Consider the following 60,948-nt stretch of genomic DNA (forward strand, 5'->3'; position numbering starts at 1 on the left):
CGAACATAAGATCTCTCACTTACAAGTAAATAAGAATACCATTAATCCGTAATACTAATTGGCCCTTACGAGGACATTAGTTTTTTGTAATTTGCACAAGGGTTAGAGCCTATAAGTTATTAATGGCTTCTTTGTTGTTAGATACAGAGCATGGAACTTTTGGTTGCTGGAATCCTAACCTAAAATCTTTCCTTCCAAACGTGATTCAAAATACATGGAAATTTAAGTAGTAATCAAAAAGTTATAATCGGTATGCACATTTGGTTTTAGGCATTTTAGAGTGGTTTAGGTGAATTTGATTCTTAGATAGTCTGAGTTGGACTTTCGTTACTTATAGACACACGCTTATAGTGCGAGTTTGATAAAGGTGAGTAGTGTAATATGAATATATTTTATAGACACACACTCATGAGTTCAATATATTGTTTAGAAACACACTCATACTTCAATGTATTGTACTAAAAAAAAGAATTACTCTCATTGTACTCGTATTTTTTAGCCCACTCTAGAAGAGATTGCTATATTAATGACATCATACTCAATTTTCGGCCCACTATCCAAGGCCTTAGGACTTCAAAAGTGGTTTAGGTCATTGTGATGTTTATGTATAAAAATCAAACACCATAAATTTGATTCGTATCATACTATTGCCGCAGTGAGTTTGATAGAAGTGTGTTTTTATATATTAAATGTAAGATCCATCTACTCTTTTTTTTTTTTTTTTAGTATTTTATGATTGGTTACCTATTGTATTTCTCTTGTCATTTCTATTAATTCACGAGTTCAATTAAACTTTAAAAAAAAAAAAAAAAAAAATCTCTCTCATAACACTCATATTTTCCTCGACTATCAAAGGCCTTAGCTATTAGATATATTGCCCTGAATATCTACTATAAATAATTGTCTTGGGTCTTTTTCCTTGAGTATGAAATCGCTTATGAGGAAATGGGACATCTTTTTCTGTGACCGATATACTTTTAAAGTTGTTAGATATCATGCCCGATGTGCGATACCTCATTCTATTCAACAAAGTCGATATCTAGCCAAGTGAGCGATATCCCTTAGTATTAACATGTTGGATATCTTACTCGATGTGCGGTATCTCATTTTTGCTCAACTGACTGAATGTCTTATAACCAGAACGATCCACTTGAACAGTTTCCGACCGCTTAAACCGAGTAATGGACCAGACAATTTTCGACACAAAGTTTCAAGAGACATATATAGTCAAATGTCAACTCCATACTACATATCGATCATCAACCGGGAAAATAATCTACGGTGAGTCCCAAGGAGCAACTCAGGAGAGCTCTCTGTCTGACTACTTTCCGATTGCTTGAGCCAAGTGGTGGGTCTGACAACTTTCGGATGCGTTACTCCCAAAATGTAGACCTTCTCAAACTTTAACTCTGTTGCATGTGTTGATCTCCAATATTGCATGTAGGCCATTTGTCAGTTAAGCCAACCCCCGGAATTAAGGCCCCAATATATAGCATTTGTATTGAGAAACTTTGTGAGCCTGACAAATATATAGCATACATTCTCAGTTGACGTAGCCCATTTCTTTGGAATGAACCACTTAAATTTTGTCGTTTTTACTCCCACAACACAGGGTTGACTATGCGTGATCTTACCATATTTGAGCATTAACACATTACATTGTCAATAGATTGTGATACGATGAAGTGACAATTTGCCCCCAACGCATTACATGATACTGAAAAATTGAAATAATTTGCTACTCGACTGTATATGAAATACTAATTTCTAGTGGCAATAGTGACACGTTCCTTTCATTTTATGGGACAAGTCATTTTCCTCTGTGATTTTGCTTCAATAAAATTCCATTTTGTGATTTTAACCATTGCAGAGAACAAAAATTTATGGTGTTATGTAGTATACAATAATTCAAACTTTATAATTATTAGATTTAAATTTTATAATTTTAGTAGAAGATTTAACGATTAAAATGTCTAAGAAATCCTTTCACAAGAAACACGAAAAAAAAAATCCGTTGTAAAATGAAATAGTTACAATTTACAGAGAAGGAGCATTCGTAGCCGCTGCTGTTCCCACTCGCAAAAAGGTTCGAACCCCAACAACAAAGTCAAAACCCTAATTAGAGGCAAATTAGACAATAACACGCGAAGCCGACCCCACCTCCGAAAACTGCCACTCCATCCATTCCCGCGAAATTATCAACTCCCCCACTTTCTCTACGCACTTGTTCACGCACCTACATCGCGCGTTCAGATCAAACGCCTTCCGGAACCCAAAACTCTGCTCAAATACCCGGGCATTCCCGAAACCTGGGCAAATAACAAACCGGGAATACGACGCGAGCGGAACACTCGCGGGGAGTGCGTAGGTTAGGAGAAGCGTAGGAGAGCCATCCACCTGGTGCGCACATTAGCGGTGGGTGGGATATTATAGTGGGAGCATGAGGATTACGACGCTCCTTCTTTCAGCTTGTTAATCTTGGACACGCACATACTCTCTCCCTCTGTGTCTAACACTAATACCCACGTCAGCTTTCAGACACAGAGGATCAAAAATACAAATATAATGTTGTTTAAAATATTGTATACATGGGCATATTTATTATATATTTAAAAATGAGAAGAGTTTTTTTTTTTTTTTTTTTTTTTTTTTCCAAAAAGGAAAAAAAGATTAGCGGGAAATAGAATTAAGGGTTTATAATTTTTTTTTTTAACAGACGATTATCTTCATTAAGGGAGGAATGACTTAGCCTTATAATGACTAGCAATAATGTGGTTTATATTCGAACCTAAGACTTCACATTTACAAGTGAAGAGGAATACCACTAGATCGTAGGTCTATAATAATTTTGAATACAATCGATATTTCTAAGTTAATTTAAACTACATATCAATGAAATTCTCTGTGTCAACTAAAAGAGAAAAAAAAAAAAAAAAGACATTTTGTCTTCTATTACAAAATAAAATTATGAACAATAATGAAATTTTGCACAAACTAAATTTACAGATTTTTTTTTTTTAAAGTATAATTACATGTGATCCTAACAAATCTCTAATTTAAAAAATAAAAACAAAACAAAAACTCATCCCCGGTCCATGTTATCTCTCTCTCTCTCCCCCTCTCTCCTTCTCATTTTAAAAAAAAAAATAAAAAATTATCCACCTACACAAGTTGTGTGAGCTTATGCTAGTTTGATTGAAAAGAAGGAGGGTTTGAAATTTAGACGGAGTACTAGATTCTCGAAAAAGGTTCTAACCACTAAATCAATGCACTACTTGCAATGGTCAATAATTATATTGAATGGAAGTAATTATTACATCAATTTACATAAAGCACGATGGAGAAAATGTTTGAATTGGGGAAGCAGTGAGTCGATGAGTAAGATTTCAACCGACGAGTTGCAAGGGTGAATGATAATTAAGTCATTGGGATATATTTATTTATTTATTTATTAATGAGAATGTTAAAGAAAGATTAGATTAGATGGGATTAGAAAGTTTGAAAGTTGTGTGTTTTATAAGCTGTCGTCGTGTTCTCTCTCTCTCTCTCTCTTGCTAAGTCGATGATGGGACTTGCAGAGCTGAGACTGTCGACCGAGAGCAGCAGCAGCAGCATCAGCAGCTAGAGCTAGGGTTTTCGATTCCAAATCCATATCAATTCAGATATTCAGTTAGTTTCTGATCTTTTTTTTTTCTTTTGTTTATGTTTTTGTGTTTTTGGGTTTTTGTGGGAAGGACGAGGGGGAACTGGGAAGAGATGATTGGTTTCCGAGAAAAAGTAGAAGAAGAAGAAAAGTAAAGCAACTAGTTTGTTTTTAGTTGTTGATGTTCATGCAAGAAGATAAAAAAAAAAAAGATGTTTGGTTGACTTGGTATCGTGTCTCAAAATATATGTCGTCCTTCCTCCTCTGCCTGCTTCTTCCATCTCTTTTTTCTCTCTGTGTGTTCATATGATCAACGTTTATAACTTTTGTTGTTAATCATATTGCATAAGTCGTAACCATATATGGAAATGGAACCTGTCCACTTCAGGAGAAACCTTGTGCAGTTTCAACGCCTAATACATTTTGTATGGTATATTTTTCGACAACCTTTCGTTTCGTTTCTGTCCTTAAAAGCATGTGAAACCCTTGTTACCTTGGCAACTCCACACATCTGATAATTTCTTCAGAAGCTAGGGGTACTTGTCTGAGCTTCCGTCCCTTCCGAGTGTAGGGATATATACTTGTTTCTCTCTAATTTTTATCAATTCTTAATGCAGCTGTTTCTTGTTTTATTGTTAACTAATTGCAGTATATTATTAGTTACGTTGGAATTCATGTACAAATAGATCTTAGATGGATATCGGTTTTGGCATATCGATCGAGATTATAGAAATCTGGTTTTCCAACTTCCCTCTTTCTGAAAAATTTTGGAGGTTTTGCGATCAACATGCTTTTATATATGTAAAAATATTCATTGGGTTTCTTCCATTGCCAGTTGAAGAAGCATGAATTCTCCATCCACCCAGTTTGTCACCTCAAGAAGGATGGGAGTGTTTGAGCCTATCCACCAAATAAGCATGTGGGACGAAAGCTTTAGGAGTAGCGGTAATTTTAATGCCTCAGCATCCATGATACTGGATGAAGACACAAAACTAGATAACCAGGTGAACTTTTGAAATTTATGCCTTTTGTTCTTGTTTCCTGGCGCCCGCCCACATTAGTCCGTTTTCTCAGCTGTTGTGTTATCATTGGATTTCTCTAGTCAGAGGATGCTTCTCATGGAATTCTGGGACCTTCTAGCAAGTATGATCAAGAAGCAACTAAACCTACGGACAAGGTAAGAATTCCAGAATTCTGCTTCACACTCACGGTGATCTCTTTTCTTTCTTTAACAAAGCATGCAGGTAACTGTACTGCCCACATCGCTTCTGACTCTCTGTTGATGATTCTTCTTTATGATACATAGATATTTCTTTTCGATATATGCCCACTTCTCTTTTGTGCGTTGTCACGAAATACACATGTACCTGCAATTCCTCTTTTACTGTCATGCTTGCTTTGTTAATGTTCACGATTTCGGCGATTAGTCATGACTCATGAACGGAGATTGAGATTAATGAAGTATTAGCTGAAGTAACTGTCATTTTCCTTGTTCTAGTAATTCATCTTGGTAGTTAATGCTTTCACACCAGCAGCTTATACATTAGTTCTGTATTGAATATTTAGGTGCAAAGACGTCTTGCACAAAATCGGGAGGCTGCTCGTAAAAGCCGGATGAGAAAGAAGGTAGGAAGTGTGCTATGTATTTGAAGGGATATGATACATGCAACCAGTGATGTAATGGACTAAGTTGATGAGTTTTCCAATACAGGCCTATGTTCAGCAGTTAGAAACAAGTCGTCTGAAGCTTATTCAATTAGAGCAAGAACTTGACCGAGTGAGACAGCAGGTCAGGAGAAGATTACTTTGCTTTTATGTGATTACAATTTATTGATTGATTCCAAAGAATAACAATTGATATAACTTCTTTCCTTGTAAATTATAGCAGGGCGTGTATATCGGCGGTGGATTGGATACTAATCCTCTTGGATTTTCTGGCACCATAAACTCAGGTTTATTTGTTTGTCTGCATTTTGGCATATCTTCATTGTGTTGTGTCATTACCTTTATTACGTGTTTGAAAACAATTTTTTTTGCCCCTTCACCTTTGATTTTCAAGTCCTTGTATTCTAAAATTCGAAACTCCAAGTTCTGCAGGCATAACAACATTTGAGATGGAGTATGGACACTGGGTGGAAGAACAAAATAGGCAAAGTTGTGAACTGAGAAATGCTTTGAAGGCTTGTATAAGTGATGTAGAGCTTCGGTTCCTTGTGGATAACGGCATGAGTCACTATTTTGAACTTTTCAGCATGAAATCAACTGCTGCAAAAGCTGACGTTTTCTATGTGATGTCTGGGATGTGGAAAACATCAGCTGAACGGTTTTTCTCGTGGATTGGAGGGTTTCGCCCTTCGGAACTTCTTAAGGTAATTTATGGTTTGACAGGATTCAAAAGTGAAGATAATAGATGCATTTTTGTTCTCTGGACTTGTCGGGTTGCAGTGGAACTCATAATATTAGAGTTAGTCATTAAAACCAAAAAGAATCAGCAATTATAGGATGTCAGAGGATCTAGTGTTTGCCCTGTAGGATGATTGTATGTTAACTTCATCTTCGGGATTTCAGACCTCAAAATGTTAGAGGGAATTAGAAATGCACGTCATGAGCATTTTAGAGGGATTTGCAAATCAATACTTGGAATGATTCATTTACAAATCATTCGTACATGTCTTTGCAAGGCTCATGTCTAGTCTCCGCTAACTAAAATTTTGTGGTTCATTCGTTACTAACTTGGCCTCAATCTCTTGCGATTTGGAAATCCCTCGCCAAAACGTGGCCTTATTATTCATTTGTCATATTTTTTCAACACTAAGTTCCAGCATTGAGTACATATATTACAGGTTCTTCAGCCTCACCTTGACCCGTTGACAGACCAACAACTTTTGGATGTTCACAACCTTAGACAATCATGTCAACAAGCAGAAGATGCTCTTTCTCAAGGTATGGATAAACTCCAGCACACTCTGGCCGAGACTGTGGCAGCTTGTCAACTGGACGAAGGCAGTTATGTCCCGCAGATGGCTAATGCAATGGAGAGATTGGAAGCTCTCGTGAGCTTTGTGACCCAGGTAAGTTATATTCCATCCGCCTGTTTCCTGTTGGAGTTTTATTATTCCATGTTTTCTGACTAAATGATCTTTTTACCCAAACAGGCTGATCATCTTCGGCGGGAGACCTTACAGCAGATGTCACGCATCCTCACAACCCGCCAGGCTGCTCGAGGCCTTGCTGCCTTGGGAGAGTACTTCCATCGCCTTCGGGCTTTGAGCGCACTCTGGGCTACTCGTCCGCGTGAGCCTGCCTAACTTTATCATCAAGAGCATTCAAAGTGTTGAGGCTCAATATATCAACAGGATAATTACTACCAGAAAAGAAACCAGAGGTGCTTTGGGTAATGTTGTCCATATCCATACATATGTAGACATAACATAATCCAAGCTGCTGAAAATTTTCAAGCAGCATCCCATATTTTCAGAAGCTGTAAACATGGATAGTCATTTTATCTGCAGGAAGATTCTATGTAAATAAGTTTATTTTCGATGTCTTTGTATGTTAGAAAACGAGATTTATTTGAGTCTTATCGACGGAACTGGATCATGTAACGAGGTTATCGTTCTTCTTTGATGTGTACATGACCATTAGCGAGGTTATCGTTGTGCTTTGAACATGAACGGTCTTATTCTGGAAAGGTTTGTTAAAATAGGTCTTGATAGTACGTACTTGATTGATATGTATAGAAGCCATTCACCTGATGATGGACATTTGTTTTCAGTGGGGATGGGATGCTCGTTTTCAGGTATGTTGTCGAAATTTTCAGACTAGTGCGGGCATCGGAAAAGAAGTTTTCTACTTGCAACTAGTGTGAGCAATCAGAGCTGTCAGCGAGCTACTGAAAACAAATTTGTGGTGTCTGGCAAAGGTGGCTGGAGAATCACTTTTGGCAACTACAAAAGTCACGTTCCGTTTTGCAGCTGAGAAGCAAATTTACCAACATAGTCCAGCTCCGAACCGAAACCCTTTGTCTACTCCCTAAAAAGCCAGAACTAGTTGTGTGCTTTGTTGAAATGAAACCCCAAATCTTGCGTCACGCGCAAATGCAAATTGCATTGTTGGAATTTTCAAGCTAGGGTTCATCTTTTGTTTGAATAAAAGAAACCAAGATTGGTTGCTAATTTGTTTGTGAATTAAATTTGAATATTTGTATTACGCAGGTGATTAATAAATGGTGTCGAGTTTTGCTCGGCGGTAGAGGAAGTTCAAGAATCCGTGGACACGTAACATTTGATGGCTTGTTTCCGTAGTTTTAACCATATTAACAATATCGTGAATGTAACATATCTGATATGTATTTTTGTTATCAACATTTTATCCGACTTGTATTTTTGTTATCATCAACATTGTGAGCACATAGATAGTTTACGCACAACATGAATATCGTATCAACAATATCTACACTATCAATACTAGATCTATGACATCAAGGTTATATCCATAATACATATCAATGTAGGCCTAGTTGAGAAATTTCACGTCTTCCAATCCTATGTCGTTCTTGTCTTTCTTTTTTTTCCCATATCTTTGGCAATCGAGATTTCAAACTTGTGATCCTTTCTCTATTTTGTGGGATCTGGATTTTTTTATTTAAAATTAAACACAATCAGTACTTAGTAATTTCCAAACACACGATGTACCATGAATGGATAGGATCCCTAGAACCCTCACAAAGAGGATCCGGTGCGGATCCTCATCCAATTTTGTGCTTCATGACACTGAAAAAATAAAATTAAAATAAAAAGCAACAGTGGAGGGTGTTGAAAAGCACTTCCGGCTTAGTACATATGAAACTTTCATCCTTGACGAGGAACAAACATGCACAGCCTGTTTCACTCTTGTAATGGCCTCTAGCAATGAACTAAAGGAATCCATTTTGGTGCACAAATTTGTGTCTTCGCTCCTCATACATGGATTCGTTCCATCCAACGACTTCTAGACACCTTCGACAAGAAGATCAAGCTGCTCCTTCTCGTGCTATATGAGCACGAAAGCTTGGGATTGAACTTCACATTATTCAAAGTTTTTTACAAAGCACAGTATCAGGTTGGCTCTTCGTTTATTAGCCCTCACAACTTCGACATAGAGTAGTCCAAAGCATCGACAAGGAAATCTGCAGGCATACAATTACAATCTAAGTATGTATTCCAACCATAATAACGTAACCCGAGCACAATAATTTCATCATTTATACACAGCCACACGCTCACAGTTAAGCATGGACGTTAACCATTCATACAAAATTTAACAGTTGAAAACATGATGTAGGACAGTAGGAAAAGATAGGAACATCGAAGATATCCGGACTCACTCCCGCCTTTGGCATCATGGAATCAGTTTAATAGAGAATTTAGAAAAACTCCAGCATCACACCAAAGGTGCCTTGGAATCACTCCAAGGTTGCTGTGCCTCGCACACAAGCAGGAAATCCAGAATTTCCTTTCACTAACACGTTTTTTAAAAGCTTATGCAGTAGCCATTTTTATAGGCTAATTGGTACATGAATTTGGAAAGATCCACATTAATAATGTAAATAGAGATAACAACTTACATGGCATAGTTACACCGCCACATGATGTCATGTGCTAATGAAACAAGGACATGTGGACAAAAATTTACACATTTCTTTCTTTCATTGGCACAGGATGCCACCGGGGCGGTGTACCCGTGCCATACAATTCCTCAATCGAGAGACTCAAAGACGATGAATTTGCAGACTACATGCGTAAACTGCATTTGTTACTTAAGCAGAAAGACTCTCATTTGTTGAACTTTTGACTTGGCTCCTCCATCACATGTCAATCATCTAAGGACTTGCCAAAGAATAATTGTATGCATGCATGTAATATACACCATGTGTGTGTCCTAGGTTGATTAGGCTGTTCTTTCTCAGCTCATAGAATGTTTTTCAGTTACCACTAATTTATACCAATGGTAAGAGATGACAAGTACCTGCATCTTGTTTGGTAAAACACATTGGTGGCTTTATCCTAAAAACATTTCCTTGTAGTCCTCCTTTCCCAACTAGAACTCCGAGCTCTTCAATCAATAACCAAACTATGATTAGCATGTAAAAAGGAATTCCATGGAGGCAAATGTAAGCAGAGGGAGATAAATGTAACTTAAATTTTGAGCTTTGAAAAATAGAACTAACAGTATGAGCAGGGAGGGTGTCTTGATACCTCTGAGTTTCTCAAACAAAATGGCAGTTTCTGCCTTCGCAGGTGTCTTCTCTTTCCTGTCAGTAACAAGTTCTATCCCCACCATTAAGCCTCGGCCTCTGACATCTCCAATGACTGAAACAGCATTTAGAGGTCAAAGTATGGCACCACACCAGGAAGGGAAGTGCCAGTTTTTTTATTCAATCAGTTGCGACTCAACTGATTCTACTAGGCTTAGTGTGGTAAGAGGGCAAAATCAAGTTGGAACATTTAAAACACTAACAGGGTTATTTAAATGATACAGAGAAACTGTTCAATAACTAAAAAGAAAGCAAAGAAAGGGATATTTAAAACCAGTCGTGCATGTAATGATTAGGCACTCAACCATTCTCCTGAAACATCCTTCTCACAGTTCCCTTCCGTGACCAAAATATTGTAAAAGGTTCGTTGAACAAATTTGTTCTTGAAAATCTATTTGTTTGTAACAATGATTGGGCATTATGAGCAGCGTTCATAAATATATACAACTTTTTATGGGAAAAAAGCAAGGGCGATTTATTCATTACCTATACCAACTATTATAAGGTTTATTTATTAACAGTCGTTGCCCTTGTAGTGTGGTCCCTTAGATCCATTAAGTATTTTGTTTATATAAATAAAAATGAAAGAGAAGAGGAAGGAGACGAATAGATAGAAGGAAATCACCCCACGTAGCAAACCCCACCATGTGAAGCCAACACCAAAAGCGCAAATAGACAAAGCCACAAAACAGCTAGACCACAAGCACTGAGAAGGCAGACCCAAAATGAAACCAACAAAATCCCCTTAGCAACACAAAGAAAACAAGCATAAAACACAGACCAAAAACACAAAAATGTAGCTGGTGGAGAAAGCATTAACCCTACACTGCTGTGGCAATGAATAGGCAATAGCATGGTAGTAGACAAAAATACCAACAACCGATTAAAGTAGCAAGAAACCAAGACAACAAGAAGCGTCACCTACAAAACCTCCACCATGCCACAAACATATGAACCCTGACTTGCAACAAAATACCTCATTTCCATTCTTTGTGCAGATATCAAACCAAATAAAAATAAAAAAAAGAAACAAAAATCACCTTAGTAATTAAAACCGTCAAATTTATGACCCTTAAAGACTTAGTATGAAATGGTTTCTCTCAAAGTGGACTTATTCCACGGTGGCAGAGTCTCAGCCCATGTGCATCAACGGATGAGGGAGATGATCACGTTAGTCCTCTGAAAACATTTGGAGACAGAAAACTGGAGCAATCAACTCCAATTTTCAGTGGCTTCCAACCTTTGCCTCCACCCAGCCACCAACATTATATTCCATCTTTTTGGAATAATGTTGGTGGAATACCACAAGGAGCATAGGATAGCTCTGCACTCCCCGATATTTAATCTTTGCTTAAATATAGAAGTATTGAACTGGCTCAGTGAACTTTTCAATCAATAAAGGGCCATGGGATATATAAGTGCTGGAAAATTCATATTTAAATTAAAGAGAAAGCACTGAGTTCGAGGGTAGTTACTTTCATATCTTTCCTGAAGGTCTCTCAAACGCCCAAGTAAGTGAGAGCCAACATCAGCGCAATGAACTTGACGCTTCTCCTTATCAATAACACTTAGCACTGCAAGCCCTCCAGCAGAGCATACAGGGTTTCCACCAAAGGTGTTGAATTGAATCTTTTGGGCTAGTACACTTGCTATTTCTGGTGTTGTCACCACTGCTCCCAATGGCAATCCGTTTCCAATTCCCTGGAAGTAAATTAGGAATAAATTTTGTAAATTTGTAAGTTATTTCTTTTCACTACAGCCAAAGTCTTCATCTATAGAAAAGGCTGGAAATGAGAATATACATCTCAACCACATAGTACCGACAGACACCAAAAAACATAATCCAATCCTTTCAATAGTGAAAGACAAAATCTCGATTGAAATATAAAGACCTTTGCCATGGTAACTATATCAGGAATGACATCCTGTGTTTCAAAGCCCCAATAATGGCTTCCTGTGCGGCCAAATCCAGTTTGTACTTCATCAGCGATGCAGACACCACCAGCCTTGCGAACAATGTCATAAACCAGTTTTAAATATCCAGGGGCCAGTTCAACTGCTCCTCCAACTCCCTAAAGTTAGATAAAACAAAAATTACGTCATTAACTATCGGCATTCTCATCACAGTGTTCTATGTATCAATTTTTGGCCACATTAAAAACAACAGTAAGTACTGACCTGTATTGTTTCAGATATAAACCCAGCAACTTTTCCTGAAGTTCCATAGTCAATGTGATCTTGTACATCTTTAGCATAACTTTTGGCATCAGATCCAAAGATCCCATGGTAAGGATCTGGATTTACAACGTGATGAATTTCACCCTGAAATGAGAAATCAACAATCAAGTAGATAATGCAAAGAAATTGGCATCTCTCACCAAGCGTTCGTGTATGATGGATTATGCAGGTTTAAATTGGGTAACACTGGAAAAGTAGTAGTTATCCAAATAGTGAAGACTTGGCAAGTGTATGGACTGATGAATGTACATGGCATAAGCATATGTTAGAATGAGTTATAGACAGTCTAATCATTGACTAGCAAGTTTTTTCAGTCATAGGACACCATCTACAGTGAATGTGTATAACTGTTATTTGAATAAGAATGGGGAAATAAATTCAGATATAGTCTTAATAGCATTTGTAGAATTTTACTTTGAGAATGCTGCGCCTGCAAAACTACAAAACATGTCAGACAGATGAAAAAGAAAAAATCATGGATAACTCTGGGTGTACATCAAGAGACCAAATTGAACAGCATACACACAAGTCGCCGGTAACAGTTGTTGGAATACTAAGGATATACATCCAATTAAAATCTGATAAATTGGTTAACTTAACCAAAACCCCTTCCCTACCTGGCTACCTCCCCAAACAAAACTTTAGTTACCCCCACCAGGTTCTACATAGACCTAATAATGGCATACCAAGTTTAGACGTATTCTAAAAAGAGCATGCCTGGTGATGGAACTTTGGAGCAATGCTGACTAGTGATTATACAAACCTGTGGAATTGGATACTTCCATGTGTTCAAAGCCGTCAAACCAATTGTATTAGAACTTCCCCCATGATATGCATTTCTCAACGAAATCATACCGAGACTACCACTGTATAGACGAGCCATCAGCATTGCTAATTCATTTGCTTCTGTCCCAGAATTCACAAAGTAAACAACCTGCATTTTACAACCGTATATCTAATTAGTAGTTGGAGACAAGAAAAAAGTGGTAATGAAGCACATAAAAAGGGTAAAGCACCTACCAGAAGTTCGACGAAGATGCCAAAATGAAGTACATGTTTCCAATTATAATACAACCATAGTTAGTTATTAAACTTCGCGATGCTTGAGATGAGCGAGTAATCGAACAACAGACCTTTAAATTTCCAGGCATTTTGGAAGCTAATGCCTCAGCAAAATCAGCTATTGCGTGGTGTAAGTAAATGGTTGTGGCATGCTGCAGAAGCTTGCTCTGTTCTATGATAGCATTCAAAACATCTGGATGGCAATGTCCACAAGAAACGGTTACTATCCCGGCAAAAGCGTCAAGATACCGCCTGCCATTCTCGTCGAACAAATATTGCATCTTCCCTTCAACAATATTGAGCTGTGCAAACAATGAGAAATGGAACTAATTTCAATTCCTGAGTGAATGAATTTAAAAACCCAAAACCCAAAACCCAAATCCAAAATCCGAATCCGTAGAGAAAAAGCAAACAAACAAACAAACATACATACAGGGTTCTGATAATAATGGAAAAGAGAAGGACCCAGAAACTTTTTTCGCTTCTGGAATACTTGATCGGCTCGAGGTCCATTGTAAGGCCGAGGCTCGTAATCAAAAGGTGGCAGCAACGGTTTACCAACACCAGTAGCAGCAGAAGAAGAAGGAGCCGTAGTAGTAGAGAGAGATGGCCAGCGATAACAATGGTGGTAGTCAGCAATCTTGGCCTTAGCTTCTCCCCTTCCTCCTAAAGCTTTGTTCAAGAGCTGCCTCCGGAACGCCATGGATGATTTGATTCGATTTGATGAGAGAGAGAGAGAGAGAGAGAGAGAGAGATCAAAAGGCCAGAAAATCAGAAATATATTGAGTGGGGAAAGAAAATGGAGTGGATTGACCGAGGGGAGGAACAAGGAACTAGATTACAAAAAAGCAGCGTCAATGTTCAGTTCAGTGCGTCTGACTCGAAAGATTCCTTCGTATATCATCGGTATATGGGGAGAGAAAAGAAAGGATGGTTACTCACTTCACCTACGTAATTGGGGTGAGATAATACTTGCTTCCGTTTCCCAGTGAGAATCTAATTAATTGGACACGATATAGTGATATTTCTGATTACTTGCAAGTAAAAGTTTTTAATATAGATAATATCGTTTGTTTAAAATAAAATAAATAAATAACTGCACAATTGACAATTATTGCCTAGTGAATAAAAATTAACCGAATGTATGTCCTCTTCTTAAATAAATTGCTTAGTGCTGATGATCCATCTTATTGTTCTATTTTCTCATCCCTATTTTGATAAAAATCTCAATATTGTGGCCAATTTATTTGACAAAGGAGAGAGAGGGTGCGGCAAGAGAGGACAAAGTTTAGGAATTTCTCTGTATGTATGAGATGTGTTATTCTCCATACACAATACCTTTATTTATAATAGTAAAGAGGAGAAGAATACTTGTCCTCCATAAGGAAAAGTGGGTGAGAAAGTGCAAAGTCAAATTAAACGTCTACGGGACATACATCAGGGATATGACCAACCCAAGATGGGTGCCTTGTCAAATCGTCTTTAGGTAGTAAAAACCCAAACGGAAAAATGTTCCTAATTGTAGGAAAAAAGAGTACATTAAGATCAAGCGAGTATACTTCACGATACTTCCCAGCTAACAATGTTACAACTCATAATGTTTATTCATAACAATTCCTTGAACAAGCTTCTAGAACGTCATCTTTGGCAAAGATTTGGTGCAAAAGGTCAACCAGGTTGTCCTGGGAGCGGATTTGCTTGACTTCAATCTTCTGATGCTCTTGTTACTGATGTGAGAAAAAGAACTTAGGTGAAATGTGCTTGGTGTTGTCTCCTTTGATGTATCCACTCTTAAGCGTTTCAATATATGTTGCTTTATCTTCATAGATTGTTGTAGGGACTTCAACAACGAAAGAAGGATCGCAAGTACTTCAAATAAGTCCACAACTACTCTCAGTCACAAGCATTCCTGAGTAGTTTCATGTAAGGTGAGTATCTTAGCATGGTTCAAAGAAGTGGCAACTGAGGTCTGTTTGGTTGACCTCCAAGATATTGTAGTGCCTCAAACAGTAAAGACGTAACATGTTTAAGAGCGCACCTTGTGTGGGTCGGATAAGTAATATGCATCAGCATAACCAACAAGGCATGAATCGACTCAAGAATTGAGGGGGGCTGCAACACCTCTCAGGGATTCGTAGGAATAGAACAAACTCAAATCCGTTGTACCTTTGAGGTAGTGGAAGATGTCTTTAACACTTGTCCAATGTTTGCGTGTGGGCGCATTGCTGTATCTTGCCAAAAATTTGACAGTGAAGGAGATGTCAGGGTCTAGTGCACTTAGCTAAGTACAATAAAGTGCCTATCGCACTTAGACATGGAACTTCAGGTTCCAAATTTTCTTTTTCATCTTTCTTTGGATGGAAGGAATCTCGTTTGGCATCTAGCGATCGAATGACCATAGAAGTACTCAAAGGCTTCGCTTTATTCTCATTAAAATGACGCAACACCTTCTGGGTGTAGTTCGACTAATGTACTGGGATTCCATTCGAATAATGCTCAATCTCCAGGCCGAGACCATATTAAGTTTTCTGAAAATCTTTCATCTTAAATTCTGACTTCAGGTGCGCGACAATTTTCTCAAGTTTTTCAAAAGTCCCATGAGATTCATCTCAGATTCATCTCATCTACATAAACTACAACGATTGCAAATCCTAAATGTGACTTCTTAATGAACACACAAGGGCATAGTTTGTTGTTCACATATCCCTGACTTATCAAATACTCACTCTGACGGTTATAACACATCCAAATAGATTGCTTCAATCTATAGAGTGAACGCCTCAGCCGAATAGAAAGGGTGTTTCATGATTTAGAATTATTTGATCTAGTCAATATAAGTCTTTCGGGAACTTTCATATAGATTTCTGTATCAAGATCTCCATAAAGATGCACTATTACCACGTCCATAAGTTGCATATCCAGTTTTTTGGAAACTAGCAAACTGATAAGATAGCGGAAAGTAATCACATCCATTATGAGCGAATACGTTTCAATTTTCATCATAATCAATCACAGGGCATTGAGAGAAGCCTTGCACCACAAGATGTGCTTTGTATCGCACTATTTCATTCCTCTTATTACACTTCCTTACACAAACCCACTTGTAGCCAACGGGCTTAACATGTGGTGGTGTAGGAGTTACGAGGTGTTTCGCAAGAGAATCGAGTTCGACTTGGATTGCTTGGTTCCAGTTTGACCAATCAGTTCTACAGTGACATTCTTCAATGGAACGAGGTTTAATGTCATTGGTTAGCATAATCTCAGTAACTGCTGCCTATGCTAATGCATCGCCGATTATCATCTCATTTCTACACCAAACATTATCCAAGCTAGTATAGTGGACCGAAATCTCTCGATTCTCGAGAGATAGATTTGTCTGTTCCAAGGCCCTTTTATAATCTATAATATCTTCATGTGTTGGATAGAATAAGTAAGCAATGGTCAAATTCACGGTACGATTAACAGCTTGTGTTGTGGGTTTCGCCTTCTGAGGTTGTGAATCATTTGAACCAAAGGGTCTACCAAGCTTCTAGGTAGGAGCAAAGGATTGGTTAGCCACCAAAGTATAGAGGTCTGCCACGGGGGTGTTTCGTCCTTCCAAGAAGGAAGTCTGTTGTACATTTGGTACATCCATCTTTGCAAGCACGTTTGTAGCTGGTATATGTGATCTCTTTACTCTCGTTAGATCAATGAAAGCATCTGGCATACTCTAAGCTCCGCTCTATCTAGGATGCATCGCACTTCAGTCTCAAACTATGTGGTGTAGATATCTAAATGAGATAAAAAATGAGTCGTCCATGATAATTCACATCGTTATTCAGGACTGTTGACATTTTTATCTCCCCCTAACGACTAGAAAACTATCTCATAGAAGTGACAATCTGCGAAACGAGTGGTAAAGAGATCGCATGTCAAAGGTTCTAAGTAATGAATGATAAAAGGAGAATCATAATCGACATAGATTTTCATCCTTCTCTGATAACTTATTTTAGTACATAAGGGCGGTGCAATCGGCATAAAAATCACACAACCAAAAACGTTTATCGCATGTCGGGTTTGTATCTGGTAACCAACTGAAGGGCATTATATGGTTGGGTCGCGACAAGCCTCAAACGAACCTACATAGCCGCGTGCAATATTGCATAACCCAAAGCAGCGATCAGGAGCTTGGTACGTATGACCAATGATTGAGCAATCATTTGAAAGCGCTTAATGAAAGCTTATGTCAGGTGGTTTTGAGTATGAAAATAAGGTACTAGATGTTCAACTTCAATCCCAACCGACATGCTGGATGTTTAAGTTCAGGGCGCACAACCCTGATTATTCAATCAAATCTATTCGATTGAATATTGCTAGAGAACAGTTTTCAATGTGAGTTCTCCAACATTATCCAATCAGGGTGGTGAGCCCTGAACTTGATAACCTGACCCAACAATTTGAAGAATACAACGTTTTTTGTAGACAATAAGCACATGTGTGGCCAACGTGTGGAAGCGTCAACCAATACCATAAAGTATTTAAATGGTTCGCAAGGTGGTTGAATAGGTCCGCCAATATCCTCCTAAATTCTTTGCAGAAAAGTAGGAGGATAAGAATGAATCTTATCATAGGAAAGTTGAAGGATGAGCTTTCTTATAGAGCAAGTTTGGCATGCTATATCCTTTTGGATCGTGCCTAAGCTTCGCGTTAGGGGATCCCCGTGTGAAGATTTGAGGATCACGCATCACAACTCGTCCAGGATGTCCTAAACGGCCACGCTAAAGCAAAATTTTGTATGCAGTCCTTAAGGTAGGGCCAACCACATAGTGGCATTCAATGGGCATATGGTTGTAGTATACAATTCACTCGGGATATGCTCCATCTTCTCTAGAATACGCTTCTAGCCATATTCATAAGAAGTGATGCACAAAAATTCAGCTCCATTTTCTACATAGGTTTCATCGTGATAGTTATTCTCTCAAGTATCTTTAAAGCTCAACTACATTCTTACAGAACGTGGAGCATAAAGTGTCTCTTTAATGGTCAATTCAGTGTCATTGGACAACACTATGCGGGCCTGTCCGTATCCTTCGATCAAGTTGGATGGACCTGAAAGGGTGCATTCTTAGGTACGAAGTTAGTGAAATAGGTGCATTCAACGGTGTGCGTGGTTGCACTATTTGCAAGACAACTAACTTCCCTACTAGTCATATCTAGAAATAAATTAATTGAATTGTCACATACATAAAAGGTTCGTAAACATAAATTTTATTCAATTCATTATTCGAGAAAATAATCCATAAAACTTAATATCCAAAATTAAGACAAACACCAACAAAATAATCCAGACATAAAAGGAAATTGTTCAAAACTTGAACCAAAAAATAACATAGGGGTTCGCCCAACATAGGGAATTCGGCTCAGGGGGTAAAATTTGGCCAAATTTGGGCCTATGACCAAGAATCTAATCTTCCATCGGGGCAACATCCTTCTGAAAGTCAGATACCTCCATCTTTGTGTTCTTTGGTTCATCTACTTGAGCAAAGTTTGATTAAAACCTCTTACGACTAGAATAATACTCAGCTATGACCATGGGAGGAGCTCGGCAAACATTGGACAATGGTCCTTCGAACCACAACGGTAGTGTTGTACTTTTATGCACAAACATAAGCAACTTCTATCAAAGTACCAAATATCAACATTATATGTGAAAACTAAAAAAAATCTCAAAAGAACACAAAATATTTACGTGATTTGGCGTAAGGCCAACGTCCACGGGTGCAGCACGGTGAGGAATTTCACTAAACAAACGGAGATTACAAAAGAGTGTTTAACTCTTTCAACCCAAATCTCAAAAATTACCAGTGTTCTTAAAATCGGCCTATGCGACCACATAGGTGCTAGACGGTGAAGGGCCACCGTGATTCAGTGCAAATCATTTCAAAAAATCGATCTGGAGCTAGGCAGCCGCTTAGGCGGTCCTAGGCAGTTTGATTTTTTTTTTTTTTTTTAATTAATCGTGTGCTTTTTTCTTTTTTAGTTTCATAGTGGTATACTTGTGGAAATGGTGTACCTAATTTGCAAAGGATGGACTAATTACAAGTTCATCCAATCGTGAAATGAATTGGAGCACTTTTGAGGGGATATAAAGAAAAGAAATAAACTAGATACAACAAGGTTATATAATTTAGTCTATGTCCAATTCAATGCAAGAATCATGAATAAGAAAAATTTAGTCCATCATCCAAGAATAGTCCTAATTATGATTATATGTTTACTGTTTTTTAAATATTGAATTTGTTGGATTGATGTACTTTATTGTATTCTTCAACTTCTATTTTTGCATTTTATCATTCTTTTATTATCCATACAAGTGTGTGTGTGTGTGTGTGTGTGTATTTTTAAAGTGTAAATAAGCACTTATTTACAAAATATACAATAAATTTACATAAATCCGCCTAGGCGCTAGGCCCCTGCCCACTGCCTGACTAGCACCTAGCGTTTTTTAGAACCTTGCAAATTACAAACCTTAAACCAAATGAGTAGAGAACTCAAACAAATAAAGAAGATTCTCCCAAATTGTTCTCTGACTTACAAATTGGTTCTCACCAAATTGCCGAATGAATGAGCCATGAATTTGCCACTCATGACTCCAACCAGTGACCTCCACCCAAAACCCAATTAGAGAAAACTCGCTAAACTAATGGTAAGGCACACAAAATAAACTAACCCTAAGGTCTTATTTATAGCACATAGGACTTAGGTTACAATGAGAATACTAATCCTAATTGGAAGTAAAATCCAAATCCTAATCAAATAGGTAATTAACAAAATATCTACACCAAGCAAGGAATCCAACCAAGAAGTCAAATCCAAATTCAAATACAACACGAAACAAAATAGGTAACACAAACCTAATTTATGCATCATCCTAATTCAGAGCTGTAAATCTCAACAATCTCCACCCCGGCGAAAAATTAGCAAACTTCAAAATCAAATACAAACTTCAAATAGAATAACAAATACAAACACAAAGTGATCACCAAATTCTTTCGAAATTGATCTCCACCACGACTCAAAAAATCCAAAAGTCTTCAAATCTTGAAATTTCCTTCTATGCCTTCTCCAACAAATCCCATTACGGAAACTAACAAATTGAGCCAAAAATTCTATACAAAGCTTCGAACAAATGAACCAAAAAGTGTGAACACTTCAAGAAAGTCTCGAACATCAAACTCCACCTTATGACAAATGCAGAGTGAACAAACATTGCCTCAAAGACGAACAAAGGATTTGATATACAAACTCCCAAGATCATTCCTCCCATCAAATTCTTCGAATATCAAATTTCGCCAATGATACAAAAAACTTCATAATGATTGGCAAGCAAAGCCTAAGCCGAAACCTGGCTCTGATACCACTTGTACTTTTATGCACAAACGGAAGCAAATGCTAACAAAGTACCAAATATCAACATCATATGCAAAAACTAAAAACTACCTCAAAAGAACACGAGATTTACATGGTTTAGCGTAAAGCCTACGTCCACGGGCAAAGCACGGCGCGGAATTTCACTAAACAAACGAAGATTACAAAAGAGTGTTTTAACTCTCACAACCCAAATCCCACAAATTACAAACCTTGAACCAAACAAGTAGAGAACTCGACCAACCATAATTCTCCCAAATTGTTCTCTAACTTATAAATTGGTTCTCACCATATTGCCGAATGAATGAGCCATGAATTTGCCACACACTCATGACTCCAAACGGTGCCCTCCACCCAAAACCCAATTTAGAGAAAACTCTCTAAATGAATGGTGTGGCACACAAAATAAACTAACCCTAAGGTCATAGTGCATAGGACTTAGGTTACAATGAGAATTCTAATCCTAATTGGAAGTAAAATCCAAATCCTAATCAAATAGGTAATTAACAAAATCTCTCCACCAAGCAAGGAATCCAACCAAGAAGTCAAATTCAAACTCAAATAGGACACCAAACAAAATAGGTAACACAAACTTAATTTCTGCATCATCCTAATTTTGAGCCGTAAATCCCAACAAGTAGCACATGTCCATATCCATGGTGTCAGGTGCTTTTCCCTTATTCTTGAAGTTTGAGGCCTTAGGAGCAAGGTTCGCTTCTGGGGCCCGGTTTCCTCCTTTAGGTGAGCCTTGGCTCTAGCTTCTGGTTGTGCCTACCATGCTTGAAACGGCAGTTCAGGCATCAATTTTCGCTATTGTGTTCTTCAGGCACAGCGGTCCCTCCAGTAGGTCAAGCTTGATGATTCTTCATCAACAGTTGTTTCCGCTTTTCAGTAAGAAGTAAAACAGTGATCAAATTTGAAAAACTTAGTGAACTTCTGAGCCCTGTATTGTTGCTACAAGACAATATTGGTCGCAAAGAAGGTTGAATAGGTCTTCTCCAGGAAATCCTCCTCTATCAAGTCCTCGTTATAGAACTTGAGAAGTGATTGGATCGAACAAACTTCAGAACTGTATTCATTCACAAACTTAAAGTCTTGGAAGCGTAAATGCTGCCAGTTGTGTCTTGCTTTAAGGGCAAGAAGATGTATCTTTGGTGATCGAAACGATCTGCCAAAGCGACCCATAAAGCTCGTGTATTTTCCTCAGCAAGGTAGCATCATGAGTGTGTCTTTGAATGGTATCAAAGCTTATGACTTCATATTTGATATATTCTTTTGATTTTTGGTGGCATAGAAAATTAATTTGAAGTTTTATAGCAATAAAATTGTCTTTACCACCATTTCAACCACCATTGCTACAAACACCACTCTTACGTCAACCACCATGTCTACTATCGGTCCACCCCAACCAGCATTCAAAGCGCTGACAAGCCCCCTTCCGTTGATCTCTTCTTCCCTTCGTCCTCTCTACAAACCACATGCATGCTGACTTTGAGCCAGCCCCAAGTCGAAACCGATATCTTCTTGCCCTTTTCCGATTGAATCCTTGGTTACCAACGCCTTCGTCTAGTTGGTCCTCATCTTCACATCCGAGATCGGTCTCACCAGATGATCCGTCTTCTTCAGCATCGAAAAATACGCCATGTCAATGTATGGTCATGGAGATTGGGAGGACGAGAAAGAAAGGTAGTTTAGGGAAAGTGGAGGTCGAGGGTAAACGGAGTTGGGTACTTTTTTTTTTTTTTTTCTGTCATTTTAATTGTTAACAATTAAAGATATAAAAGCAATTTTGAATTTCATACCAAACAAGTGTTTTTAATAGGTTACAAAACATGGCGTAATTTTCTCGCAAACCTGTTAAATAATTTACAGACAGAGACTCTCCCGAATATACAAAATCCTCCTGAGGTTTGAATTAATGAAGTGACTCACATTAGCGGGAGATAAGCGCCACCATGACCTTTCCTGAGTACAAGTGGTCCAACATTGTCCGGAACCCTATCTAATGCGTTCATGCATGCATCGATGACATCCCCAAAGCCAGTAGCCACAGTAGCCAGTTGTAACCGCAGCTTCAAATCTCTCGTCCTTCTCAACAAGCATCTAAACGACCTCCCCAGATACTTGGCCCATTCAGCTGGCAACCCTCCCCCCGTTAGCCAAACCGAGAATTGGGATTGGTCCCCTCTCGCTGCCACCTCTGCCCTATAAAATCTTGCTAGATCAGCAAGCATCGAAGGCTGGAGAGGAAGAACGGCCACAAATTCAGCCACAAACTCTTCCATTACTTCCGGTTTCAGCATCTGGTTCCAAAGTACCAAAGCCCACTCACTTGGCTGATTAAGGCCATAGGCTTCAGCAACAATGAGGGCTTCTTGAAAACGAGACTGTTCAACAAGGGCCCGCCTGGCATTGGTTTCCGAACGGTACAGCCACTGGAAGTCAGGCATTCGAATTTGAAGGGACACAAGGGAAGCCTGAGCGCATGCAGCGCGTGTTTTGTTGCCAGCATCGATGGATTTGTGAACTTCAGCAGCTTCAATGTAAAACCGCATAGAGTCTAAAAGATCTTCATTCTGATCCTTGTCATAACGGCCATACCACTGCTCAGATGACTGCTCCGCTCGTGACTCTAAGAGAGCAGCCGTTTCATGTTTCATGTCAAAATGATTGTAGACCTGACAAAAATCGTATAAAGATAACAGCTCTTGTATTAGATAGTTGTTTCAGAGACATATGTAGGCTATTAATTTATTTTATAGCCTGGATTAAGCTGCAATCCAGTACTAAAATATCAAACATATAATTGATCAAGTATTACGTTGGCTTAATAACACTCTTTAATGAGAATTTTCCACATAAAATTTACTGTACCATATAAGCCGTAAGGGTCGCAAGAAATCAAGACTGCATATACTAACCATAGCAAAGGCATCAAGGTCATTTGGATTGAAATGCTTGAGTGATGTGAGAACAGCCATTCGAAACCCCCTAACAGCCTCAGCAGTGCCAGAACTTGCATCTGCTGCAGCAGAATACTTCTGAAGAAGGAGATCCAGTTGACCATTTTCTATCAGAATTCCAAGAATGAAATTGAGGGCATGGAAGTTTCCTACTCCAGTTATGAGACGGGCCAAACATGAAAAATCACCCTCAGAGACATACGCTTCTACCCTAGTAGCTGCGAGGGCTACAAGAACATCAACTCCATCAAGGCAAGATGATAATTTGTAGAAGTGGTGGGACAAAATTAGAAGCTCAACCTGAAAACACGATTGAAAGCCAAAAAAGCATTAGCGCTTGAACATGAAAGATGGTCCAATTAACCGTATCAATAATTGATCCTTTTCAATAATCTTCCTGTGTCCACTCTCTTAGTTTCCCCTTCTCACTCTAAGGGACCCTCTGGGTGGAGTCATTCCAAATTAAGGCATTTTGATGACATTATCAGGTTTAATTGTTTGTTTAGACTACTACAATCCACATATGCCAAGATTCGAATAAGAAGAAGAGGAAGACAACAAATAGATTCAATACGTGATGGTTTGATTGTAAATGTTCGGCTTAATATTGTCGGGCTCGTTGTTTGACAGCGTAACCTTTTCAGACTCAACAATAACATCAAGATATATCAGTACCTCACAGGCATGTGGTACTTCTTGTCCGGTAATAACCAAACGCATCAATGCATGTCCAATTTCTTGCTCAGAAGAGCAAAGCTCTGCCCACTTCAAGAAGTCTGAAAATCTCCACAATAAAGGAGCAGGTCCTTCTTCCTTTTGAGAATCCATATACCCTCCACGATGAGCAGCCAATAAGCCCTGAAACATAATTTTGACATACTTTTAAAGCCATTTTGTTGTCCAAATGCAACTACCATTAGGTAGAACATACTGCACAAAGCGTAGTCAAAATCCAAAATGAAACTATATTCCATAAGTGAATCATGTACGTGTTCATGTACAGGTCAAGATTCAAGAAATACACAAGCCAAATTCAAGCTATTTTCTTACTAATAAAAAAAATTACATAGAAAATGAAAAATTAATCACGCATTAAGAAGAAAAGTGTAAATCTAAAGGGTCCTACAACAAGCTACAACTTTATTTTTTCACCCTGAAAAGAAAAATATTTTTATTAATACCAAAGACAATTATGAAGTGTCGATACTGTATCCACAATCTGAATATCTAGCCTCAAGTAAAATACTGGACCTCTCAAATAGAGCCAAGTTACAAAAACCTCAAGACTTGAAACCTAAATTCATTTGACAGCTGCTAACACAGCCATCATTATAGAAGAGTTACAATATATGTTACATAAAATATTAAAAACTATACTGTCAACGGTTAATAAGTGGTTTGATATTTGAATTTTCAATTTTTTGCCTACACATCTTGTATGCGAACCAAATTGATTATCAATTACAGCTGTGGAGATTTCCTAACAACAAGAGTTATTGTAAAAAATTTGATACAAATACGATACAGTAATTGACAGAGAAGGGATAGATGGCTTGTCTTTGCTTTCTTTGAAATCAATTCATTACCAAAACAACTGGATAACGTAACACCCAGAAAATAACCAATCAAAATTGAGTAAGAGAGAGAAGAAAAAACAAACACGTTAGGAAGAGAAATTTATAAAAATCTAAAAGATGAAAACTGTTGAACATACTTATTGAAGGGGAACTATAGATAGTTCAATTAGGGTTCAGCACTTGTGTTGTCTTCTAGACTGTTTATTGTATTGTCAATTAAATTACTGTTGGCACACGAGAACCATTTTTTTTCAGCTCACGATTATATAGACTATGGAAGTGGTTCAAGTAAAGGTGACAACAAAATGGTAAAATATAATTTGCCGGATATATAAGCAACTTTCTAGATTCACAATTAGGCGAATCATGCCTGAATGTGTGCCAGGGAAGAGAGGGGGGGGGGGGGGGGGGGTGGGTGGTTTATACACATAGAGTATTTTGTATTGCCAAGTCACCATTTCTCATGTATTTATATATACCCTTGAAGGAAGTTGAGGTTCCACCCTAAAACCAACTGGAGATTAGGGGAGTGGCCCAACCCCTTACAAGCACATGGAAGGTCCCTTAATTCCATAATGTGGGATTCATAATCTCAACAATACTACACATTTTGCATATGTATATGGATATACACAAATTTTCTGTTCACAATGAGACAACGAATGTGTCTAACACCACGAATGCTGACTTCATCCCCGCCCCCCCCCCCCCCCCCCCCCCCCCCAAACAAACAAAAACAGAACAAAAAAAAAAAAAAAAAAACCAGTTGAACATAAAACAAGCAAACAGGTAAATATTTTTAAACAAACCTTTAGAAAGGATTCTGCAAGAATTTGAGCAATACTGGCCGCTGGCATTGAATGAGTTCTTACAAGGAGATGCGCCTCCTCAAATGACTCCTGTGCTTTAAGGGAAAGTAGCTGTAGTAATTCAATTGGCTGCTTATCAAATGCCTCGGAAAATGAAATGCCTAAGATGGTTGCAGCTTTGGTGACTGCTATTATCTTCTTGCAAATTCCACGCCCACAACCTTCAGAAAGATTGGTTGCAAGACTCTCCAAAACCTTCGATATTCAGAATATCACGTTAATTTAAGGACATTAAGAGCATCATCCAAGTAACCGAAACAATATTGGGTCTCTGTTAGAAGAGAAAGAAGGGGTAGACCACAAATAGCCATTAAGAAAGCTATTGAGCTTGAACTAAAAGTTCCAAATTAAAAAACCAAGTATTTACTTGAGCCGTGCTAGCAACCGAGTATTAGCTCAGGTGCTCAATCAGTCAAAGTCTTTTGATTAAGTCACACGTCCCATTTTTGATATTGCTTTTGTTTTCTTGTTTTGAAAACTACTTTTTTCTAATTAATTACAGAGCTGCAACTGAAGTCCAAATTTTATTTTATTCCATCTTCCTCAAATCATATGATGGAATAGGGTCCCCAAAAACTGAAACTTGCAGCACAGTAAGAATCAGAAAATATGCTCCAATGAAGTAAAAAGCACAAACATCTTGCTGGAAATAAAAAAGAAATATAGACAAGTTGACCAGTACCAAATAGAGCTTCCAATAAAGAAAACTTTAGATACCCATAATCCCAGATAATGAATTAACCGACTATATTAGACACAAGAAGTTGCAATTCAGGATGAAAAGTCTGATGGGAAATTCCACGCTGTGATGTTTGAAGAACTGAGGGTTGAAAAGAAAATCAGTGGCAGCTCTGTCATTATTTAGAAAAATCAGTCTCTGAAGCAAGGAACAAAAGCAATGTAAAAGTTGCAGAAGTGGCTTAACTAAAAGCTTTTGCCTGATTTAGAGCCTGTGCCAGCATATGTTGCTAGCACGGAATTTACACTTTATACATGTGAAGAGAACATGAACAAAACCCAAAAAAAAAAAAAAAAAAAAAAAAAAAGAAAAAAAAGAAAAAACATAGCATGCACGAGGAGAGAGAGATGAGAGAAGGGCAGATTTGCAAAATAACCTGCACTGGGTCAACTTGATGCTGTTCATTGAGTATGTTGTACGATTGCATAACAGAACGCACCTCCTCATCTAGCATTGATAAGGATACTTTCTTACTTGAAGACATTCCTGCAAGTTTCAATGCAGCATCCACAACTACAAATTCATATGGGATTTTATCTGGAGATAGCTTATGCTGGAGTTGCTTTGCAGCTGCTATTTGTCCAAATTCCAATAAGGAAAGAACAGCACTTTCTGGCTCTGCTGGTCCTACCCCTTCCTCCCATCGTGAAAAAGACATTTCCATTTTTATGTTTTCGTCCTGAGATTGTAAATCACTTCTAACGTTGGGAGGGTTGGAACCATCATGAAGATCAGTGTGCTTCTCTACCGCATCAAGTGGTGGCCGTCTTAACGGCCCGTAGCCTTTTGTCCTCCGCTTAGTCTTTGTACTCCCCCCTGTGGTCATTGGAAAGCTAGTATCTAATACATAGTTCTTGTTATGTGCCTGGTTATTTTCTCTTAGATCATGTTTCTCAACCGTTCTATTCTTAAATGTACCAACATGATTGTCCATTTTTGTTATTAGACATGCAGTCCGGTCAATAATACTGGAGCTATTTTTCATAATTGGGTCACGGCTAGAACTGCTTAAATTGAAGTCTCCTTCATCCTTAATGTGTGCTTCTGATTCTACTGCCAAGAGCCACACTTTAGTCTCGATTTCTCGAATAAGATGAAGTGGATAAGCTCTGGAAAATTGATTACCCCAATTAGTGAAGTTATTAAACAAAGACATAACAATTAAATAAAATGTGTTGTATGTAACGTACGGACTGGACAGGGTTATCATCCCGCTTAACCATTGTAGAGAAAGCAGCAACAGCTCATGAAGCTCTCTAGCTGGAAGATCTTTTTCCAAAGCTTCTGCATGTTTCAGGAAAAATAACCCAGCCTGGAAACCACATCATAGCAAATACTCTCACAAAATAAACAAGAGACTGTAAATGAATTTTGGTTCAAAACTGTTTCAAATACAAGGACAAAGTACCTGTGAAGCTGGGAAAGAGTATCTGATGAACAACGTTTGGCAATGGCCCCATAATGCAATTCTCTCCTCTGGAACATCCCAAAGAAACTCCTTCCATTCAGCTACCATTGATTCAGCCTAAATTGGTAAACAGTAGGAAAAAAAAAAGGAGAAAGAGGTCAGAATATTCTCAGGATTTAGGTGATGTAATATTACCATGTTCACATTCCTTAACCGGGATCACATTTTGACCAAGGGAACCTAAAGCATACATACATATTACAAATTTTGAAGAAAACATAAACAAAGAAAATACCTGCAACCAACCTTACTAGATAATCAATCATTATCTGTCAACTGATTAATACTGATAGCTAACCCATACCTTTCCTAGTTTCCTTCTATAAATTATAGTGTGCTTAGGATAGATGACCTGAAGAACGTTGGGGTTCCACCATAAAACCAATTGACAATATGGGGAGTAGCCCAACTACTTATAAGCACATGCAAGGTCCCTCATTCCTTCGAAGTGGGATTCACTCTCAACACGCCCCCTCACGTGTGGCGCATTATCAAGCCTAGCATGTGGACAACACAAAACCAATTGGCAATATGGGGAGTAGCCCAAATACTTGTAAGCATAAGCAAAGCTTCCTCCTTTCCCCAGTGTGGGATTCACTCTCAACATAACCCATACAGTTCTGATGCGTACATGAGGTATCTCCATATGCTCTTTTAAACCTTTTTATTTTTCTCAAAAATAGTCATGGTTCTCAGTAGATGGGTTGCAATGTGCAATATTGTCAAGGAACTAATTTTTGGAAACTAAAAACAGTTATAAATAAGATTAGAAGGTGCATCCTCTCCTATTTCCATACTATCCAATTGTTTATTACAGCAGATATCCAGGAAATATAACCATATCTAACACCAATCAGGCATCTGTAGAAACTTACTAGAGACATAGGTTCAAAATTTTCAGACCCTTGGGAGATGATATATGTATACAAGAATGTAGAATAATCACAGTTTCAGTTAAGTTCTCCTAAATAAAGTGCCTATCAATCTCAACATGTTTAGTAATACCAATAGCTTCCTAATTGTCGCAACATAGCTTCATTGGATCCCTATGAGCAATACTGATAACTGCCTAATTGTCATAACATAGCTTCATCGGGTCCCTATGAGCAATCTTCAAATTTCTTATCGAGATCTTCAACCACAGTAGTCCACACACTGTAAGGCCCTAAATTCTACTTCCACACTAGATCTGGCCACAAATGACTGCTGCTTACTCTGCCATGTCACTAGATTGCCACCACCAATTGCAATACCATGTAGTTGATGTCTAAGTTATGAAATAGAACTGGCCAATCAGGATTTGTGCAGGCCTCTACCCAAAACTGTCATGCTTCAAAACAAAAGGCCCTTACCCGGGCTGATTTAAAGTATCAAAGAATGCAGAAATCAACTCAATTAATATAGTTTTACCAGCCACCAACCAACTAGCCTAGCTGCAGCTCAAAGTCCAAAACAGTTGTTGCAAATTCTACAGCAGTGCCTAATTGCACAAAGTCATTAGTATTTAAATTCAAAGAATACCTGATTTTCAGTTACACGATGAACAGCAGATTTCCAAGGTGCACCACTGGCCTCCAACTGTCTGGCCCAGTTCCGTGCCTGCTCCCAGTGCCTGTTATTCTCCAGTCCCGTTGCAAGGGAAACATCATCTAAAGTCTCGCTCCCAAGATGTAAAGTGTCATCCTTGCGTAATAATGGCTCTGCTAAATTAATTTTCCAATAAAGACGTCGGTAGTATATTGCTGCGGACCCTCCATCACCAAAATCAGTTGAAGCAAGCAGTTGCAGTAAGCATCTTTTTTCGTAAGGAGATGGACATGTCAAAAGCATTGAATCTGCAGCTTTAATGGCGGTGAAGCTGATCCATGATGTACCAATCTGTGCTTCTCGTCCAACATTTACTGGCAGGCGTGTTGATTCTTCTTTAATTCGGGCAGAAAATGAACCCAAGTGCGCTGAGGCTTCAGATAGGCGCATTTGTGAAAATGCCTGAGGTGGGAGAAAAAAGAAAAAATTTATACATTGTCATACCCATCTATTCAGTTCCAGAAGCAACAGGATATCAATTGAACAATGTCAAAATCTTTATAAATCAACGAAGACCTTTCAACAATATTGAATGAATCCCCTCCATCTAAAAGACAGTAAGAAAGACAATAAAAATCCTTCAATATTGATAATAGCACATGGTTATTTAATCTATGAACAAGTATGCATTCATGATTTCTATCATGCTGAGAAAGAGTAGTAAAGCATGACAATGTCAGCGCACAGCTTAACAGCTCGAACTTCACCAGGGATAAACCAAGAAATTCTAACATAAACAATGCACACCATATGCCAATTGCTGATCATCGGAGACAGATATGAACTGTCCACACATACTAGCAGCTCTAGGAGCAGCACGTTGCATCTGACAACATAAAGTCTCAAGTACCAGCAACTATACATCCTTAAGGCTATGTTTGGGAGAGGGATTTCCAGATCCAGAGGGATTGAGGTCTAAGTTATTAAGAAATGGACAGCAAAATAATGAGGGATTAGAGATGCCCTCCATGAGCATTACAAGGGCATGTGAGAGATATTTTTGAATGACTCCTCCCAAGTAGGGATTTGCAAACCAGGCATTACAAACGCATGCTCATATCAGGCATTTCTAATCCCTCCTAACAAACATTTTCTAATCAATTTCCCACTAAATTGACCTCAATCCCTTGGGAAATGGAAATCCCTCACTCAAACATAGCCTAAAAGCAAAGGACAGGAAAAAAAAATCCCTCTGAAATAGCCTATTGAAAGGAGGAACCCTCTTCGAATGAAAAATCACAGATGGAAGGGATTATTGATTTTTATTTTATTTACAAACCTGGAGAGCACGTATGAAAGGTAAGAGAGAACATGACGGAAGGAACATTTCAAATGCCCTTAACAAAGGCAGGAACAAGTGTTGCTCACAAAGCACTGCAACCATCTTGGACAGCAAAGCAGGCCCTTCCTCAGAATCACTGGAAACATTCATACTTTCCCCAAGTTCTATCTTTCTTTCTCCTTTAGAAATAAGGCCCGGGGAATCAAATATATTTGCACACGGAAGAGAATTTGAAATATTAGAAATTGAAGCATCTGAGGGATCTCTTGAGATGGGCTCCAAAAGCCGCCTTCGTTTTGAATTTTTCCTATTGTAATGAAAACACATGCCTTTACTTCCTGCTGGAAGGGAATTAGTAGCTTCTACGGCTGCTCCAACATTTCTTGCAATTCTGGAAGCAATATCATTCACCTTAATAGAAGAAGTTTCCCTGTGGAGCATAAAGTTGCAGTCAGAAGCAAAATAATGCATCAGTAATGACACCTGAGAAATTCATATCACAAAAATATCTAAACCAAGTGCGGAGTCAGTGAGTCGCAACATAAAAATATTCATATAGATATAGTTTTAAATGAATACACAATCCAGGAAGCATCATCAATTGTAAATGAATATCAGCACTAACCTTGCAGCAGTAATTTCCAGCCATACTGTTAGGCAAGATATCGGAGACACATCTGAAAAGCAAGAGGCAATCATTGCCAAAATTGACCAGGACAACTCCTTCGCTTTCAACAAAATGGCCTCTCCAGGAAATTTCTGCTTTTCACATTCTGCTAATATTCTAAAGAGTTCGACTGGGACACAAATGTTTTCTTCTGGAAAGGGCACTTCACTATTCTTTTCTGTAGTATCTATATATGAGGAGGAGCTAGCTTTTCTTCTTAACTGCATGCCTTTCAAAACTGTTGAAATATGAATTTTGAGACGTGGATCACTAAACTCCTTTGATGCCTGAAAAATGATATAATGAGAAATGGTACAATATCATTAAATATGTCTGGTTCACATCAAGATTGTATAATACGTTTTAAATTAGCAGCAATATATACCATTTGGACCACCGTATCAAAAGGATATCCTCCAATCTGAGCTTCCGACAAAAATCCGACCTTAAAGAGACAAAAAGAGGAAGGGATCCAAGTTTAAAAAAATTTGTATTCACAAATCAGATTCATTTTGTAATTAATGACAATTATGATATGATAATATGTACAAACCCAATCGTTGTCTCTTGCCAATACAGAAAGGTATTTTGTACTCAAGGGAAGGTGATGCATCTGACAAAAAACTGTAACTAAATTCCAGTGATGGCTTGCAGCTTTCTGTTTAGATCTTAACTCCATTCCATCACCATTGCCACTCAAAAGCCAAGAACCACATGTCTTTACATCCACCGTTTGAGGAAGGCTAGCTTTTTCCAAGTGATGTAAAACAAGCATGAGAGCTCGTGAAGATTGTTTACCAGCAGCTACATTTGGAGTACCCTTTTGCTTACCATTTCTTGAAATATCCTGGTGCAGATATTCATCTGCTAGAGCTCGAGCGATAGATACTGTTATATCACTTTCATGGCTAACTGCATGAAATTCAGAACTCTTGGTTGGAAGTTGCCTTAAGCTCTCAATATTTTCATTCGATTTGTAGAAAGAAGATATCCGTCTCAAGGCTGCAATGTCTATGCGGAGCATGCTGGCAGAAAAGCCACAAAGCTCCAGGAGGAGAGCACATGATGCCACCAACACAGAATCCTCAAAATGCATAATTGCAAATGGCACAACCTACAATAGAGCAGAATAACAAACTTCAAAGCATGATCCGAAGTAAGCGTTTAATCTTTTTATGAAAGCGAGGGCTCAGCAATAAATAAATTTAGACAAGAAGAAAATCATCCATAATACAAAGTTAAATATTTCTATACCAGTAATTATCATTCACCAAAAGTATAACACTGGAATAGAAGAAACTAAAACTTACAGATGCAAGAAGAGACTTTTCACTTTCTTTTATAGGTCCAAGAAGTGTTTGAACATCTGCTTGAACATTTGTTTGTCCATGTGCTTGCCTTTCTGACTTTAGTTTTTGAATTCTCGCAGTAAGTAAATGATTAAAAGCTGCTAGTGCACGTCCACGATGTAAATGGTGCTCCAAGCCAAGTGAGTTTTCCTGGTGTCAATAAAACTACTAAGATGAGAGGTAGAACATTGTAAAAGCACTAGAGAAGCAATAAATAGGGTTTTTCTTCTTTTCTTTTTTCTTTTAACGTTTCAACAAATATATATTTGAGCAGTTGTACAATGGTACCAACATCATCAAAATGAAATCCTACAAATTGTGTTAACTCAGAAAGAACAGTAATGCAACAATTCAGTTAAGAAGTTATTTTAAAAAGATATACCCACCAAAACAAACATGAATAAATGAAGCAATAGAATGAATAACCGATTCCTCAGCAAAACTAAAAAAACATAAAAAAAAATAAAAAATAAAAAAAAGACCATTAATCACGGCCCTTTGCTCTTCCATTTTAAGAAATATATTTTGTAGTACCACTCAGTAAAATATACATCTACCATTCAAATTGAGGAAAAAAAAAAATGAGTCAACAAACCAATTTCCCCCAACTTCACTAGATTAAATACGACGATATGCAAGCAAGAAAGTCTAATTAGTAACTAGAGGACAGATAAGTTGCAGTTCAAATCACAACAACAACAAAGCCACTGTGGCAAATACATGGTCAAACAAAACTATCTTTAACGGCTAATATTCGATGATGGAAGCTAAAATTAGTCTGATATGGGTAATATTAATAATTGTTAACACGAGAAAAGCATACAGATACCTCAAGCGCAGAATTATAGAGTTCCTCCTGAATGTGTTTTTGGATGGCAGCTTCCAAGGAGATTGCGCTGAACTCAGTATCCCCATCAGCGTTTATGAAAAACTCTGCATCTCTGTGTAACAAACCTTCTCCTATTGGCAGACCCGACACTGTTTGCCATCCAAGAGGACCCTGCAATATCATGCAAGTATATGATACAACAACCAAATCCAAATAAGTATACACCACTAACAAGTGATGAGCACAGGAGAATCTGTATGGAGCAAATAACATGCCATTTCAAGTCACAGTTGACCAGTAATCAAGAGTAAAGAGAAATTTGTGTGTGCGCACAAACGTGGCCATAAATAATGAAAGGAATACATTGATACATGATAAACAACAATAAGAGACCTGCACATAAAGCTGAATCAGTCTCCGTAGAGGCTTAGGATACCAGCATGGCAGAATTTGTCGAAGTGATGTATCACATCCAGAAGAGAAAAATATTTTGCAGCGCCAATTTATATAATCTGAAAAGAGTTGAATGGGCAAAATTGTCAACAGTAAATAACAATGAAACGAATTATCAAAGAACTAAAAGTGCTCTACTGCTGCAAAACAGGGTAGCTAAAGCTTACCATTATTTGCCTTAGGCCCCCAAAAACTGGAAATGGGATCATGCCCAAAACATGCTGATACAAATGATTGCCACAATGTAGGGAAACGCTGAAGAGTAGGCCTAAGATTCTCTAGTGTGCACTGGGCTGATGTGCTGCTATGCCTCGTTACACTACCACTACTCAGACAACTTTGAATTGGGACAGAAGCATACATTAAGGTTGCCACAGCTGCCAATTCTGCCCCTCCTTCAGAAATGTCATCAACGGTACGAATTATTTCATCCATCTCTGGAACGCTTAGGTTACTTCCAGGAACTAGATTGCGTGACATGATCGCACGAGCATTAGAAAATGATGCTTCATACTCACACCCCTTTACCCTAGAGAGGAGCAACCATCTTGCCCATTCACAATCTCCCTGTATGAATGCATTGCAGAAAACATATGAGACATGCATGGTGTTTTTGACAATAATAAGAAGGTAAAGGGGAAGTCAGAGGACCGCATATATGATACATTATCGAATAGAGCTCATGAAGCAATTTAGAAGAGTGGCAGGAAAACAACTCTCCATTAGCCTAGGTGACTTCTAACACTGCTGCCTCCCCAATGATGGATGAAACAAGAAAATTGGCAGAGGTTAAAAATAGAAAATATCAAGTTTTGCAACATTTATTCCAAAATTACACAATAGTGTACCAAAATCATAATGAATTGGAAAATAGGGTCGTTTTCTCATCCAAACTACGAAGTATTTAACAACTACCCCAAATAGTTTAATAGACATATAACAATCGTGGTCACAGCTGTAAAGTGATGTCAGTCAAATATGACTCCTTAAAAAATCAAAATTATAGAATCCACAAATTAGCTTTGTTGGAACAACCAAATGCTGTGGAGGAATTAAGAGGGGTTTCAGTAAACTACTTATGAATAGAGAGAAAATTAGTCAGCAGATTATCAAAAAATGGATATCATATTTTATCAACATTAGTGGTGTTTTCCAATATTTTAAATTTCCTAAGTTTCTCCTTGAGAATCTAGATTTAAGGAGAAATCTTGATTTTGAGAGTATATGCAGTAAACCTTGTTCTGTTCCCTTTGCCGTACAATCTAGATTTAAGGAGAAATCTTGATTTTGAGATTATATGCAGTACACCTTGTTCTGTTCCCTTTGCCGTACTTTCTTTCACTTTATAATGAATGCCTTGTTCCTTATAAAAGTAAAACATAAATTAGCTCCCCCACACCCTACGTCAGAAAATGTTTTTAGTTTTTTGAATAACCCAGGACTTCACTTGTCAGCTTTCTGACACATCTATTAAACTGGGGCTCACAGCCAAACCCTATAAAGTGTGGGGGCAAGAAACATTAGCGATTTCTAGATAGGTGCTTTAAGGGTTTGGAACCTGACACCACATCTTACTTACCAGTGTCAGTGGCATAGATTTGTTGTTTGTTGTGGATCATGGATGAATGAACTAAGAGAACCTGAGGAACTTCAGAAGAATCTAAAGAAATAAGTATTTGCAAAACTGTAATGTGGCACCCTCACCCACCCCACCAAAAAAAAAAAAAAAAATGTTATGAGAGAGGGGAGTAGGTGTAAAATATTTGGGAGAGTCCGATTTGAGAATCCTTGTGAGCTTCAGTATTTCAGTGGGGCTACTCTTTTCCTGTTACCTGTCTGATTGGAAAACAGTGTCTTAGAGGGCTACTCTTTTCCTGTTACCTGTCTGATTGGAACACAGTGTCTTAGAGTCTTGTTCTTGCTGTCTTATATTTAGACGAAGTTTTTTAGTGGCTGTTTTTTTTCCTTCAAAGAAGCCTTAGACATTGCAATTCAGGTCTTACAGGCCAGAGGACATCTTGTCAAAAATTTCATGAGGTAAGGTAATTAAAGATCTGAAGCAAGGCCTTTACCCCATAAAAAATATGTTACCAAAAAAAAGATCTGAAGCAAGGGATGTTGTGAAAGCTTCTACACCAATTATTGCAATTAATACAGAGGTGAGGCTGTTTGACTTTGGTGAACTGAAATTTGCAATGCAGTCATCAGTACCAACATATTAAAATGTACACACAAAGATGTTAAGGACCTTGTGCTTTAGAAATTGGAGAAATTAAATTTTTTTAAAATAAAGGGGTGACTGAATTTGAAAACTGCCTATTTAGTTTTATTTGCTGATTTATTATGGTCTAAGGAAGAGCTACAGGCATCAAATAACTAGAAGTCACATGTATTCAATGACTTGAGCTGAATGAATTCTTTAAATACGGAGTAATGTGCAAGTACTTAGCTCTGTGTAAACAATTAATGGTTGACTATGAAAACTAATAAAGGTATCAAGGAACTATATTGAATGGGGTAATCATGTCTAGTGTTATTGGCTCATCTGAAAATAATGTCCTCTTTTATAAAAGTTTGGTGGTTTTGATGTAGGACAATTGATACAGAAGCATCTAGAATGTCCCAAGGCTACTTTCCAGTTGACATATATAACAAGAGATAAGAAAGTAGGACAACTGATGCAAGATCTCTCCTTTTTCAAAGCAATTAGCTCAATAGAGAATAATATAAGAGACGCTAAAGTAAGTGAGATATCAGGGCACACGCCTTTATAGAAATACTTGGTTTCATTAATCCAGAATTTACTTTCTTCATACGTTAACAGTTGGTTTCATTAATCCAGAATTTACTTTCTTCATAGGTTTCAAATGGAACTGCTTAAGACTCCGAGGAATAGGTAAAAGACTCGTTTATAATACAAAAAATACTAGAGACACATCCTATAGTAGTAAACTCTTAGAAAACTTCAATGAGATTGAGTTTTCATTAGACCAAATACATTGACTACTAATAACTCTTGACATATACTCTTGGATTGACTTTTTGACATTTTACAATGGCATTCCTCTTTCCACCAAAAAAGCCTCACTGTTGGACTTCAGCCAGCAAGCTTAGTCCTGGGCTTCCATACAGACGTTAACCAAACTGCTGCAAATGCATCTAGTTACGTATTTAATGCTGTAATGGGGCAATAATTTCTAAAATCTAGGCTTTATTGATGAATAGGTCTTGTCAACAATACTAGAGAAACATCATATAGTAGTAAACTCTTAAGATGCTCCATATTACTCCTCTAATGGGGACCATGGGGTTACAATTCCTTCTATTTATAAATAGAAAAAAGTTAATTGCATTTTATCACTAAGCATCTAACTGTAAATGTTAGGGACCGAATTTGTACTTTAAAAAGAAACAAATTGCATTTTATCACTAAGCTATCTATGGGGTGGGGGACCTCCAAAGTCCCAAGGGATTGAAGCCAAATTAGTAAGGCGTGGGCAACAAAATGTAAGACTGCAATAGAAAATTATAAGGGCATGTGAGAGGGTTTTGCAAATAACCACTTGGAAGGAGTCATTTATAATCTCTCATACGTGTCTTTATAATGCTCATGAAGTTCATTTCTAATCTCCTCTATTTAACATATTGTGGTCCATTCCTTACTAACTTGGCTTCAATCCCTAGTGATTTGGAAATCCCTCTCCCAAATATAGCCTAAAGTGATACAAAGTGCATTAAGAGGTAGACATAACCAATGTAATAGCATAAACAAAATAACAGCCAATAGAGTAGATAAAAGGAAATTCAGTTAGAGTAGACCAGCTTTGAGAAGCTCACTGCATATCTTTGAACTTACCGCAGCTTCCTGTAATGATGCATATGAATTATTATCTTGTAACAACTCATGCTGGTCCAGGTAAAGGTCCAGAAGGTATGGCAAGTTATACTGCGCACAATGATGTATAAGTAGCTTATGCAAGGCTTGCAAGGTCCCGACATGAAATTTTCCACGTTCATCTGGAAATTGAGGGACTGATAAACTCTCAATCTTATCATCCTTGGAAGGCACTTCATACTTGCTAGTAATGAAGCCAGAACGGGCAAGCAGAAGTAATATATCAGCAGTGCCTTCCCAATATTCCTTTAAGAAAATAAAGCTTCTCGCAAGTTTCTCTTGCATTAGCATCCTTAACCATATGGAGGACATATTATTACATGAAAACCTGAAAACTTTGATTTCTGGAACATCCAGGCAGACAGCATCCAATTCTTCAATAGAGCACAGGTAAGCACCATAATCAGATCCCCTACTGCATCCAACATTTGAAACAGGCTGTAACCCATCCAAGCTGACTTGGAGGCTTCCAACTGCTAAAAATTGTGGTGGAATAAGGTCCAGGAGTCTAGAGACTTGCTCCCAGTCACTGTGGCATACATGGTACTCAAGCTGTGATTCCCACAATACATGCACACCCATAAAAGATGGCTGATCCAAGACTATCTGTATTAAAATAAATTTATAAGCTTATGAAGTTTAATCAATCAGGGTTTTCCAATCATGGAAAATAGAAGAATTGTCAAGAAAAACACAGGAACACAAGAAAAGACCTTAAAGATTCAGGGATTTCTAAAGTGGACATAGTTAATATTCTATATAAATCATATGTAATATTTAGTTAAGCTTATTTGGAAACTTTTTCAACCATCATGTTCCAAAGAAGCTTAAATTCCAACCACAAATTCGATGGATAGGATATTACACTTGAGTTTCAGCACGTGTAGAACCTTTACAAAGACCAATTTGAAGTACCTACATCTGACTATATGTATATGGACACAGAAATAGGAAGAGTGGTTTACCCGTTCAATGGTTCTTTGGTCATAGAAACTAAACCATACAGCAGCACAAGCCCAGTATCCAGCATAAGCACTATCTTCATCAACCATACGAACAGAAGGATTTTCATTGACATTTGCCCATGAACCAAAAACAACTCCATCAATGTCATCGCACTCAATGGTAGAATTGTTGAATGCATGTGAATGCAACAGGCGCAAATAATATCTCTTAGGCAAACTTGAACAGGCTGGAATTCTAATGAATTCTTTCTGCCGTCCGTGAAGTGTTTTCCAGAAACTACTGCTAGGGTAAAGTCTCTACACCACAAAAGTTTAAATAAACAATGATAAGGTAAGTTTATAAACTGCAAAGGGAATCATCTGGTTGGTACTTGAAATCATACCAGATATGCTCGTAAGGTAAGAAAGACATTTAGTACAAGTCTACGTACCTCAATGAGGGATATCCTATCCAATATCTTCCACTCATATGGGCCCAGGTAGCCATATCTATTCATCTCTTCAGTGATTTGCACTCGTAAATATCTTCTTACTGTACCAAATAATAACTGCTTGAGGCTAGCTTCTACATCCTCTCCAAGCCTTTGCAATGTGGCCACAGCAAGTCCAGATTCACCCTGCAGGTCGTCAAGTATATTATTGCTGAAACATAAAAGACAATATCTTCATATAGCTAAGCATCAATAAGCTACCTTCAAAAATAGGTCATAAGCAATAGCTCTTCCAATATCACGGACTTCAGTGAAAGTATCATGAGGCTCTTTTCCAGGAACTGAATCTCTTGAACGATGAAGATGGAGTTGAAGAACTGCTAAGGGGAGACGACCAGTGAGTAAAGCATCATTGACTACTGCCTTGAGGTCTAAATTATCTATTTTCCAGCGTGCTATCATCTCTTTGGGATTTTCCAAGGGAAGAATTTTCTTCTCTAAGAACCCCCCTCGTGGCACAAGAGATACTTCACTCAAATCCTCCGGGTCCAAATGCACTGCAGGATCCACAGGTGTCAATGCAAGATTCTCAGAATAGTTAAAGGCAGATGTAGATACAGGAAAGTCTTGTTGTTCTGATGTCTCCAAAGATACGGGGTCTACAGAAACAACTATCAACTGAGATTCATCCTGTGATAAACCATTGTCTAGTAGTGCCGATGTTTCCCCACTGTCCACCTGTAATAATATATTACTTACATTAATTGCAGTAAGGAAAATATGATTTTTTTTTTTCCCTAATAGGTTAAGGATAAAAAAACATTTATGCGTAAGAAAGGTAAAACAAAGTGGACCTCGAATGCAAAGTTAATATCAGCTACAAGTACCAGCCTAAACTAATGAAAAACAACATGAATGTAGAGAAGCCTACAAATTACAGAACAGCTGCACTCCAATCTGAAAGGAATAACAGGAAAAAAGACAACTCCCACAACTACGATGCAGTAGATGACCACAGCGAAGCCCAAAAGGGACCCAGCTCATAAACGATCCAGCTCCGCACCACAAAATGAAAACTCTCCTATCCCACTCTTTCCATGATAACCAAAAGATCTGATATCAACCTCCCAGATCTATGCCCCTCTTCTTTTTCATGTAAGTCTCTATCAAAACACCTAATGGATTACCTGCCTCTCTCTTTGCTCCCTCATTGTGACTTGAAAAGTTAAAGTTCCTTTAAAGGTACGTGTGTTGGATAATGTCTCATGGATAGTTAAATACCTGTGCTTTGTTGCAATTTAGGCAACCCTTTGTTTCTCTTTCTCCCCATAGGTGTATTAAGTGTAGAAAGGCTGCAGAAAGCTTGGATTATTTGTTGTTGCATTGTCCAGTGGCTTTTCTTGTGGGATCAGTTAATTTAGGAGGGTTATATTGGTCCATTCATTTGGAGGAGGGTTATATTGGTCCATTCATTTTTTATAAAGAGACAATTTAATAAGGACAGAAAAGGCAAACGAAAAGGGTGGTCCAGCAGACCAGCCCAAACACCGCAACCACAACAAGCAACAAAAAAAAACAACTAAGAAAAAACAAGCAGCCTAAAACAAAAACAGAGTCAGAGTAGCGACGAGCCGCCTTCCAATCTAAGCAAACCAAGGAAAGCGATATTCCAGAGAACTCATTGGAAACTGTGGTCCATAGGGCTGATAGAAACTGAACTTTATCCCATGTCTCCGCATGCTACACCATAATCCTCAAAGATCCCTTGATTTCCCTCCATCCAAAAAACCCAACACACTGCGAAATATACAGCCGAACAAAACCCTGGGTTTTCCTCCCCATCCATGACGGAGAATGGGACTCACTGAAAAGAAGTTAACAATTCTTCGGGATACCCAAGCGATACCCATCTCCCTGGGAAGGTTAAGTTTTTTGGTGGAAAGAAAAGGAGGGTAGTGCTTATGGGAAAGGTGCATTTTTGGGGCTTCTTTGTGGGCATCAGTAGCTTCAGAATTTAGAGTTTTCTTCTTTTATTATTTGGTCAAATTGGCCTGAACTCACTGGCAACATAACATGCTGGACATTTGGAAAGAACATTACCCTACATATATTGAAAAACAAATGTGGTTCCAACTAAAATCTGGAGAGGAAAGAGATGACTTACCAATTCTCTGCCCGGTCTCTTATATTTTGAACCAAGTCGAGATTGCAGGTTTCGTATTATCTCCAAAAATTGAGCCATCTCACAAAGTCTTCTTGAATTTTCCACTTCATCTTGTACCTTTTCTGGTAAAACTGGCAGAAGTGAAAGCATCTGGGTCCTATCATATTCATATGCATCTTTCTTATGTTCAACCAACCAATACTTACGAATCATTTTGGTTGCAAAGCAAGTTGCTAACGCAAGAAGCCTGAAATACAAGAATGAACAAAATAAGTTCCACAAGCTTAAGTATAAAGACCATTGTAAAAATATATATGAGACGTGTATGGTCATTCCAATCATAGCATATACCAAAAAGAAAAGGCAAGCCAGGCAAAAGGTGCACAAAGAATCAAAACCATGAACAATTCTTGGATATAAAACATCATGTGTCCACAACACTTCAATTTGATTAGCAGTATTGAAAAAATACATGGAAATAAGATTAGTCGCTACCAAAAACATTACCCTTGAGGTCTATTTGAACAGCTAATGTGTCATTTAGTTACTTGAGTAAGAAACGGAACAAACATCACTCAGAACATCCACCAATGCAAAATGGTAACTGAACCTACCTTGATGCAGCAGAAACCTCATTATCATTGCCAACTTTATGAAGCATCAGATACACAGCAGCAAAGAGTAACCTTAATACTCCTTCTTCTGCCAAATTGACACCAACAAGCATTTCTAATGATCTGTCCAACACCAAAATGAAAGATTAAATATTCATGATAAAGGAATGAGAGAAGCATTCATTCTGATTTTTGTCACAAAAACAAGCAGATGGTGAGAAAGAGTTGTTGAAGCAGATTGGTTATCAGTTCAGTTGGCAGCTACGAGATTACCAGAACTTGTTAATGCAATTTTCTTTGCTAAGTCAAGTGAAAAGGGGCGTAATCTTACTGATTCCCCTCTAACGGATCTTAGTTTACACATCCTAGTAATGTTAATCCTCCTATTAATTTGTACGTTCTGTCAAACAGATTAGTAAAGGCAAGTCACCCACATCAAACAATTAAAAGGTGAAAAAAGGAATAAAAATATGTTTCACCAAACACAGCAGCTGCAACACCTCCACAATCACACATGAGAGGGGATATTGCCCACCCTTTTGGTATCCCCTTTGTTGTTACCAGCTGTGAAGTTGCTGCGTATTAAGTTGTACAAAGAACGTAATTTTGAGTCCTTTGATTACACCATATATTGGTTCAGATGGTTGTCATGTTATACCCAATTTGTTTGACTTGAGGTAGAAATTAAGAAATCAACATTGCTACATTGTGCAATCCCTTGGTATAAATATACCAAATTGAATTATCAGGCACCAGAGTGAAATTTCACTCAAACTACAAGGGTACAAAGTGTAAATGACCTTGAAAAGAATGCAGTTTTGCCAGTTTATAAATCATGTGGCTACCTAAGTTGTGATAATAGAAAACAAGTTCTTACATATTATCCTACAAGACCTACCTGTTTCAGAACCTTCTAATGCCCTACCTTCAGCATATGTAATGCAGAAATGTACAGAAAAACAAATTCAAATAGCATGATCCAAAATACACAAGCAAGAATCCCAATGCAGAAGATCATTTTCCATAGGAAGCAACAACAATGCAGAATCTAAAAGTAGAGAATCACACCGTTCTATCTCATCAAATTTCAAGTAGTCCAATGCCAACTGAAGTCGATGCATCCGAGATACTTTCAGGTTCCATCCTGACATGGCATGGATTGCTCAGAATTTATTTCAACATGCCTTGAGATGCAGAAACTCTATGAAATTTCCCATATCCGATATATTTCTATAAGAAACAAATAAGAAACCAAAAGAAAAAAAGTTGGTCATGTGACCTTACTTGTATTTTGGTCCTTCTATAATTACAAATTTACAAGTTACAACTTGGTTTTGCAACGCCATATTAAAATGCATCTATAATACCTGCTAATGTACTGCTAATTAAAGACATAAGAAGTTAACACCATGAAACACTCCATTAAGTAGGTTGGTCAAGGAGTTGAATTTTGATATGGGGTTTGGTAGTTGGAAGGGAAGAAGTGGATATCTCACGTTTGCAGTTTGTGGCACAACTCCTTTTCCTTTCTAGGAGGGATCAATTTAGTTGTTAATGCTAGAAGATTTAAGTACTGTGTCGGTGATGATAAATAAATGTAAATGGTCAAATGAGGGGATAATACAAACGGAAAAGTGGAGGATTTATACATGGTCTTGCGGTGTGAGGTTGGTAGATGGCCTAGGAAGGCAAAAGATTCGAAAGTTTCAAGACGAACCTATTTTTAGGGAAGGAATATCAGAAGGATGATAAAAAATGGTTAAAGAGAATTTTTTTTCATACCATGGAGAATTAACATCTAGTATACATGTATGTCACACACATGTAGCATGTATACAGAAATGTCCTCACAATATGAGACATTTTTATTTTCTAATATGCAGCAATTAATTTACATTTTTAATTATTAATCTAGAAAAAAACAAGAGGCAGGTCCTAATTCGTTTCCTTAGCCTTGTTATAGCAAGCTAGAGTTGTGGTTCATTATTGTTTGTTTGATTTATTAACCTCCAAAAAAAATGATAAATTCTTTATTCCCTCTGTGCTTAGTTATCAAACCACTGAGAGTACGTTCTCTACATATGTGAAAAGTTCAACCTTGATAGAGAGAAGAAGCATGGTAATTTAAAATATAATGCATTAGTGGTCAATTAACCATTTGTCGGCTGACCATGAAACAATTATAAGTATAACATGAATGCAAATCCGGCACAGTAGTATGGACACCAAATCATAAAGGATATGAGGTTAAAAGATAGGTTTTCTCCTACAAATATTCATATGTGGTATATGCTATATAAGGAAAAGCTAAAAAGTTATGCAGAGAACTAAATCCTCACCGTTTTCCAAACACAAGCGATCTGCCTCTTCAGCACTTTCATACAAATGGACTCTGTCCAAAATTTCAACATTCCAGGGTGACCAAGGCTGTTGAGATTCTTTCATTTCCCTTGTGCTTTTAACTTTATCTCCGGTGCCCGAATTGGTCAACTGCCCACACCCAATAACTTCAAGAGGAAGAAAATTTGATGAGACTGATACAGAAGGAAGCACTACTGAAAGACCACTTTCTGTTACCAAATAAAAACATCCCTGGAAAGTGCAGCCCACTGCCTCTCCAATAAAGGCTTCTTCCCTCCCTTGGAGATAAAACATTTCACACCGTGTATTCAAAAAGTTGTCATCACAAACTACGAACTCAGCGTGCAGATTGAGATGAACAATGTGAGAACCCTTCGGGTTCATCATATTCCGGTTCTTAACAAGCCGAGTAATTCCTAATGGAGAGAAACAGATAGGATCATATTCCCTAAACTTATGTGGGGGAAGAAAGATCTTGCGCATCAAGTGTGGCTTATTTTCAGAGTAGTAAGGCTTATGATCTGTTAATTTTGAAGCAGAAAATCTACCCAAAAATGAGCTGGATCCCTTCCCTTCTTGCTTACGGTCCAACTCTTGGTTTCTAAGCACATTACTTCCACAATCATCCGGGAAAGAAGATCTGTCATTTGTCATGGATTGAACAATAGAATTCTGTGAACCAGATATGTTAGAATATACCCTTTGGTGACCTATATCACAACCACCAACCTCCCAACCACCCAACATGCCTAGCCTTTGCTGCTGAATATGTGGAAGTAATTTCTCATTTTCATAATACATGCCCGGTATATAGTCACCAGCTGAAATCACATATATTACACCATAATCATCAACAACAGCTATTAGGGAGGTATGTGAAGCAGCAATCAACCTTTTAAACATTCTCCTATCAGAATAATCACCATGTTGCAAAACTCTTTTGTCATCAACTCCATCAAATTCAGTACTGTGCTTCTCAGAACGTAGAGACAATGCTCCTTGCTTATGAAAATCCAACTGAGGGTTGAGTCCTAAAGTCTGTGAAATACCTAAATGTGCAACATACTCACCGGACATTACTCCATAGAAAACAACTAAGCCAGATGCATTTAGACAAATAAGAAGGCTATCAGAAAACTGGAAGTCTGTCCATTGTACCACTGAGCCAATAATTGGACACTCGTCAAGCTTCACTGAGGAAACACACTGAATTCCCCGCCTATCTAATCTAGCAACCAGAAGTACATTATTTTTCTTAGTAATTTCACTTTCATCACTAGTATTCAAAGTTACAGGATCAACCTGTGTGAAAACAAATCCAATAAAGCAATGTGAATTGCTTGAAAACACTCTGGAGCACTTGTATAAACAGTTCATTCCAAAACCAAAAATATTAGACAAAATTTCAGATTTGAAATGCGGACCAGATGAAGTCAAATGTGTATTTATAGAGTTATCACTCTCTGACTTATGAATTGTTTCCTGGGTGCACTCATTTGACACTGAATCACTGTTAGAAAGGAAGTCCAGAAATGGTAAATTACTATTAAACAAACCAAATGAAACGACTTTCGCAGAGCAAGGAAACAATGACTTTTCTGGGAACTTGGTCAATATGTTACCATTGTATTCAACAGTTTCAACTTTTGTCAGAAAAGATTGCAACCATTTCTTAGAAGCAACGCCTTTTGGCAACTCATCGTTCCCAGGCACATTACATTTGTTATGGGGACTTTCACCGTCTCCATTGGCTCTGTTTAAATCAATATTTCCAGTGGCATTAACACTCAAGCTGGTAGCTTCCTCCACCACCGTATTTTCAACTAAGGAGGCAGAAGGCCCCCATTCCACCCACCTCCCCTGGACATACTCACCATGCAGTGCATTCCTGTCAACATCAGTGTTTCGGGTGGATTCAACAAAAGCATGTACCACCAGACCTTGCTTGCCAGATACAAACAAAATTTCACTAAACAAAGCATCCTTGTTCTGATCATAATTATCCTCACAGATACCCCAAGCCAAAGAGTTAACATCACCAACAAAAGGGTAGTTTTCGGATCTTGCAATTTCCCTATCAAAAGTGAAATCATTATCAAAATCTAGAACAGAATCATCCCCTATTGAATCTGACTTGCCAGGGGGTGTCAATGGTTGTGAGCAGAAACCAGAGCCAGTCTCCAGATTACTACTACCAGTTGTAGAGTCCCCTGCAGTAAATTACAATAAGAGAAATTAAACCCGGTAACAGAACTGGGAACCAGCAACACAGTAAAGGTAAAAGGAATCACCGCTAAGTAGAGGAATAAACAAGGCTTCGGAGTGGTAAGAAAGCAGCAACAATAGCTGTCTCGTTGGAGAAATAAAAGCTTGGCGAAATTCGGAAAGGTTTAGGTGGGCGAGAGAAGGGCCCCATCTCTGTAGCTGCAGAACAGCAGCCGCTGCAGGTCCCTTATCAACCAATGACAAATCCATTGCGATCCTTCCTTCAAGTCGACAAATCAAAATCGGAATCGGAAGTTCAATTTTATGTTTATGTTTTGGTATAACACACACACACACAGAGCACAAGAAAATCACACTCCTGTATGCATCAAATTCCTCTCCCTTTTAGGTTTTGGTGCATGCAGCAACAGGTACAGGAACAGGATCATCAATTTTCAATCGAACATGTATGTATTGATGACCAAAAGGAAAAAAAAACTAACTTGTACAGAACGGAGCGTAGCGGTTTTCTCAATCGCCGGCCAGCATCGTTTCGGAAGGACGCCGGAAAATATTCTCCAAGAGCTGAGATCTTCAATTCCCGAGTCCCGACCGAGAAGGACAGTTTCTGGTTTTTGGAGCTTTCAGGCAAGCAGCCAACCCAGAATCCGAAGAAGTACAGACTAGCGTGGGCATAATTGTCAATTCATACGCTATGATCGAAACACTGCTCCTGTGCTCAACCGCCGCTATAAAAAGGATAGTTTTTTTTTTTTTTTTATTTGAAAAAGAGACCACTAGTGGTGATAAGTCACCACTCTGCCTGTGGCAAAGGTCAAGCAAACTCACTAATTCAGAGTTTCGAAACCGGGACCTCCCATATTTTTTTTGTTTATTGGGAGATGCAGTTCGCGTCCCTACCACAAGGCCACTTGTTGTGGTTAAAGGATAGTTTTATTCACATACCTATTTTACTTCTGAGACATCCTTATTAATATTTTTTTATTGATCATCTTTAGTTCATGCGATCGGTCTAAAATTAAAAAGGGTGTAGTGAGAAGTAAAAGAAAATGCAGATAGCAGTATCTTATAAAAATTATATGAATGTGAATATAAATTTTTTTTTAAAAGTAGGTTACTTTTATTTTCCTATCTTCAAGTTTGACAAAAATCACACTTTATTGTTTCTATTTTATTATGAAAGGAAAACATGAAGAAAAAGAAGGATGAAATGAGGGAGAAGTTGATCCAAGGAGTACTCCACCAGACTCTATACATGTGTCATTGGATAATGAGTTTGGAATCATGGTTGAAAACCTTGGAAAGAAGGGAAAATCTGTTAATGGTGTAGGTGTTTTTCCTTGTACGGATACCTCTGGTTGCATTCTTCTATAACCTTAAGTTCCGAGTTAACTGATATGAGATCTCAGATCAAGCTTTTGTTAGATGGTTTCCTCAAATTGCAACATGAGAATGAATAACTGAGAGCTCTATTGGGTTTACATAATGATGATGAAAATATGTTCACAAAACTCAAGGCACTTTTGGCTGCTAAGTTAAGGGAGGACCAACAACTATACAGAATCTGATGGTGATATTTCAAAGGGTGAAAATACTTATCCTAAGCTAGAAGAACATGATTTGGAAGAGTACTAACGTTGATATTATGTCTTTTACGGTTAGTTTCAAGTATGCACATGGTACACTTCAAGTATGCACATGGTACAGTCTCTATATGTGGGTACATACATCAAGTATTTGGTAAGTCTCTATACTTCAGGGACTTACCTTCCGATTCATTGGAGATTCATTTTGTCCATACATTTATTTTATACTTATTTTATACGGTGATTGTCCCTAGTTAAGGACTCCACTGAAGATGCTCTAAGCACCTTAAGCTGTTTTAGACTTCTCTTTTGAGATACATCACCATGACTTTAATTTTTGGGATGTACATTTGGTGAATGTATTTGACTTATGTGCTTTAATTGTTGATTAATGAAAATGTAAAGCATTACCTTATAATTGTTATGAACTGCAATTCTAGATTACAAAACAGGAAAAAACACTTAATTCATCAATATTATTTCGAAATAGGTATTTGATTTAAATGTATGTGACGTAAGTTTCACCACATATCAAAGGAATATATGACGCTTTTAGCATCACTTAATGTAAACTATATCATCTGTGATCATATTGGGTGACGACAAAATCATCACTTATAAATCTGATATGAGACGAAAAAATAGGTCACGAATTTTTGTATTTTGTGACATATAATTTGTCATACATATTGTTACTAAGTGACGAAAGTGGCGTCACGTATACTAAAAATATGTGGCGAAAGTAAAATTCGTCTAGTGGACTATAGGTGATGCAAGTGCCAATGATGCTAGAGTTTCGTCACATATAGTCAAGTGTGACGAATTTTTATGTTTATGTAATGAATGTTTGTCGTCACCTAAATCATGTTTTCTTGTAGTGATTAGCATAATCAAGACGGTGGTTTTGTTTAAATCCATGATCATCTTCCCTCCAAAAGTAAATAAAAGTGCCTTGGTATTTTTGACAAGTAAAAACAATTTGGGCATGCACTGTTTATTAGAGCAAATTAAAGGCCCAAGTTCTATTTCCTTGTAAAACACCTTATTAGACCAAACCAAGGCTCAACAAAATTTTTACTGTAAACATTACTGTCCTCTACTTACATTTTTGTCCTGGTTGCCCAATTATTAAAAAAATAAAATAAAATAGTTGTAATATATGATGATACACTAATAGTGGAACATACAAGTTGTAATAAAACAAAAATTTTCCTATGTTTGCAAAACTCTCCAACAAAAAACCTAAATGAGCCTAGTTTTAAGGCGTCGCTCATTTCATGCAGAACTGTGAATTGTAGGAACCCAAAATTAGAAAAAGAAAATAGTTTGAGAAAACTTGACACCTTGTATGGCTCTTGTATACCAACAGCCTAAAACTGGAAATATTAGTTGCAGCCCTTGCAAACCCATGTAATGTGCGTACTTACCTTACTCTATTGCGGCCGTCCGTATATTTAAAACTCTTCCTTCAGCCCCAAGAAACCTCACCATCCCCCATTCCATAAACCTAGGCCCTGTAGCCAAGATATCATTAGCAATCACTAATTGTCTGGCTATCTTCTCAGTAGTCCACCATAGTTCAGCAGGCTCAAACCATGGCTCGAGCCGTGTTTCTCGTACGGGTCTTGTCCGTGATTTTGGCCACAACCAACCTTGCACAAGGTTTAGGTGTCAACTGGGGTACAATGTCATCGCACCTTTTGCCGCCTAAAAAAGTTGTTCAGATGCTCAAAGACAATGGGATCAAGAAAGTGAAGCTTTTCGACGCAGAGCCTTCGACCTTGAATGCATTGGCCGGGTCAGGTATTCAGGTCATGGTCGGAATCCCGAACGACAAGTTGGAAAAGCTTGCTGATAGTTACTCAGAGGCACAAGAATGGGTGAAGGAAAATGTTACCAAATGGCTTCACGACGGCGGCGTGAGTATCAGGTTTGGATTAAATTTCTTCTCCTTAATCTGCATATATAATTAGCATGCGTTTTTTTAATCCTGAAATTAGTATGATCAGAGGTTTAATTAACATATTTTTGTTGTGTTTTAACTTTTAATGTACAGCAATGTGGGTGTTGGTAATGAGCCATACTTGACGAGTTACAACGGCACCTACGTTAAGACTACTTACCCGGCATTGAAAAACATTCAAAAGGCCCTAGATGAATCAGGCGCTGGGGACAAAGTCAAAGCCACAGTGCCCTTCAATGCTGATGTTTACGAATCATCGTCAAACAAACCATCAGACGGGTGTTTTCGAAAGGATATTAAGAACAATATGGTCGAGATACTCCGTCACCTTCTTGACAGTAAGGCCCCGTTTGTTGTAAACATCTACCCCTTCCTTAGTCTCTACCAGAACGCCAATTTCCCACAAGAATTTGCTTTCTTTGAGGGCAGTAGCAAGCCAGTTAGAGACAACAACATCGAGTACAAAAATGTGTTTGATGCAAACTGCGATACGCTGATTAATGCACTGAAGAAGGAAGGTTTTGGTAACATGGAAATCCTAATTGGGGAAGTGGGATGGCCAACCGATGGTGACAAGAATGCGAATATAAAAAATGCTAAGAAGTTTTATGATGGCCTCCTCAAGAAACTTGGCAAGGAGGAGGGCACCCCTCTTAGGAGGGGAAAAATCGAAGTCTACTTGTTTGGCCTTTTCGACGAAGACCAGAAAAGTGTGGCTCCCGGAGACTTTGAACGTCACTGGGGTATTTTCCGATATGATGGACAGCCAAAGTTCCCAATGGATCTCAGCGGAAAAGGATCCGGAAATCAAATGCTGAAAGCCGTACAAGGAGTGGAATACTTGGACAAGCAGTGGTGTGTGTTGAACAGCCACGTTAAGAACTTGAGCCAAACGCAAGCGGAACTGAATTACGCTTGCGCTGAGTCTGATTGCACAAGCTTGGGGACTGGAAGGTCATGCAATTTGGATCAACAGGGAAACGCCTCTTATGCTTTCAACATCTACTTCCAAACCAGAGACCAAGATGTTCGAGCCTGTGATTTTAATGGGATGGCAACTATCACGAAAAGCAATCCCTCGGTAGGAGATTGCCTCTTCCCAGTTCAGATTGTCAGCGCCGGAGCGTCGAGGCACGGTGCAGTTGGTGCGGCTTATGCACTAAGCATCTTTGCAGGACTGTTGTGGATGATGATATGAGCTACTTCACTATTAACTAATTACATAAAATAAAAAATTAATTGTATATGGCACTGTGACTAATCAAGTTTAATTATCCATATATGATGCTTGTATTAGATAATTACGGTGTCCTAAATTGTGAAGTGCCCTACCTAGCTAGTAGCTAGTTTCAAGGCTCGTTTCTCTACAGCCTTGAACACTCGATATATGTACGTAGGATGCAGAACAATTTAGACAACGGAAAAAATGACATGAGAAAAGTAGACACTAAAATTGCGTCCGTACGTACAAAGTTTAGTAGAAAAGAGCCAGCTAAAATTAGAAAAAAATTAGTCCAGTAACAAACTATCTTCGCGCTTCCTTTGACATCTTTTCTTATAAATAAGAGGCCTTCAGGTCCGTTGAACGCATGCATATATATCTTAGTTTAACTCCACTCCATTGGCTAAATTCTTCGTCTTAAACTCCATCAATCATAAAATTAAGGAGTAGTCACAGTTCAAAAGAACTGTAGCCATCACGATCAGTAGCTAGCTAGCTAAGAGCTAAATGTTTCTTGTATGGTGGTTGTATTCCGTAATGCTGGGAATCTGGGTGGACCTGGACCTTGTACAAGGTTTAGGTGTGAATTGGGGGCAAATGTCGTCGCACACTTTGCCTCCGAACGACGTTGTTAAGATGCTTAAGGACAACGGGATCAAGAAGGTGAAGCTTTTCGATGCAGATCCTACGACCATGAAAGCCTTGTCCGGCACTGGAATTGATGTCATGGTCGGAATTCCCAACGAAAAATTGAACAAAATTGCTCACGATTACGCAACTGCCCGAAAATGGGTCAAACAGAATGTCACCGCGTATCTTCATGACGGAGGCGTCACCATAAGGTATGCATGTGTGTGTGTTCATGTCCAAAATGTGTGTCATCCGATTCAAAAATTAGCGAAACTGACTGACTTGATCCATCTGTTGTTGTTTAATTGTCTTCCACAGCTATGTGGCTGTCGGGAACGAGCCATTCTTAACAAGTTACAACGGTACTTTTGTTAAGGATGTCTACCCGTCGGTGAAAAACGTTCAAAAGGCCCTCGACGAAGCTGGCGTTGGAGGAAAAATCAAATGCGTTGTTCCCTTCAATGCCGATGTTTACGAATCTCCTTCCAACAAACCATCAGACGGGCGTTTCAGAAAGGACATAAAGAAAAGCATGTTGGAGATACTGGAGTACCTTCGCACGCATAAGTCGCCATTTGTTGTCAACATTTATCCCTTCCTTAGTCTCTCCCAAAGCTCCGGCTTCCCGAAAGAATTCGCTTTCTTTGATGGTGGTGGCAAGCCGGTTAGAGACAACGGTGCCCGGTACAACAACGTGTTCGATGCAAATTACGATACACTTCTTTGGGCGCTTAAGAAGGCGGGCGTCCCGAACTTGGACATCGTAATTGGGGAAGTAGGATGGCCTACTGACGGCCACGACTTCGGGAATAGCAGATTGGCGAAGAAGTTCTATGATGGCCTCCTAAAGAAACTCGCAAGTGAAGTGGGAACCCCTCTTAGGAAAGGGTACTTGGAAGTGTACCTGTTCGGGCTCTTTGACGAGGATGAGAAAAGTATTGCTCCGGGGGACTTTGAACGCCATTGGGGAATATTTCGCTACGATGGCAAGCCTAAATTTCCCATGGACCTCTCTGGCCAAGCGTCCGGACATCAGATGCTAAAAGGCGTAGAGGGAGTGAAATACCTGGAGAAGAAGTGGTGTGTGTTGAATAGCGATGTTAGGAACTTGAGCCGTGCACTAGCAGAATTCAATTACGCGTGCTCGCAGGCAGATTGCACAAGCTTGGGAGGGAAGAGGTCGTGTGACTTGGAAATGCATGATAGAATCTCTTATGCTTTCAATGAGTTCTACCAAAAAGGAGACCAAGATTACCGGAAATGCGATTTCAGCGGCATGGGAACGAAGGTAACACGCGATCCCTCCAAAGGAGATTGTCTATTCCGGATACAGATTGATCTACTAAGTGCTGCCGGGCAGAGGCACGCCTTGAGTTACGCATATGCATCACTGCTTTTCGTTATTGCCTTCTTCACATTATTTTAACCATTTCCGTCTGTTGGAATCCCTCAACATTGACATGTACGCTCGCAATTTCTAATCACTGAATTAAATTTATCGTTAGAATGTTACTAAGAAATTGGAAAGAAAGGACGTTACATCTAAAAGTAAAGTTTAAAAGAGAGATTCAACCAAATTGTACATCAAGTATCACGCGTTAAAAACATCAGTTAATTTCAAGTGTAACTACAAGATGCATAGGAAGAAACCAAATTTTCTGACAATAGTAACAGTTAAAGCTTGTCAAGTTTCCAAAAGCTACTGAATCGCCAATCAACGGGAAACATTATGGTACCTGCATTACAAGTGCAAGTCGTGGGATTAGGAGGAGGATAGTGGCAGCCCAAGCAATGAGGTTATTGATTAATTCCAGTAGAAGGGAAAGTCGATGGAGTCTCTCAGACAACAACATTCTCTTGCTGAATCCCAAACTACGCAAGAACACCAATCTCAAATCCAGTTAAATGCAACCGAACCCAGCCCTGGTATATGAACGATACTCGGCAGTTAAATGTATAATTGCAACAGATCCCAGATATAAAAGTGCAATTGTCACTTCCTGTATGAGAACTCCTTATGAAAATCCTTCTTAAACTGTTCCCCGGATTTGTTGTTGGCTGCTGCCAACACAACATCATTAAGAAATCCCCTTTGTGGAAATTCTTCAGGCACTAAAGCCCGATATGTTTCAAACTGTTCTGCAGCTTCCTTTTTCTGATCTAGTAGACTGTAGATAATTCCCTGAGACACATGCCAACTAGTTAGTAATCATTGCACTTCTGAAAGCACCACTATTTGTTTCTCTTTCTGTTTAACAACCATTAGTTCTATGATTTTATCCCATACACTCAATGTGCAACATGCATTGCACACTGACTTTCAAGCTTATTCCAGTGTTCATAGTGTCCATGCATTCAAGTAGGATTACAGTATACTTGGGAAAGAACCATATAACAGAAAGCAAAACTTCCCCTCTTTAACAAGTCCAACAGAATAATTCCTCAAACTAGTAAAAAAAAAAAAAAAAAAAAAAAGCATGACTCGTCTCTCAGCACAACTTCTGTGTTTTAATGGACTAATCTCTGCAAAAGATAGACCTAAATGAGACATGGGAGGGGTAGTTTTGTTAAAGTGATTTTTCTTTCTTGATTCTGAAAATACAGTTTGTATCTAAGCTAGTACAACTTTGGAAATGCTTGACAAAGCAATACATATAGGGTGGAGTGCCATCTTCGAGCACTCATAGATCCTGCAACCTAACCTATTGTCTTAACAACCGTAATGCAGAGACAAATTTGTGGTGCTCCATTGCACATAGGTAGCAGGCTGTTAAGCTAAAACAAACCAACATGAAATTATATGTCGCTCAAGGACGATAGCTATCAGTCACTAGGAGAAATAATATCTCATATTAGATACTATTAATTTTGTTGGTTTACCAGTATTCCTGAAAGATTAAGTTGTTAGAATGTAGGTCAACTATTGTCTTATAATCTAACATTTCCTCACATGTGACTCCCAGTCCCATACCCTTAGACCGCTTTACTCATAAATTCAAAATAAATTGGGAGGTTGCAGTTCCAGGTGAACTTAGGATCTCTTGGTATGATACATTGTAAATTTTTTTGTCCCAATGTTTTTAAAAGCTAAGGTTGTTAGATTGTTAGGATACCAGTCAACTATAAGTTTAAGGAAAACCAAAGAAAAACAAGCAGAAGCAAGTGAATGATGTGATGAACTCACCTGACAAAGATAAGGCCGAAAATCTCGTGGATCTGCATTGACCAGATCTTGGAATTTGTTCAAGCCTTCTTCCAGTTCTCCCTAAAATGCATAAATGCATACAAAAGTCACAAAGTTTGTAAACAGACCATATTACTTCTGATTTCCGCTAACATTAGCGACAACAGATAACAATTGGTTTTACCTACAAGAATTCAATTTGAACAATGAATTTATGCTCTCAAATACAATTCAAGAACTTTCATAGAGTGATAATTTCATAGGACATCCCAATAACCACACCCTCTCCGGTTAACGAGTTTAGAAAATGAGGGTTTGGACAGATTTATCAGTTACCATTATAACATGCATCTGTGCAATCAGAATTCTTATATTCCTCTCCTCAACAACTCTTTTTTCACGCTGTGCAATTTCTAAAGCCTTATTAAGCATTGAAAAAACAGCTGGACCTTCATGGTTTTTGTGCATAACCAATGCCAGACCCTGAACAAAGAGAAGATCAGTAAGTTTTTCAGTTTCTCAAGCAAAGAAACATAAGCTACTGTAGAACAATAGTGAACTATCAATATACCGACAACATCATCATTGATTATGCCACAATTTTAATGTGGTCGAAGTTGAATCCATCCAGTTAGGTAACTGAAAACGCAAATACTCAGTGAACTAGATATATCTGTTGAAATAAGATTTCAACGGAAACCCAACAACGAGGATCAACTCGTAAAGTAGAATGCTTCAACTTCTAACACCAAGCCCGAAACGGTGATGAGACAACATGAAGCAATGCAGTTAACAAGAAAAAGACAGATGGAACTAGAAATAAAAGTTGTTTCTTACTCTAAAATCCCTTTAAATTCTAAATTAGAAAAACAGAAATACGAAACGAAGTAGAAATAGAACGTAATTTACGTGCAATTCTTATGAAAACCAAAGACACAGCAGCCAACACAAAGTTTGATTCATCCACTGAGCCAATTCAACAATACGCCAATCCTTCAATTTTAAGTTTAAGGGTATACGTGCCTATTACTATGATCCATCCAACCTCATTAAGTAATCAAAATATATATAATTATAAGATCAATCAACTATTTTAACATAAATAATAATAAATGTATAAAAAGCCCCAGAAGGCAGTATCGATTAGCAATGGCATACATGCAAAGCTCTGAGCAAAAGAGGCCTGTCCTCCAAGATTTGCTGATACAATGTTTTAGCACAAGTGAGTTGGCCCATGATCTCATAACAAAGAGGCAGCATTAGCCTCCATTCGAGCTCGTGTGGCTCGAGCTCAATCAACCTCTCCACATAGCTGACAGCCTCCTCTGCCTTCCCTCTCCTCAGTTTCCCATACAAAACAACCTTCAAAGCACCAACATTTTTTGGGTCGTCCACCAGAATTTTGTGGTACATTTGCTCCTCCTGCTCCTCAATTTTCCCTTGGTGGGTAGTCTCTGTCTTGTCCTCCAGATTTGGAGTAGTTTGAGCAGCTCGTGACACAGCTGCCCATTTGAAACAGCCAAACCCAGCAAAGAAAACTGACCCAAGAACAACAAAACCCACAAGTGCTTTTTGCGGCAAAGTTGTTGATGAATCTTTGGTTTTGTGGGGTTGGAAACAAAGTGAAGGTTGAAGTTTAGAGGAGGAGGAGGAGGATGAGGAGGGTGTGGAATAATTGGTGAGAGTTGAGGAGCGTCGCTGTCTGAGTGCAAGAGGGTGAGAATTGGAGTGGAGGAATGAGGGCTTGCGATTGTGGCTCAGAATTTCAACTTCAAGAAGAGGAAGAGAGCAAGCACTCGCACTCGCAGCACAACTCCCCCAAACCATCTCAACCTGCAACCGGTAAGATTCTGGAGCTTAAAATCATAGCAGCAGCTGGCCAAATAAAAGCAGGGAACAATATTTCAAAGTGTTGCGTTTGCATTGCGGATTTTATTTTTAAGTCATCATTATATTTTCTAAAATTCAAAATTCGTTCAATTTTGAGTTATATCTCTTTATTCTCCTTAAAACTCGTCTTTTGAAACATACGTAGGACTCAACACACACTAAGATTATGTCACATGTACAACAAAATTGATCATAAATCTCATTTATGCGTTAACATGCAACAATAAGAGAATATTAAGTTTAAAAGAAATTGAACAGATGAAAAAATGAAAAAGAAATTGATTAGCCTGTCAGACCCAAATCAAATCCATACAAGAAATTAATAGATCCAAGTCAACAGGGAGCGAATTTTCAGTTTTATAGAGATGACTTTCAAGTTTCAATGGGCAAAATGAGATCAAAATCAAGTTTCATAGACAAAATTGTCACATCCCAGCCCAGACCCCCACCACATCCCGAGCTCGACTTCACCGTAGCACGATATTGTCTGCTTGGGACCCCTACCACACCCTCACGGTTTTGTTTATGGGAACTCACATGAGAACTTCCCAATGGGTCACCGACTGAAAACAGGGCGTGTTGGCCGTCACGCCTTGTTTTCGGTCGGAGTGTGTCAAAAGTAGAGCGAACCTTGAGTTTCAAAAAGTAAAATAGAAACTTTTGAGTTACAGGGAGAAAAATGAGATTTTCAGATGGCATAGGTAAAAATTAGTCTTTTTAACTTGAGAAATGCTAAGGAGACTCTCTCAAAGTGAGACTCTCAATGAAGTCTCAGCCACCTCATAGTTTAACATTAATATCTATGTCAATATTATAAAATATTGTGTCAAAACTATAAGATGGCAGGGAGTCTATGAACAACCCCATTTTAAGAGAGTATCTTTAGCATTTTTCCTTTAAGTTTTATATAAACCAATGAGTTTACTTTATCTCAAGCAAAAATGATGGATTGTTTACATTTTTTATTTTTAAACTTTGTTGTGAGTATAGACCACTTCCAACCCATTAAGGCAATAATTGCCCCCCATCAATCATGCAAAGGTGGTTATTGCTTTATTAAATAGTAATTTTCCAAGTACATCCTTATTAATAATTGAATTATCCAGGCAATTGGCATTAAAATATTAATATTATGTTTAATTTGAAATAGAACTTTTATCCAATCTTGTAACACTACTTGTTATTATCCGAACTTACAATCCAGTCGCGGTCACGCACGGTTCATATCCCCTTTATTTTAATTATTATTTTTTGTATTTATTTATAATTTTTAAACATTTTTTAATAACAAAATTAATATAGATTGTTGGATGATCTTTTTTTTGGTAATCCAAGAGTCCAAATTGTGCCACGTGGGCACAAGTCTTCTTGAGATTTTATTTTTTGAAAAAAAAAAAAAATTGGATTAAAACAGACCGTTCCGTCGGATTTGGGAAATCCAACGACTCATATTCGTAGCAACCCTGATTGTTGCAGCCCGGGCCCTGCTGCTTGTAATTTGTCAGACCACTTGTGAAGCGCATGCATTTGGTGATAAAAAGTTATAATGTGGGTGACATCAACACTCTCTTAGGCACTTGGTTGGGCGATTGTGGCTCGATTGAGCAGTCGAGCCTGCTTCCTTTTCACTGTAGATGGACTAATTGGCCTTTAGGTGGAGAGGATTTTGTAAGTTTTGGAGAATTTAATCACCCAATTACTTGAGCAATAGAGAGGGGCGGACTTGCTCTAAATGGCAAATGAGTTTCTGTGTTTAGTTTGCGCCTTAATTAATTTTGTAGGTATCTAACAAAGTGAAACCTGCAAATTTTGCAAAAACTAACGTGAGATGTTAGCTATTTGTTGAGTATTTATCAAATATAGTCAAATATTAGCTCTTGATTTAAAAAATATCAGTTTTTATAAAAACTTTCAAATATATCCAAAATATCACTTAAATAGACACAAATACCCATAAGTTTTAAACCTAATAAATTAAAAACCAAAACCTTATTTGTAACCACCCGTCCCCAAAAAACTACGGTTTTTATAATTTAAAAATGTGAAATTTCGAAAATGCCCTTTGAGGTAAATGCATTGACTTTTGTTGACCACCTTGTTGAGTCACGTAAGATCCATTTTCTTGACATATCCTCGTAGTACTTGTTGCTACGAATGTGTGGGCGCAAACAAAATGTAATTTGGAGTTATAACGAAGGAGTTATTAATGAATGAAGTTGAGGGCAAAATTGTAAATGTATTATTTTCTGGAATGCTCCAGATTTTTGGAGTAAAATCTGGAAAGCCACGTGTGTGGCTTAGATTAAAGGAAAGAAAAGATGGGCAGTGGAGATGGAAGATAAAGGAGAGAAAGGAGGGGGAACCGGATCAATTAGGAAACGGAGAAAAGGAGAAAACCAATGGGAGAGGAGAAGAAAGGAAGGAAGGAGGGAAGAGAGAGGGAGAGGAACCCGGTCTTTATCCCCTTGACCAGCAACCCATTTCAAAACCTGATCACCTCGAGTGAATTCCGACGCATTCCCACCATTTTTTCTGGCAAATTAGGACCCCCATCACTTGCCAACATCATCACGCCCTTCCTCCTTAGTTGATCACCAAAAATTTCGAAGCAAATAAGGCATTTTCAGGGTGTACGACAACGATGGCGTTGTGGGACTCTTGGTGGCAATCCGCCAATTCTGAATGAAATACACTCGATCTTCACCATCAAAGCACTCCTTTGGAGTCAGGAACAAAGCCCAAACAAGTTTTGGGACAGCGGAGTTGCAAATTTGGCGAATCAGCTCACCCAAATTTTAGGGTTTCGGCGGGTTCGAGACAAATTGAAGCATTTCCCTGCCAAATTGGACTTGACTGCAGGTATAAAACTTGCCCTACTCATTGAGATCTTCATTTATGTGAAATTTGAGAATTTTTAGAAATAGTTGATTTTTTCGGCAAGTCGGGACGGCTGACCACCGTGTACGGCGACGCGTGGGCCACGGCATCCCCTGGCCTTCCTAGGCTAAGTTTGATTCTCCAATTCCATACGTGAAGTCCGATTGACGAATTTCCGTCGTTTGAACCTTGCTCCATTAAGGTCTGCCGCTTGATTATTATAATAATCGACAATTCGACTGTTGGATCGTCACCAAACTTTGATACGTTATAGTATTTGAGGATATTAGAAACCTACGGATCGGGAATCCAACGTAAGGATCTTCCCGAATAAGATATGTAAGTTACGTGTTCTATTGATAAGAATTCTGAGAGATGATTTGCTAATTATTTTAGGCATAGATCGTTCGTGATGCCTCGATATTCGTGATAGGGAGTTGTAGTGTGGACCTCAGGTGAGTGGGTCTTTTTCCTTTTTATAGTGTGTGTGTGTGTCTATATATATATATATA

General features: G+C 38.3%; 5 protein-coding genes and 1 pseudogene across 11 annotated transcripts; 3 read left to right on the plus strand and 3 right to left on the minus strand.

Moving 5' to 3' along the window:
• Positions 1–3,191: 3,191 nt before the first annotated feature.
• LOC137737725 (transcription factor TGA4-like) lies at positions 3,192–7,348 on the plus strand. 4 transcript variants are annotated; one of them, XM_068477277.1, is made up of 9 exons: positions 3,192–3,669; positions 4,479–4,647; positions 4,746–4,820; positions 5,210–5,269; positions 5,355–5,432; positions 5,529–5,595; positions 5,741–6,012; positions 6,487–6,714; positions 6,799–7,348. In XM_068477277.1, exons 2-9 carry the CDS (start codon positions 4,489–4,491, stop codon positions 6,949–6,951), a joined length of 1,092 nt encoding a protein of 363 aa, XP_068333378.1. In that variant the 5' UTR covers positions 3,192–3,669; positions 4,479–4,488; the 3' UTR covers positions 6,952–7,348. The 4 variants fall into 4 exon arrangements, with proteins under 4 accessions (XP_068333378.1, XP_068333400.1, XP_068333385.1 ...); XM_068477299.1 differs by having other exon boundaries at positions 3,193–3,669; positions 5,532–5,595; XM_068477284.1 differs by lacking the exon at positions 3,192–3,669 and adding an exon at positions 3,736–4,073.
• A 1,106-nt stretch (positions 7,349–8,454) lies between these two features.
• On the minus strand, positions 8,455–14,112 carry LOC137740145 (alanine--glyoxylate aminotransferase 2 homolog 1, mitochondrial). Its single transcript, XM_068479961.1, has 9 exons — positions 13,672–14,112; positions 13,310–13,540; positions 12,940–13,110; positions 12,117–12,260; positions 11,831–12,010; positions 11,414–11,639; positions 9,880–9,993; positions 9,650–9,736; positions 8,455–8,810 (listed from the first exon to the last, which is right to left on the minus strand). Exons 1-9 carry the CDS (start codon positions 13,939–13,941, stop codon positions 8,767–8,769), a joined length of 1,467 nt encoding a protein of 488 aa, XP_068336062.1. The 5' UTR covers positions 13,942–14,112; the 3' UTR covers positions 8,455–8,766.
• An 8,311-nt stretch (positions 14,113–22,423) lies between these two features.
• On the minus strand, positions 22,424–47,761 carry LOC137737025 (uncharacterized). Of its 3 annotated transcripts, none has more exons than XM_068476381.1 (26): positions 47,567–47,761; positions 47,150–47,340; positions 44,837–47,068; positions 43,566–43,641; positions 42,498–42,620; positions 41,884–42,130; positions 39,981–40,457; positions 39,720–39,905; positions 39,289–39,585; positions 38,285–38,929; positions 34,596–34,995; positions 34,369–34,487; positions 33,976–34,146; positions 33,108–33,296; positions 32,351–32,911; positions 32,183–32,242; positions 31,756–32,084; positions 31,128–31,560; positions 29,783–30,250; positions 28,202–28,318; positions 27,984–28,105; positions 27,170–27,902; positions 25,995–26,249; positions 24,284–24,466; positions 23,567–23,908; positions 22,424–23,323 (listed from the first exon to the last, which is right to left on the minus strand). In XM_068476381.1, exons 2-26 carry the CDS (start codon positions 47,331–47,333, stop codon positions 22,574–22,576), a joined length of 9,699 nt encoding a protein of 3,232 aa, XP_068332482.1. In that variant the 5' UTR covers positions 47,334–47,340; positions 47,567–47,761; the 3' UTR covers positions 22,424–22,573. The 3 variants fall into 3 exon arrangements, with proteins under 3 accessions (XP_068332482.1, XP_068332473.1, XP_068332490.1); XM_068476372.1 differs by having other exon boundaries at positions 47,150–47,344; XM_068476389.1 differs by lacking the exons at positions 47,150–47,340; positions 47,567–47,761 and having other exon boundaries at positions 43,566–43,727; positions 44,837–44,975.
• A 2,504-nt stretch (positions 47,762–50,265) lies between these two features.
• Positions 50,266–51,831, plus strand: LOC137729373 (glucan endo-1,3-beta-glucosidase 8-like). Its single transcript, XM_068468317.1, has 2 exons — positions 50,266–50,600; positions 50,727–51,831. The coding sequence occupies exons 1-2, from the start codon at positions 50,266–50,268 to the stop codon at positions 51,829–51,831; spliced, it is 1,440 nt and encodes a 479-aa protein (XP_068324418.1).
• A 200-nt stretch (positions 51,832–52,031) lies between these two features.
• Positions 52,032–53,965, plus strand: LOC137725305 (glucan endo-1,3-beta-glucosidase 8-like; annotated as a pseudogene).
• A 61-nt stretch (positions 53,966–54,026) lies between these two features.
• Positions 54,027–57,561, minus strand: LOC137748631 (protein SLOW GREEN 1, chloroplastic). Of its 2 annotated transcripts, XM_068488799.1 has the most exons (4): positions 56,828–57,561; positions 56,006–56,152; positions 55,670–55,750; positions 54,027–54,667 (listed from the first exon to the last, which is right to left on the minus strand). In XM_068488799.1, the coding sequence occupies exons 1-4, from the start codon at positions 57,494–57,496 to the stop codon at positions 54,479–54,481; spliced, it is 1,086 nt and encodes a 361-aa protein (XP_068344900.1). In that variant the 5' UTR covers positions 57,497–57,561; the 3' UTR covers positions 54,027–54,478. The 2 variants fall into 2 exon arrangements, with proteins under 2 accessions (XP_068344900.1, XP_068344907.1); XM_068488806.1 differs by lacking the exon at positions 56,006–56,152.
• Between the last annotated feature and the right edge of the window lie 3,387 nt (positions 57,562–60,948).

This window comes from Pyrus communis, chromosome 1 (assembly GCF_963583255.1).
Source record: "Pyrus communis chromosome 1, drPyrComm1.1, whole genome shotgun sequence".
NCBI lineage: Eukaryota > Viridiplantae > Streptophyta > Magnoliopsida > Rosales > Rosaceae > Pyrus > Pyrus communis.

Coding starts and splice junctions, on each gene's coding strand:
- LOC137737725 (XM_068477277.1), top strand. CDS start 4,489: ATGAATTCTCCATCCACCCAGTTTGTCACCTCAAGAAGGATGGGAGTG. Junction 5,270..5,354: donor AAAGCCGGATGAGAAAGAAG/GTAGGAAGTGTG, acceptor TTTCCAATACAG/GCCTATGTTCAGCAGTTAGA. Junction 5,433..5,528: donor TTGACCGAGTGAGACAGCAG/GTCAGGAGAAGA, acceptor TGTAAATTATAG/CAGGGCGTGTATATCGGCGG.
- LOC137740145 (XM_068479961.1), bottom strand. CDS start 13,941: ATGGCGTTCCGGAGGCAGCTCTTGAACAAAGCTTTAGGAGGAAGGGGA. Junction 13,541..13,671: donor TCCATTATTATCAGAACCCT/GTATGTATGTTT, acceptor TTGTTTGCACAG/CTCAATATTGTTGAAGGGAA. Junction 12,261..12,939: donor GGAAGTATCCAATTCCACAG/GTTTGTATAATC, acceptor TTCTCATTTCAG/GGTGAAATTCATCACGTTGT.
- LOC137737025 (XM_068476381.1), bottom strand. CDS start 47,333: ATGGATTTGTCATTGGTTGATAAGGGACCTGCAGCGGCTGCTGTTCTG. Junction 28,106..28,201: donor ACTCTTTCCCAGCTTCACAG/GTACTTTGTCCT, acceptor TGTGGTTTCCAG/GCTGGGTTATTTTTCCTGAA. Junction 27,903..27,983: donor ATGATAACCCTGTCCAGTCC/GTACGTTACATA, acceptor TCAATTTTCCAG/AGCTTATCCACTTCATCTTA.
- LOC137729373 (XM_068468317.1), top strand. CDS start 50,266: ATGGCTCGAGCCGTGTTTCTCGTACGGGTCTTGTCCGTGATTTTGGCC. Junction 50,601..50,726: donor GACGGCGGCGTGAGTATCAG/GTTTGGATTAAA, acceptor TTTAATGTACAG/CAATGTGGGTGTTGGTAATG.
- LOC137748631 (XM_068488799.1), bottom strand. CDS start 57,496: ATGGTTTGGGGGAGTTGTGCTGCGAGTGCGAGTGCTTGCTCTCTTCCT. Junction 56,153..56,827: donor TTTTGCTCAGAGCTTTGCAT/GTATGCCATTGC, acceptor CTCTTTGTTCAG/GGTCTGGCATTGGTTATGCA. Junction 55,751..56,005: donor CACAGATGCATGTTATAATG/GTAACTGATAAA, acceptor TATGCATTTTAG/GGAGAACTGGAAGAAGGCTT.